Below are 72,089 nucleotides of genomic sequence, written 5' to 3'. Positions count from 1 at the left end.
TCATTTGTTCAGTAGCGTGGCTGCGAACTTCACCCACATTGTTGTGAATAGTTGTACACGATTCTTTCTCATGGGTGTATAGGGTTCCATTGTGTGCATATAAAACAAACGTTCACCCATTCTGCAGCTGTTGGGCACGAACAATGCTGCTCTAAAAGTCTTTGGGTGTTCACCTCACACATTCCTGGTGCCCATCCAAAGGTATATGTGCGCTAGCTTTACGAGATGGTGCAGAATGGTTTTCCTGAATGGCTGTACCAATTCACGCTCTCAACAGCAGTGGGAGGGTGTTCGATTTGCTCCACGTTCTGGCCAATATTTAGCAATGTTTACCGAGCTTTTAGTTGTCTTGGTGGTGCATAGTAGAATCTAAATTGTGGTTTGGATTTGAATTTCCTTGATGACTAATTAAGTGGAGCATATTTTTTTATATGTCCACTAGCCATTTGGATATTCTTGTTTCAGAAGTGTCTTTGCAAGTTTTTGTCCATTTTTCTCCTGGGCTAACTTTTAAAAAAATTGATTTGTAGGAGAGCTTCATATGTTTTTGATATGAGCCCTTTGTCAGGTATATATATATATATATATATATATATATATAGTTAGTATCTTCTCTGATCTGTGGGTTGCCCTTTTCAGTCTCTTGATGGCGTCCTTTGAAAAACAGAAGTTCTTAGTTTTAATAGAATCCAATTTACCACATTCTTCTTTTATGAATGGTGTCTCTTACATCTTATTTAAGAGGTCTTTGTCAATCCCAAATTCATAAAGATGCTTTCTCCTGTTTTTCTCTTTTATTGTTTTACCTTTCACCTTTAACTCTATCACCCATCTGGGATTCATTTTTGTGTGTGTCTGATGTATTGTCAGGGTACGTTCTTTCCCCAAAGAATATCCAACTGACCCAGCATCATTTGCTTATTTATTATCGGGTCTTTTTAAATGAAACAGCAGCTTCACCTTTGTCAGAATCAGGTAACCATACTACGACATGGTGCGTCTCTGAACTCCAACTTGTCAGTTGGTCCGTGCCTTTAGCCTTGTGCTAAAACCTCACTGTTGTCATTACTATTGCTTTAAAAACAGTGTTTGTTAACTGGTGCTTAAATTGCTCCAGACTGGTTTTCTCCTTTAAGATGTGGAATTTTTTTTTTTTTTTTAAACAAAGAAGCAATGTTTGGACTTCATGGGGCCTACTAAGTACATAGTGTTACTGTGTAACAGTTAAAATGATGAAGTCGGATTGAACGTGGACCCTGGCTGGACAGCTAGGTTCATACTGGGGGTGAACTAATGCTTTCCCTCGTGGAGCTCTTACATTATGGTCACTGGATTTATGCTTCATCAGGATCATCTAGCACATGAGCCATAGCCCTTAGGGGTTGCTTGCGAAGAGTGCCCGTACGCATTAAAGCCGTAGGTACTGAGATTTGTACATGTCAGAGAGTCAGACGAGTGGAATCACCACCAGCAGGCTCTACCATGGTGTAGACCACTTCTTTTTTTTTTTTTTTTTTAACGTTTATTTATTTTTGAGACAGAGAGAGCCAGAGCATGACCGGGGGAGGGGTAGAGAGAGAGGGAGACACAGAATCGGAAGCAGGCTCCAGGCTCTGAGCCATCAGCCCAGAGCCCGACGCAGGGCTCGAACTCACGGACCGCGAGATCATGACCTGAGCTGAAGTCAGACGCTTAACCGGCTGAGCCACCCAGGCGCCCCTAGACCACTTCTTAAAGCGGACCACCATACGTCAAGCCCTGATTCCAAGTGCACTCCTATCCTCTCCTGACTGCCTGCGGGTAGAACTTGTAAACACCTTGAAAAGGAAAAAAAAAATTGCCACTTCTGCCTGAGGCCTTGTCAAACAAAGAGCGGTGGCCAGGTCTCAGAGGACGTGTGAGGGCTGCTGGTAAAGATGTCCGGGCACAGGTGGATCAGGACTGGGTGCACACGCCGCTCTCCTCTGGCCGGGTTTCCTTCTGGAAACGTCCTGTGGTGAGTTTCCCAGCTATCATTTCGTTTAAGTAGATTTCCTCAAACATAAAGAACTCTTTGGCTGGAAAGAAGTCCCTTAGAGGGGCCTGTGAGCAGAGCACTGGCAGATGCATCAACACGGAGCTGCTCCCAAGCACCAGCAAGGTCCTACAGATGGGAATGTGGAATCAAGGCTGCCCTTGGACTTCTTGGTTGGAACAAGGCCCTCCTTTTGCCCTACACCTTGTACGTTGAAGTGGCATGTTTTGTTTTTTTGTTTGTTTTTGTTTTTGTTTTTTTTTTCTGGGATCAATTAAATAATTAAATTACTTTCTCTTCATCCCTGCAGGAAACCCCCAGAAACTTCACTGTAATTAATTCTTGGCTCGTGGCCTGATTGCCGGCCTCCACTGGGAATGCAAGTTACATGAACACAGGGACCTTGTGTCACTCAGTTCCTACTATGAAAGGACTGAAGGAAGGAAGGAAGGGAAGAATGCCACTCTAATGAGTAGATAAGGAAGAGTATTAAAGGATGATATTGAAGCCATTACAGACATTTTCTGTAACTAGAGGAACCAAGGGAGCTCGTCTCAGCTGAGAATACAACTGTAAGCCAAAGTTTTGTGGAAATGGGAACTGGATGGTTTACCTCTTTATACAGTTATAATAACTTCATAGCCCAGGGGGTGCAGGCATGGTGGGGGGGGTGGGGCTATTTGGAGAAGTTGGGTAGAGAATCTTTTTTCTTTGTTTTAGCCCCTCTGTAGTACCTATCTTGAGAGTTCTCTTTCAAATCCCCCCAGATTCTTCTACACCATAGCATTTCTGGCCCCAAATAGAAAGATCCTTTTGTCAGACTGAGAAGCAGAGTGGTAAATTAGCAACCAAACTTGATATGGAGTAAGATTGTTGGAGTGTAGGAAGAACTCAGATTCTGAGCTATGCTCCCAAAAATAAATTAAAAAATCCCCCTCTGTATTTGAGTTACTAGAACAAAACTTACGATTAAAAAGCGTATCTTTTGTCTTATGGTTCCGCTTCCCATTTAGAAATGAAATATCTAGGAATTTAAACTGTGGGTGGAAAACTCCTTTTTTTTGGTTTTAAATTTTTTTTAATGTTTATTTATTTTTGAGAGAGAGAGAGAGAAAGACAGAGAGTGAGTGGGGGAGGAGCAGAGAGAGAGGGAGGCACAGAATTGGAAGCAGGCTCCAGGCTCGGAGCTGTCAGCACAGAGTCCGACGCGGGGCTCGAACTCACAAACCGCGAGATCATGACCTGAGCTGAAGTTCGACGCTTAACCAACTGAACCACCCAGGAGCCCTGAAAATTCCTTTTTTAAAAAAAGAAAAGCAAAGTGACTTTTCACGGGCCGTGTCTAAAAGTTCAATACATATATGTTTGTGTGGGAGAAATCCCCTGGCCAAGATTCTTGTCCTAGCAAGAGAGACTGCAGGAGGACCCTTAGCACAGTAGCCTCAACTACCCTGTTAAATTCCCTTTTACCTGGATGAATGAGGTTGCCCCCTCCTCCCATCCCTGAGAAAGTGGATCTTTGCTCATCCACAGCTATGATGGTGCCTGGTATTTGCAAAGATTGTTCAAGACTCTGCAGGAATAATCTGGACTCTTGCCTCCTGTGTCTGCCAGGACATTTCTTCAGAAATTCTGCCTTCACATTTGTCTTAATTTGAATCATTCTCCACAGACATACTGGGAGAGGTGGGAGAGATGCCTTTCTTTTAACCATCTTCTAAGTTGAATCTACTCCAACTTACTTCCTTTAATACCTGCTGTGAACAATGGACAGGACTGGCGCCGTTGTAAAATAAAGCTGGTGGGCCACAGCAGAGAAACTGCCTTACCCGTCTTTGAACAGGGCCAGAATCTTCGGATTGGGCAAAACAGCAACTGTTTTAAGCAACTGCCTGAGAGGTCTGTGGGAAAATGGACATCCTGATCACAGCACGGGCGGTTGTGGGCTTATAAAGACAGAATCAGTATTAATCAATCAGTATATAACGAAAAATGGTTTAGCTCTTTTTTTCTCTTCTTTTTTTTTTTTTAAAAAAAACTTTTTAAAATCTTTATTTATTTTTGAGAGAGAGAGAGACAGAGTGCGAGCAGGGGAGGAACAGAGAGAGAGGGAGACACAGACTCTGAAGCAGGCTCCAGGCTCTGAGCTGTCAGCACAGAGTCCGACGCGGGGCTCGAACTCACAAACCGACTGAGCCACCCAGGCACCCTTTTTTTTTTTTCTCTTCTTAACTCAGGTAGTTGCACTTCTCTCCCTTCCTTTTTCTTATAAAAACCCCTGCTTTCGGGGCACCTGGGTGTCTCAGTCAGTGAAGAGTCAGACTCTCGATTTCAGCTCACGTCATGATCTCGATATTGTGAGATCAAGTCCCATGCTGGGCTCTGCATTGGGTGTGGACCCTGCTTGGGATTCTCTCTCCCTCTCTGTTCCTCCACATGCCCTCTTTTATAATAAATAAATGAACTTAAAAAGAAAAAAACCCACAACAACCTTGGGGTGCCTGGGTGGCTCTGTTGGTTAAGCGTCCAACTTCAGCTCAGGTCATGATCTCATGGCTTGTGGGTTGGAGCCCCGCGTCGGGCTCTGTGCTGACAGCTCGGAGCCTGGAGCCTGTTTCGGATTCTGTGTCTCCCCGTCTCTCGCTGCCCCTCCCCCACTCACGCTCTGTCTCTCTCCCTCAAGAATATATAAACATTAAAATAAAATTAAAAAAAACACACCGCCCCCCCCCCCCAAAACAACCTTGCTTTAACCCTACAAGTGGGGCACTATTTCAATTTCCGCCTGATCTGTGCTCCCTGCCTTGAAATTCTTTGATCCCAAATAAAGACTCATTTGCCTCTCATCGTGGCCCTTTACTTTCAGGTTAGCGCTCCTAGCGAGGGCACCCTTACCAAGTTCCCATTGTGTCCCAGGCACTGGGAACCCATAAGGCACTGCCGATGTGGCCTTTGATGTGTTAACACCCACGTGGTAGGGACTGGACGGAGGCCAGGACAGGCTGATCTCCAGGAGGCATCCTCCCCCTGGCCTTCTTCATACTTTGCATACGAAGTTGGTTTTCCTTTGCACCACTCCCGGCCTTCCCACATCCCTCGGTTACATCTTTGCCTGCTTTATTTCACCCTTAGGAAGGGCAGGGATGCAATTTATCAACAGGCCGCAATGATCTGATCACTTCCTTCTGTAATAAAGAAAGCCAGCTCCAGAGTATCCCTACCTCACGGGTCCCTCTGAGGAGCAAATGAGATAGTTTGTGGGAAGGCACTTTGCGAAGCATGTAAAGACCCATTGTGTTCGAAATCTATCCCAGGTTTCCACTGCGAAACACCATGTAGGCAAGTTCATTACCTCCTGGCAGGAGCCTCTGGGAAAACGCATCAAGGAGGTGGGCATTTACCTTCTGGAAATGTGGGCGTGTAGGCTGGGAGAGGCCAAGGGCCTTGGGGAGCTGTCTTCCCGGATTCATTTCCTTTGGAGTCTTAATTTGCTTTGGAAATAAGTTCTTTCTAAGTGTAAGGGACTCTCCGCAGGGGCCCGGGGAGGAAGACGGCATCCTTGTGCACGGCTACTTCCTGTCACATCACACTTGAACCGCTCTCTCTCAGCTCCGTGACCCACCCTGCACTTCTGGCCACCACATTCCTGATTTGTGGCCCTCTGCTCTCACACTGAGGGTCGCCCCTGAGGCATGAGCGAGCACCCTTGTGACACCAGGGAGTAACAAGGCCCTTGGAGATGGCCCACGCAGGCCAGATGGAGGTCTTCAGTGCTGACCTGGTGACTGATTCTGTTCATTAAAATATTCACCCCCATTGAATTTTGCATATATCTGTCTTCTCCAAAACTGATTAGGAAGCGTAATGGCTATTCTACCACCTGATCGGGCTAATCTTGTTGAGTCTGTTTTTGATCAGATGCCAGGCATGTAAACTATTCGTATTGTTTTTAGGTAAGCTTGTCTCAGTGTTGTTAAACTTTCTGGGCATTTCATTTTTCTCAAAGTAGGATCTGCCCCTACTGGGACTGGTCGCCATGCAACAGGGCTAATAGGATGCTTCACACAGTGACGGTGCAGGCTTTAGCATTTATTTTTCTCAGAAGGTGTTCGAACCCTGACTCCCAGATCCCAGGATCCTCTGAAAACTGAAGTTAAGCCGCAGCCTGACCCAATAGGAGGTAACTTAACTCTTTTATAGCCGCACTCAGAAAGCACTGTGCTCTTTGCATTATTAATTTACGGGAACACTTTTACCTGGCAGATTAAAGTTTATTTTCCATTATGGAAATCCGATCTCATCCCCAAATTATTCATAACCTCTGCTTGGTGGGCGTCTAAGTCTCTTTATAATCAAATTAAGCTTCTCTTAACATTCCTTAGGTGGAAAGTAATGTGGAATAAATCAATTGCACTCAGAGCTTGAGGTCTGCGTTTCTGGAAACTGAAAGTAAAGTGTCTTCTTGCCTGGTTTTTTCTTTCTTTCTTTCTTTCTTTCTTTCTTTCTTTCTTTCTTTCTTAACAAATTAGGCAATATATTTCTACTTGGGCATAGGGCTTGGGCACCCTAGACTTGGTAGGGTAGTTAACACACTGGTACAGTTTTGCCACGAAAGTTGCTCTGGGAAGAATGGGCTTCCATTTTCTCTTGGTGGCTTTTGACAGAGGTGGCCAATTTTCTGAGCATATGGATCGCTTTTAAAAGGATAAATAGAAATTTGCATACATCTCGGGGCACCTGGGTGGCTCAGTCGGTTAAGCATCTGACTCTTGTTCTCAGCTCAGGTCTTGAGCTCAGGGTCTCAAGTTCAAGCCCCTCATTAGGCTCCATGCTGGGTGTGGGGTCTACTTTAAAATTTTTTGCAGGCATTTCATGTTATAACGTTGTACTCCTTTTTTTTTTTTTTTTTTATTCTTAAATAGCTTTTGATAGGGACATGCATGTGTAAACTTGGATTCTAAGACCCCCGGTCACAACTGTCTTGCTGTCTGGGGTCCTCTGTCTTTGGTTAGGAAATCCAGGGTGGGAGATAAGGAAACCAGGTGCCTACTCGTTTTACAAACTGTGTAGGTCTCCAGGAAGGATTTCAAAGCAGGCCTGCTCTGACTCCTTCATGGCCTGAAGGATACACACCCTCCAGTGGTTGGTAAATCCTGGCCTAAAAAGGGCCTCTCTCCCGGCCTGAAATTTCCCTTTGAAAGCCCCCTGGGTCCCTGCAGCCCGTGGGTGGCATTCCTGGGGGCTGGGGCAGATACGCGTACAAATGAGTCACATCCGGAGTGGGTGGCCCCTGAAGGTCTTTTGCAGAAGACTCACGATTGTTTTAAAGCTTCCTAAATGAGCCGCACAGGGCTCTCAGGAGGCCCGTCAGGAGTTTACTCTTTCAGACCTCCGCAAGCCCCGGCCACAGTACCCAAGGTGAAACCGAGGTTAGGTTGCTCTGGCGCGCTTCTCGGCAGCAGGGGAAGCGATCGGATTTTCAAACGTAGACCTCCCCGTGGCCTTTTGGAAGGCTCTTTGTAGCCGCCGGAGCCAAAGTCTCAAAGGGACGTTACCAGCCGCATCCAGCGAGGGTGACCGCGGAGGCGAAGAGAAAATGGCAAGCGCCATTCTCCTTGTCCTCGAGTTACTCACATCTGGACACGCTCTCTTCTTCCTTTGGTGGGAGCCACAGAAGGTCACTGAGCTTCCCCCCCCCCCTGTGGTCTGGCCCACCTACGTGGGGCCCGGAGGCAAACGCACCCTGGAGACACATCGGAGACGGGATAAGCGGGGCGTGTGTTTGGAACCTTCTCCAAGGGTAGGTCTGTTCTCAGAGCGCAGGAAGAGGGCAGTTCAGCCTGTGCCAGATGTGGGGGCGCGGGGCGTTTCTCCTGGGAAAGGAGCCTGGCCTTCCAGGTCTGGGGGTGTGGCTGTCCACACTGAACAAAGGCTTCAGGGGGAGCAGGAGCCTACCGCACAGGATGGGCTGTGCCCGTGATGCCCAGGGCAGTGTCCGTGGCCCCGGGCACCCCTCATTATGTAAAACCAGCCATTGCCATCACTAACCTCCCCTTCCTGTTTGGAAGCGGCAACATAATGGGACCTCTGTAGTTCGTTTGTTTGACTAAGAAACAGAATTCTGCTGTGTGGTTCCCAGAGTGGAAAGATAAAATTCAAACGGTCAGAAATTGTCAGGTTTTTTTTTTTTTCAGGCCGCAGGGAAGTTGGATGGAAAAAAAAAAAACAAAAAAACCCACACCTCTTTCAAGTTTGGTTTAAGCCTCACCGTAAGCAAATGATCAGAAAGAGGTGACAATCAACTGTGGGCCGTGGTCAGGGAGGTGGGAGCCTCCCCTGCTAGGCGAGTTAAGGGAGGGACCTCCCAGGAGCGGTACCTTGGCTAATTCTGAACTGAAGTGAGAATTTCTCAGAAGCACCAACTTTTTTGCAAGCCAGCTTTTGCGGAGTGGGAAATTGAGCATTTCGGGAGAAGAAATAAATTGGCCTTGGCACCACACCTTGACTCTTTTCTACCCAGGCTTTAGAAAAAACTCCCAGGATATGGGGCCAAAGATTACAGAGTAGAATGGAATTGAGGAAAATAAGCGCCTTGGGAGTGCAAAGCTGACAGTCTGGCCCAAGACGGTGGATAACCTCCTTGTCACAACATACCTACTGATACAGTAACAAAGTCGTTCCGATTCCATTTATTTGCAGGCTTGCCCTTAATCTTCTTCGGGGTGAGAATTGGCCTAGGAGGAGACTTGGGTATCCACAGGGACATCTGCGATTGGTATTAGATGTTGACATGCTTTAATAACTACAGAGCCGCTCACGTCTGAAGACAGAAGGAGGAGACAGACTGCCGTTCTGAATCTTCATCAAGCTAGGCTCCTTGCATATGCAGAAACACGGAGCATTCAGAGTAGGCATCGTAAGAGATGCCAAGAATCTTTACAAGTGTGGATCTTGGGGAAGCAGGGCGAGGTGGGCCAAGAGGCATTAGCCTCCACCTACGAGTTCGCATGCAAGCCCTTGTTTTGCCAATATCGTCATCCAAGGAGCCTCTCCCTCCTCAGTTCTGCATCATTTAGTTAATATTACAACAAGTAGAAACTTGATCACCTTAGAATGAATAGTATCCACACTGGCCCCTCCTCGATTGGAAGCTGCTGGGGGTGAAGGGCCCAGACCCTCTTAGTGGCAAGCCTAGCCGGTGAATTCCGCTGAAGTCTGTGCACTAAAGAAGCATACACACTCCTCAGGGGACCATAAAAAGATAAATAACAAGATAACATGGAAAAGCTCCACTGGCCTCCGAAATGCGTGCCGTTCTGCCTGGACGTTGGTACAAAAACAGGGCTACGTAGGCACGTGTGTAAAAGACTCTGTTGTGCATCTGTGTGGCTTCTTTATCCTATAAGGACAGCCCCTGGAAGACAGCATCACACGCAACCTTTCACTAGTTCCTGAAACTTGGTTGAGTGTCTCCTATACGCAAGGCACCTTGTGAGGCTCTGGGGAGTCAAACAAAACCGGTCCTTACCCTCAAGGAGCTTCCGGTCTATTAAGGTCCCAGTGACGGGACATGGGATTACATTAACCAGATAATCTTGCAAATAGATATATAATTAAGACCCATGAGTAGCGCCTTGAAGAAAAGTACAGGCCATTGAGAGTATAGCGGGGACAGTCTGAGGGAGGAGGAGGAAGCTGGAGGTATGCACACAGGGGAAGGAGGACACTGTTTTGAAGGCCAGATATAGGCACTATTTAGGAAGAAGAAGAAAAACCCAATCTTAACCATTGTACTTGGCTGGCTACCGAAGCCCTTGTCATCAAAGTAATCCGTGAATTAGGTTTGGCTTGTTTACAACAGAAGCCTTTTGAACACAGTGATCCTATAGACGCACAGGATGATGTGTAGATTTTCATGAGCATGTATCTTGGGTGGCAATGTTTATAATGAATCCCGTTGTCCAATAGTAACCGATATTTTATTTTTTTTAAGTTTATTTATTTATTTTGAGAGAGAGAGCAAGCACATATGTGGGGGAGGGACACACAGAGAGAGAATCCCCAGCGGGCTCTGCACTGACAGTGAGGAGCCTGATGTGGGGCTCGAACTCATGAACCTTGAGATCATGACCTGAGCTGAGATCCAAGAGTAGGATGCTTAACTGGCTGAGCCACACAGGAGCCCCACTAATGGATATTTTAAATTAAATGTGCTGTGTTCATAATCTCCCTCCAACCCCCAACACTTAACAGAACTGGCAAACCCAAGGGAGTAATCTTATACAATAACATGAAGTGTTTTCCCCAGCATTTTGTACAGACAGATCACTTTTGAATGAAAAGTTCTTCCTTCTTTTTTCTACTCTTGAACATAACTCTATGCCCACAAGCCATGTCTTTCTCCTCCTTCTCCTCAACACTTACCAAATACAAAAGACTAACTCTAAAGCCAGAAATTGTTCATTTTCATTGCTCGGGTTGTATATACGTCATTACTTCCCATACGCTTGTTTGGAAGTGAAAATGTTGTTGTTAGTCTTAAAGTTTAATTAGCTCAGAACCTGAACCAAAACAACTTCTGGCCCATGAAATCAGAACATGATGTCATGGCTTGAACAATTCCAACAAACTTTAAACGACTATACTTGTGCTGTATTTGTCCTGTTTATTCTATTTTTATGTTATTATTATAGTCATTCACTGTGGTAAGTAGGGGTGCAAAGTTTGACCAAATATTGTTGAACACGGATCAGTTTTTTTCCTCCACAGGTGAAGGTATGGAAGTATTAAAGGAGTTTAATTTGGTTTATATTTTTTCTGGGAAGGCGTTTCCCTAAATCTAACCTCTCCTAATCTCATCTCATCTCATCTCATCTAATTTGTATTTTTTTTCAACTTTGGCACGGCTGTTTGTTTTTAATATACAAAGCAGGGATCTAGTATCCTAATTGGAAATTTGACAAATTGATGAGAAAAATCCCAGAGGATAAAGAGAAAGAAAAAAACATTTTTCCCCAAGCAGAGAGCTGGTTTTGTTCTTTGGTATTCTCCTAAGGACCTAAGGGATGCGGTACAAGTGAAATATTTTCAAAACTTACAACACTGTAATGCCATAGAGATGAGTTAGTCGAATTATCTGATTTTATAGAAATTTGGGTCCTGAGAGATGTCACCTTGTCCAGACTCCCATGGCTAGTCAGCAGCAATTAGGGTTTCCCAATTTTTAGTCCAGTGACTATACCTCTTCTTGGAAGACTGGATTATTTGGTAATTTTTACCTTGCAATATAAATAAGGAAAATACTCTGATAACAATAAAACTTTAATTTCAGTCTTAGGGGTCCATTTATTATTGGGCTCTTGGTGTCCAAACTCCATTGTTGTAACTCCTCCTTTCATAACCTGCTTTGTCTCCTTACAGCTCTGTGTGTATGTGTGTGTGTGTGTGTGTGTGTGTGTGTTCCTTCTTTAAAAAGCATTCTAGGAGACAAGAGCCACCCTGAATGTTTTCCTTCAGCACCTGCAATCTTCAACTATTAATCTACACGCGGTTCTAAAATTTTCATTTTATTTTTTATTTAAAAAAATTGTTTTTAACATTTATTTATTTTTTAGAGACAGAGCATGAGCAGGGGAGGGGCAGAGAGAGAGGGAGACACAGAATCCGAAGCAGGCTCCAGGCTCCGAGGCATCAGCACAGAGCCTGACGCAGGGCTCGAACTCACCAACTGCGAGATCATGACCTGAGCCGAGGTCGGACACCTAACCGACTGAGCCACCCAGGCGCCCCTAAAATTTTTAAAGAAATGCTTCTAAAAGCCTTCTCTGCAGGGCTCTGCGCTGAACGTTACAGGAGCTGCAGTGACAAGTGTGATGCTGCTTTCAAGGAATTTGTGACTTTGTTGGGAATTTGACTCTTCTGAAAATAACTTCTTCAGAGCAGATCTGCTGAGTGTCATTGTAGACCCAGAAACTAAATGCTATGAGAGGTTCAAGGAGAGGAAAGATCATATTTGTGAAGACGTGGCTGGGGATGGATGGACTCAAAAGGAGTTCACGATAAAGGCCGCCTTTGACATGACCTTGAAGAGTCGGTAGGATTCCAATAGTTGGAGATGAAGAGAGGCGTTTGTGACGTGGCAGGGAGAAGGGGCCAGATGACATCACCTGTCATTACAGACCTCCAAAGCCTTGGTCTCAAACTCTTCTCATGCAGTGACAGTGAATAAACGTGCGTTGCCTGATTGATACTGTCCCAGGATCCCTGTCATTCATGTCTGTCTTTGGCATGGAAGGCCCACAAGTGCTGTCAGGCTCCATTCGACGAGGCCATGGGGCACGAAGGTTATGTTCATGAAGATCCTCGTTGTCACGCTTTGCCTCTGCGATGTAGTTGAATGTCTGATCCAAAGATATCTGTCCTTGTTCCCTCTTTCAAAGCAACTTAACTTCAGGCCCATATCGGTTGTCCGTTTAGAATGATGGTCGTGTCCCGTTTGCACAAAAGCTAAACCCAGGTCCTAAAGATTTGAGCACAATTCTCTCAAAGGCTGGAGCTTCCTCCTGCCGGGTCCCATACATGGCTCCAGACCACTCTGGTTTAATCAAAGCGTTCATGGAAGCAGGCCAAGTCTCTGCCCAGCTCCTTTATAGTGGAACAGCCAGCTTGCTTTTCCTAATCAAGATGGCAGCTGTGTCTCCTGGCCTTTCCCCAGGAATCTGCCCCAGGACCCCATCAGGCCAGAGTCTCTACTCTTCCTAGAGCAGAATTGGCAGCTGATGTTCTTTTCCTGAAATGGCCAGGCGCCCAGATCTCAGAGATGGAGAGCACAATCACCGTCTAGACCAGAGGTTTCCAACCACAGTATGGAAATTTGCTGGTGAGTCCTGGGGCGCCTGGGTGGCTCAGTCGGTTAAGCGTCCAACTTTGACTCAAGTCATGATCTTGCCGTCCTGGAGTTCAAGCCCTGCATCGGGCTCTGGGCTGACAGCTCAGAGCCTGAAGCCTGCTTCGGATTCTGTGTCCCTCCCTCTCTCTGCCCCTCCCCCATTCACTCTCTGTCTCTCTGTCTCTCAAAAATAAATAAACTTTAAAAAAAAATTGCGCGTGAGTCCTGGCAGTTGTGAAACGAGCTGCAAGCGAAAGAGCACGTAAGCTTACAAATCACGCAGCTAAACCACTAGAAAGGATGCAGTGTTTTTCCAAAAGTGCACTCATCTCATGCAGCACTGTGGTTCTGGCCTAGGGTAGACCGGAGTGGACTTACAGCTTAGCAGGCTGGGATTACCATGCCACATCCACCTTCCTGGCATACGTGGGCCCAGAAGGGTGAGGCAGCTTATGAGTTCATCAGCCAGGCATTTCCCCGTGGAATGGAGCCTGAGAAATGCTGGTTTGGTGCATACCCAAACTGAGGGGGTCCTGAGGGATTGAGCACAAGTTGGGGAGCAATCTGTGTGCATTTGCAATGACTGTGCGGGTGACTTTTCATTGAACACCTTCCAAACGAGGTGAGCCATACCCTGTTGAGCTAGGGTTAGGCAGGGTGGCCTCATGCATTTACCCATTGTTCTTTAAACCCTGGGCTAGGTGCCAACGAGACAGCAGGGAAAGAGACACAGCTCTTGCCTTGGGGAGTTCAAGGTCCAATAACGTTCCACGTGCTATCATCGGTGGCCAGGGGAGGACATGGGAATACAGGCTGTGGGAGACAGCATTTCAGTTTAGAGATGACTGAATCAAAACCTGCTCAGAGACAACACAAGTAGATCCTTGAAGCCTTTGCTTGCTGGAACTTTTTTTTAAATTTTTTTTTTTTAACATTTATTCATTTTTGAAAGTGAGAGAGACAGAGCATGAGCAGGGGAGGGGCAGAGAGCGAGGGAGACACAGAATCCGAAGCAGACTGCAGGCTCTGAGCTGTCAGCACAGAACCCGACGCAGGGCTTGAACTCATGGACTGTGAGATCATGACCTGAGCTGAAGTCATACGCTTAACCGACTGAGCCACCCAGGTGCCCCACTTGCTGGAACTTTTGTAGCTGATTGTGTCTGTACCAAAGTAACGATGGGGCCGTAAATGTTTTCAGGTGCTACCTTCTCCATTTAGGATGGGGTCAGTCTTCTGTGAAGACCCCTGGGTTGGGCATCAGGAAACCTGCACTGGTCACTGACTTTTCAACCAGGCAGAAGTTCTATCTATTTGGGTCTCAGTTTCTTCATCAGTAAGAGCAGACAATAACATCGTGTCCCTTTCCTCTTCACTGAGGCTCTGTGTTAAGTGAGTCAATATATGGTTTCCTGTGAAGGCAACTGTATTAGTTTCCTGGAGCTTCTATAACAAATTACTACAGTGTTGACATCTTAGAACAACAGAAATTCATCTGCTCACAGTTCTAGAAGGCAAAAGTCTGACACCAAGGTGTTGACAGAGTTGGTTTTCCTTGGGGGGTGTGAGGGAGAATCCATCCCAGGCCTCCCTTTAGTTTCTGGTGGCCCTTGACGTAAAGCTGCATAAGCTTCTACAGAGTCTCTGCCTGTCCTCACACGGCCCTGTGCTCTCAGGCTCTCTGTCCTGCTCCTTGTCTCTCTCTTAGAATGACAGTCGTCATTTGATTTGGAACTTACCTTAATCCAGCATGATCTCATCTCCAGATCCTTACATGTCCATATTCACAAAGACCCTTATCCTAAATAAGGTCACATCCTGAGGTTCTGGTTGGACATATCTTTTGGGGGCTGCATTTCTACTCACTGCAGTAACTTATAGTTCTTGGGGGATCTTCAAGAGTTTGCATGGCAGTGGTCCCATCTGGAGCACTAGTAGTCGGTGAGTAATTTGAAAATGCAACAATAGTTGCTATAATTCTGAGTTCAGATCTTGGATTTAAAGGAGTTCAGTTTATAGATGAGCCTCCCCACACCCCCACCCCCCACATTTGGTCCACACCTTGAGGAGTTGGCTAAAGGAAGCACTTTTTCTCCCTTCCCTCCCTCTTTCTGTCTCTTGCCAAGTGACGTAAAAAGAGGAATGACCTTGGTCAGATCCATCTTGGCTCTAGATATCTCTCCCTGCAGAACTGACTGGTAGTTCTTAGCCAGTAACCTTAGATTTCTTGTGGCTAAATCGGACATGGCCGTGAAGATTTGACATGGTCGTTAAAAAGCTACACTTTTTTCTTATTGATTTGGAAGGTTATAGGTTAATAAAGAGGTTTAAAGATGTAAATAATGAAAGAGCAGAAAATGACAACACACTTGTGAATCTATGAACTTGACTTGTCGTTACAGAATTCTGTGTTAGATGTTGATTATCACAGGGAAGAGTTTCACTTCAGAAATACACAGATGTTTCCCAAACCTCTCTTGGCACACACAGATAACGGTAACACTTCTAGGGTGCACCAGGGTAATGGGAGGAAGCCACTGAGGGTCTGCTTGTGATGGACCCTGATGGGTGCCCAGTCACAGAGAGCCATTCAGGACAGACCTGAATGGGATCATGGATTTGCCATCGGTGTAGGCGACCCAGATTTTCAGTGTCTTGCCCAATGGTATGACTTCAAGAAATGGAAACTGTCCTACTGTTTACCAATGAAACTGCATCCCCAGTATGTTGGTCCTTCCAAGGTTTTTCTAGTTCTTAAATATTCTTATGAAATAGGCCAGAAGTCAGCCAAGCAGATTGGACTAGTTCAGAGGAGCACAAATCATTCACCTGGTAGGGATTAATAACAGAACTGACTAGTTGAGGGGTAAGAAAAGGAAGGATTTTGGTTTAGGTCAACTGAGAACTTTGTTCAAATAACTTATGCTTTTCAAGACTCAGTTTCTTTGTTGGTTAAACCTTAACATCTGCCCTGACTCTCCAATGGTTTCTTTCTTAAGACTTAGAGGAAGAAAACAAATGTGGAAGTTATTGCATAATAGAATTATCAGTCGTGCACAAAGTTTGAGGAGATACTTTGAGGGTCATGCAGACTGAGCCCCCAGGGCCTCTCTTCCTTCACCCTAGTTATTAGCAATTATTTTGTGCAATATATTCTTAACAACATGACAAGTTCTTGAAGTTCCACCAGTTTTCTGGGCATTAAGGGGAGCCAGTGATTTGGGCAGAGACAGGGTCAAACATGTGATTCTAGAACTGTAAAGTCTTTTCCTTTTATGATAGTGCCTGGCTTAGTACCTTGTCAGCACTCAATATTTAGGATTCTAGAGTTGAAGGCATGTAAAGGATGACCTGATTCTGTGATCAGCAAACTCCCGGATGGTGAAGGGGGAGGTATAATAGGCAGCTGCTGTCCTTCTGTCTTGGTACAACTCTGCTCCTGTTTGTTTTGACCAGAATGTTTCAATGACAACAACAAAGGAGAAGGTGGAATTCTTTCCAATGTCTGTGCATCTTTCATCCCTGACCTTCCTCCCAAAGGTGAACTTCAGCTACTTTTTTTCACATCCTGGGCCTGTCACTGACCACTGTGGAGTCTCAGATGGGTCACTGATCACCCTCTGAAGCTGTTTGCCAGGTTCATCTGGGAGATTCAGAAGAGAAACCTCTTATTCTCATTTTCATCTTCAAAAGTGTTGTTTTTGTTACAAGGGCAGGAAGGGTATCATTAGGAGCCAAAGGGACAACTATATGTGGTTGGAACAAAAATAGAGTGGGGGGTGGGGTGCCTGGGTGGCTCAGTCAGTTGAGCATCTGACTTTTGATTTCAGTTCAGGTTATGATCCCAGGGTCATGGGGTTGAGCTCCACATCAGGCTCTGTGCTGAGTGTGGGGCCTGCTTGGGATTCTCCCTCTCTGACCCTCGACCCTCTCCCCTGCTTGTATGTGCTTTTTCTCTATAAAATAGAAAAATTAAAAAAAAAGAGTAGGGGGATGAATTGCTCTGCAGCCCATAGTGCAAGAGATGCACATTTCTTTTTGTCTTAAATTAATTCATTCTTCTCTCTTTCCAACCACTGGACTGGCAAGCCTTCCAATCTCAGTAGGTTTTGTGAGTCTTCTTCCATCATTTGGAAGCAGATGAGAACTCCCAATCTTACATGCTCTGTGAAAATCAGGTAAGATCATCTAGCTTTCTGACTAACAGTTGTACCTGAGACCCTTAGCTCTCTTTCCAAGCTGGAAGCTCTGATGGAGGCATCCACTTTCACCACACCGAGCCGGACCCTGTTTGGTCTCCTTCCCCTATCGGAGTAATACTGTGTCTCTGCCATGTGTTAAAACCAACTTCTTTGGCTCTCTCTCAGTCTGGCCCTAGAGTGGGCCATACCTCTCTTCCTCTGGGATGATCTAGCTTGGCCACCTCAAGGTGACATCTCAAGGGGCTGAGGTGGGGAAATTGAGCCCAGAACTCCAAACCCAAAGGCTTAGCCACGCTAGATGGGAGAGGGAAGGGAAAGTTCCCTTTTCCTGTTCTTTACTGATACATCCTCAGTAGCAAGAAGGATCGAACACCAAAGAAAATCTCCATAACTCATCAATGAATGGCAATATTCACTGCTATTTAAATTTTTTTTTCAACGTTTATTTATTTTGGGGACAGAGAGAGTCAGAGCATGAACGGGGGAGGGGCAGAGAGAGAGGGAGACACAGAATCGGAAACAGGCTCCAGGCTCTGAGCCATCAGCCCAGAGCCCGACGCGGGGCTCGAACTCACGGACCGTGAGATCGTGACCTGGCTGAAGTCGGACGCTTAACCGACTGCGCCACCCAGGCGCCCCTATTCACTGCTATTTAAAAAAATTTTAAAACAAGAACAAATAATACAGGTGGATGATATGTTGCCAATGTTTATCGAGAGATCAGCCTTCGATGCCCTGGGAATGTCCTCTTCTTTCAAAAAAATCTTAATTCTCCATAAAATTAGGATCACTCATTTGGATAATATAGCTGGGAAATATGATAACTGAAAGAAAAATTGGATTGGATCCAGCATTGTATACAAGCCTTGTACTTTCTCCTTATCTGGATTCTAGGCTTTACTAAAAGGGCAGGCTGAGGTTTTGGTATGTTATCTTTTCTGCCAAAGAGAACATCAGAAGAGAACACAATATATAATGAGTATTTGTTGCATGTCAGGTGTTATGTGTCAGATAGTCTATCTATATTTGCTTTATTGACTCTTAAGAATAACACTGTGAGGCAGGTATTATCATCTTACTTTACACATAAGTCACCTGCAGAGGCGAAATACATTTCCGTCACTTAACTAGTAAGTGAACGAATCCAGGACTGGAATCTAAAGTCTATAGTTTCAAAGTTCAGTGTTCATTCTGATAGCCCATGTTGTTAACAAGGAAGAAGATGGAGGTCTTTCTTTCTGTCCAGGTGGATTATTTTATACGAACTTATGGGTACATGATATTTTAGCGCCTGCTAACTGACAAACCCTGGATGGTATAATAATGGGTACGAAAGGAAGAGGGAGAAAGAGGAATGAGATGGGAAAATACAGGGAGACATGGATCCACATGTACACTCCGTGTTCCCTTGACTCCAACCAGCCAATGAAAGGACTGAATAGAAGTGGATCTTTTGAAAGACATTGACTTTAGAAAAGTTGTCAACAAAGTCTTTGAACAGCTGTTTGCTGATAATTGCATCTGAAGGCAAAAATGTGAGTGTGTCTAAACGTTATATTGGGAAAGAAAGAAAGAGAGAAAGAAAGAAAGAAAGAAAGAAAGAAAGAAAGAAAAGGAAGCAAGGAGGGAAGGAAGGAAGGAAGGAAGGAAGGAAGGAAGGAAGGAAGGAAAGAAGGAAGGAAGGAAGGAAGGAAGGAAGGAAGGAAGGAAGGAAAGAAGGAAGGAAGGAAGGGAAAAATCTAAGATACATAGTATTATTCTCCCCTATAATCACAAAGCATTCTCTATTGTAACTGTGTTTCCCCTTGGTAATAAACGGTAAGCAACATTGATTATAGAAATGATCTAATTTTTTACCTGCTATCTAATTGCCTGCTATCACTGCTGAACTCCTTTTTCGCACATGAGTGCACACACACACTCACACACACACCTCCAATTCATGATCACCAAACCATATTAAGTACTTATTCCATACCAGGTACTGTGAGAAGCACAACATAAGAGATGTAATCCATATTACTGAGGACCAAATATGTGCTCCTTGACTCTTGACCCAAGAGGAGACCCAATGTCTTTTCGGGTAGGAATTGTGTAAATGCTCTATTCTCAGGGGCCTCTTAGAGTAATCTTTTAGACTTGGGGAGAATTTATAAAGTGGAGTGCCCTTATCATCTATTTCAAAGAGATGTGAATGCATAGAGTATAATATTAAATTTCTTTCAAGTGGTGATTACAGAGTTAGGCAGGGTTGCTTCAGAAGAAGTGAGAGCCAAGGGGCTTTCCAAATGTTAGAGGTGGGGAGATGAAAATGTGAGTTGTGTTTGCTGTGTTTGCTGTAGCAGGTAGAAGGTGGTGGTGAGCTCCCGCAGAGCCTAGCCCCGGGGTAAGCAACAGATCACCAGCAAGGCAGCTAACTCAGGAATGTTGGAAGCCATTCCCAGCCATTTCCTCTGCTCCTGGCATCAATCTTCGTATTTGGAAAGGATACCAGTGGAATGGTGCTTCCCAAAGTTTTAGGCACTGCTTCCTTGAGAAATATTATGATAACCCATGTTCCAAACTGTCGTTCCATACTGGTGTTAAAAATCAAACAAACAAGCCACCTCGCCAAGGTTGACTTACACGGGTTCCACATCCACTAAGCAACTTTAAAGAAAAATATTCAGGAGGCTCCCTCTTGACATCACATCAGATGTCTTGGAGAAAAGGAAGCCTGTGGGAGGGCCCGGGGCTGAGAAGAGAAGTGGGCACCTTGTCCCATCCCTGCGGCCCAGGTGTGGGACAGCCTCGTCTGAAGAGGCAGCCGAGCGCACAGGGATCGACATAGTCTCGGAGTCAAGTGGGTACACGCGTTCAAGTTCTGGTTCTGCCCCTTACAGTCTGTGAGACCTTCCCAGCCCCCTAGGGTCTACAGTCTTGGCTTTCCTTATGTGTAGGGGGAGGTGTCTGAGAATTAGAGACAGCGTATGAAAAATGCCTGACATTGGAAGTTCTTGATAAAAGATAGCTGTTACTATTTTACAAATCCGCCAAACAGTGATTTAGTGGTTGGCGCAGGAGGCTCTCATCGTCTTTGGAGTCTCAGACGCTCATGTAGCTTAAACCTTCAGAACTCCAACTACAGAAATGCTGATGGGGAACATGCCAGTGGGTGAATACCTCCCTCCCCCGGGTGCCTTTCTGTAAGGACAGGCCCGAGTGTATTCGTGCCCAGTAACCTACAGAATCTATTACTAACCTGAAGAAGAACAACTTACGTGACGGAATTTGGACCGAAGGCATTAAAGCGAAGCCCGAGAAAGTGCAGGACATTTCCTGTCACCCCAGATTGAGCATGGAGTGTCTTGTCGCAGCTATGCCCATGGAGGGCTGACCCCATGGCAGAGACGAACAGGAAGAGCCCTTTGTCTGCCAGGTGCTACCAGGGATGACTGCCTTAAACCAACAGCTAGAGGAATATTGATGTGTAAATCAGAGAGGAACCATTAGCTGTGAGGCTCTTGCTTGGTTTAGGATGCTTTTGACTTTGAAATGAGAAAGCTGACACCTTGTGGGGCTCTCTCTGTAAGTGTGGGAAACCACAGGCTTCGGAGAGCCCTGCACCTGCAAATACTTGAATTTATTTTTTCCCCACACTGATAAGTTCTAATTTTAATTCTTTCCCATACTTCCTCTGCTACGTTTTTATTACTGCCTCTGCTCTGGGTGCCAATTTAACCTAATGTACACACACGTACACACACACACACACACACGCGCGCACACACACGACATCAACAATAACAACCCAAACCATTGCTTGTACAGTTAATAGAAACCAAATGTCCCAGTAGCTTGCAACATTGCATATCATATGTTTTGCTTTTTCCCACTGATTTAAGAATCTCTCTCCCTGAGCTAATTTTCTTCCCTGTTCACTCCACCCCAGGCCCCCAATGTCTATAGTCTAAAGGTCTTTTGTCAAACACACTTAAAGACTTCCATCTCCTCCAGGGTGAACTTGCCCGCCTTGTTTCATTACTCACATGGCTTTCTTCACAGATGGGGACTTTGACCTTCTGAAATTCCTGCTGGAAATTAAATACTGAACCCAGCAGTCCATAGGAGAGTTAACAGACAGTTTCAGTACACAGAGCAAGACCCCTCAGCGGGGTCAAGTTATTAACTCATGAGAAAATGTGGATTGGATGGTCAAATGCAGGATGTAACTCACGTTCGAATCGGTTTTTGGCACTAGGGGTCACTGAGTCCTGGGTAGGGAATAGCTCTGTTCTCAGGAAGCAGGAGATCCCAAGTTCAGGCTTTTTTCTGCAAAACGCACAAATGCTATTGATGCCCTCTTCGCAGAACTTTTAGAAGCTTCTGTCTCACTTTAGGCAGGTTTGCTCCTGACCCTCCTTCATATCTTTTTTTTGTGTGTGTGTGTGTTCTGATACAATGGCTGAGTCAGAACTGTCTCTTCCCTCTTCCTCCTCTCTTCTGCCTTTTCACATCCCAGTTTTAGATTTTTCCAGTAGTTTAAAAGACAGCATGGCTGCTCAGCAAGACAGAAGTTAACAAGAAGCCCACCGGGTACCTGAAGTATATTATTCCATGGCTATGCAGGGTTGAATTCCCAGGTCATAAGGTGGGGAAGTCAGGAATATGGTTGAGGAAATCATGCCCTCCATTCAGAGGGAGAATCTGCTAACACATTTATTGTTTTGTTCTTGCACAGAGATTTTAAGATTCTAAACTTTCTGAAGAGTTTGTGAATTTGAAGGTGTTTTGTACAATTTGTCTCTTGATCAATTCAGATTTTTCAATTGGTCCCTTCTTCCTGTGGCCTGCCCTTTGGTTATCTCAGTTACTTACTTTCTGAATCAGGAAGGTGGAGGTCTCAGAGAAAAATTGGACTCTGTCTTCTTCCTCTTAGGAATTTGTTAACCTTTTCTCGGGAACTGGAAACTATCATTCTGGGTGACGTGTTTTGGGGTGTGAATTCAGGTAGTATCGTGCAGTGGTGAAGAGCAGAGGTTTAGTATCAGAAAGACCTTCGACTGGAATTACTTGAATTAATTAACTAAACTTGTCTGACCTTGGGCAACTTGATTAGACTCTCTCAGCTTTAATTTGCATCCTTGTAAACTGAAAATAATATTGGTTTCATGGGATTATTAAGGGGACTCAGTTAGCCAAGACGTATGAAAAGTCCTTAGCTATGTTCCCAACATATAGGAACATTTATTGATTATTCTTCTTCTTAATCATGATCTGATCATTATGAACACTGCGATGCCCCATGAGTCTGCTGCGTAAGGAACCCTGATGGCTCAGCGGGCAAACCATTGTCCCCTGCTCCACTTTATGTTCAGTGTGGCTGGATGTTTTTGAGAATGTGTTTCTCTCTTCCTCTTTCATTTTCTTCATACTACTTGGATGGCTGAGTTTGTGGGGCCAATTCATACTGCTATGCCATGAAAGACCGCAAGACCTCCTTAAGTGGAGGAGAGCAATTTCAACCCTAATCGATGGATTCATTTACAACTAATCAGAGACCTACATGCCCCGAGCTTCCTATTCACCAGTGTCTGGGAAGTCAGGGAGCTGAGTAGCTTTTTCAGGGTGCATTTGGCAAAACTTCAAGACAGGAAGTTTTGAAAACTGCGGGTTCTGAGCTACGCCTTCTAACCATTTCTGAATGTTCCAAGCTCTTCCAGAAACTGCTGTGGGAGTGTTTAAAATATCCAGAAGGCATCTGACTCTTGATTTCAGCTCAGGGCTTGATCCCAAGATCATGGGATCCATGTTGATCGTGAAGCCTGCTTGGGATTCTCTCTCTCTCTCTCTCTCTCTTTCTCTCTCTCAAAAAGAAATTAAAAAAAAAAAATCCAGAAGGAGGTAGTGTTCACCTGTTGTTGTTGTTTTTTTTATTTCCTCCTAATTTGACAAATTCAATTCAATCACTGTTGTTACTCTGGGATTTGGGTGGGCCCCCGGCCTAAGAACCTGGTTTTCATGTGGCCTCATGGGAGAAAGTACCTATGAACCATTACAGGACTGCTTGACCAACCTGACTGTGGCCCCCCATCTAAGATGGGGCTTCCAGTGCTCGCTCACATTTTGGTCTCGAAGACCCTCAAAGTGTGGAAGGGTGGGGTTCCCATCCTGTTCCCAGGAGCTGTGGAATCGGCCCACCTCGTGTCCAGGCTTCAGCCTAATGCAAACCGGGAAGTTAGTGACAGTCACCCCAGCTTATAATGCTTTATGGTTCCCTGAAGGCTACCTTTGCATTTCTGCCTCTGTCTTCACCAATGGCTCTGGGGGTTTTGCTGGGCTGAATTGTAATAATAACAGCAAAGCTCATTGAGCACTTGCCACGTGCTAGAATTTTCCCTACTCCAGTGCTCATCACACCCTATGAAGTAACAACACTGTGACGCTGGCTGGAGGGCAAACAGAGGTGAGGAGGGGCTAGGTTCCTTGCCCCCCTGCAGAGCCGGGTGTGAACCGAGGGCTGCCCAGCCTGCTACCCTGTGCTTTTTGTGCTACCCTGTGCACGGGAGCCTCCGCACAACCAGGATCAAACCCCAGATTTCTCATTCCATGACTGGCCCTCTTCCTGTTATATGACGCTAAAGGCACTCTATATTTTGGGTTATTAAATTTAAGCAGCTTATAAAAGGCACTCAATTTCACTTACACTGCAGCTGGGAGCGATTAGCTCAGTACGTGCCCTCGGGTCAGCATACCTAGAACACAGGGGCCCGCTGCCCCCCGCAGTGGCTGTGTCTCCTCTGGCAGCGTCCCCACCCTGGCCACCCAGCAAGGGACGGGGTGGCTTTGCCACATGCCGATCCCCGCTGCAGATGAGGTAACTGAGGGTCTCTGGGGGATGGGGCCCCGACACGAGCATGTCTACAAGCTGTCAGGCGAGTCACATGGCAATCAGGGCTGGACAGCTGACCTAAGGCATCGAGGCGTGAGTTCTGAAGGCTGCTGGATGGAAAGGCGAGGGAGTGAGAATGTCACGTCATCTTGGTCAGGCCCATATCTTAGCCAGCCTTCCAAAAAGAGAAATGGGCCCATGTAAACCGCTTATGGGCCCTTAGCGCAGGGCCACATACAATCTCCATATTTTTCACTACGCTACTCACAGTACTATGTACGATAGATTGGGGGCAGTCGGTAGCTTCTCAAGGGTAGGAGAAGGGTTTGGGGGACTGCATAACGTATCTGCCAAACGAGCATTTTTCCATGGAGGGTTTTCTTTGTTTTCTTCCGGCTCTCAAAAGTTTCTGTAACCCAAAGAAGGTTAAGGACTTTACAAAAGTCACCGTATTAATGATCCCACGAGCAGCAGCAGAACCAAGAAAGCCCAGGATGTCAGAGCTGGAAGAAGCCAAGTATCCCCAGCCTTGGGAGCATGGCAATGACCTTGGGGGCTTTGGCAACGCCCATTCCAGGGCCACAAGCTCAGAGCCAAGACTTTCTAGTCTGTGGGCGGAACCCGGGAATCAGTATTTTCAAAAAGCTCCACAGAGAACTCTTGTGAGCCATCAGGAGTGAGAACCATGGGTCTGATGAGCCAAAGTTGGCTTCTAAATGAGGAGCCTGGGGTCTGACAATGTGTCTCTCTCAGCTCGTTCTGATCCTGAACAGTGATCGCCACGGATGGGTTGTTCCCTGGCTAACGTGATGATGGGTTTTCATTCCAAGTCCTAACTGCCCCCCTGCATTTCTCTATCTTTCTCACAGTTTTTTCTCTCTCTCTTTACTTATTTCTCAGAAAGATCTCCACCTAGTTCTCTTATCTGCCTTGATTAGAATACTTCCAGGGCCAGGACAAAGGTGAGGCCTTAGCACAAAAAATTAAATCGGGGTGTAAACACTCAGTAATTGAAATAAATAACACCCAAAAGGCTATTTTTGTTTTAATATCAAAGTCAATTTTAAAAAATCCATAATGAACAAAACACCAAAATTTTCAAGTAAAAATCATTCCCAGTGCTGTATTAAAACCTGAGGCGAAAGAAAAAAATGGTGATATGGGTCGCGTGTTTATTTACAAATCCAACGTTTTGTTCATCATGGAATTTGTGTGTGTGTGTGTGCTTTAGTTTATCGAAAGGAAATATTGCAAAAAAAATCGGGCTTTAAAATATTGTTGATCTTGGCAACTGAGCGTCCCGGTGGCCCTTGCATTTTGTGACTGAGGAGAGTGCCCCACTGGCCCCGTCCCAGCCTGGGTGCTTCGTCTGCTCTGTGGGGGCCTGGCCGGGAAAGAGCAAGAAACTGATGGCCAGGATGGGAACAGGTTAAGTTATGGTGGGTGGGAGCTGGCACCCAAGGAACAGCACTGTGGGTGGGAAGAGGGGATTTTATCATATATATAAATTACAGTCGACCCTTGGAAACCACGGGTTTGAACTGCGTGGCTCCACTTACACACAGAACTTTTTTCAATAAATACAGTAGAGTACTGTAAATGTATTTTCTCTTCCTTGTGATTTTCTTAACATTTTCTCTCCTCTAGCTCACTGTTTTGGAAGAATACAGTATAGCATACATATGACATACAAAATATGTGTGGCTCAGCTGCTTATGTTATTTGCAAGGCTTACAGTCAACAGTAGGCTCTTCGTAGTTAGGTTTGGGGGGAAGTCAAAAGTTATATGCAGGGGCGCCTGGGTGGCTCAGTCGGTTAAGCATCTGACTCTTCGTTTCAGCTCAGGTCTTGAAATCAGGGTGTTGAATTCAAGCCCCACATTGGGCTCCGTGCCAGACATGGAGCCTAATTAAAAAAAAAAAAGTTATATGCAGATTTTTGACTGCATGGGGGTCACCACCCCTAATCCCTGAATTTTTCGAGGGTCACCTTAAATATATATATATTTACATATATACATTAAATGTTTATATACATTACATATACATACATTTATATGTTTATATACATATATACATTAAACATTTAATATATATGATGTATTATATATTATATATATAATATATATAATTATATACTATATTATATAATATAATAATATACTATATATAATATAATATAAACAATTAAATGTCTAATGTATATATGTAAATATATATATTAAATTATATATATGTAAATATATATAAATTACATATTACATATATAAATATAAATTACATATATATTAAATATATATATACACACATATATGTATAGGTATTATATAAAAGTGTTTGGAAATATGTATGTTTTTATACATATATACATTAAATGTTTAATGTATATATGTAAATATATATTAAATTATATATATTTACATATATAAATTACATATTACATATATAAATATAAATTACATATGTATTAAATATATATATATACACACATATATGTATATGTATTATACAAAAGTGTGTGGAAATACAACCTTCTTATCAGCCAGCACCAACATTTTTCTTAGAGGAGAGATCAGACTTCATTTAAAGCTACTATTTCGTCAACAACTTAAAGAGGAGAGAAGACTCTGAGTATCTGCGTTCTTAGGCAGTCAAGATGATTTAAAAAACGAAGGCCAACAGGGGCCTCAGCTGGAGTTTCTGGCAGAAACATGAGCATATCATAATGTGAATAAGAATGATTTTAGTGCCCTTGTAAAGCATGTCGGATACTTTCTATTAAAAAGTTGATTAGAGTTTTTTCAAGGTAAAAAAAAAAAAGTTCTTTAGTCATAAAAGAGAATATAGAGAAGGAAGGACCAGAGAAAGGAAGCAGGAGAGGAAGCATCTTTTGGGGAACAGGAACTGCTGGCCTCTGAGTTCACTGCTTTTGTGATCCAAATCTTTCCATCCGGAAGGACTGAACCTTCTAGTAAAGCCCGTATCAGTGTCGTATACGATTGGGTTTTATTTTATTCGTCTCGTGCAAATTAAAGAAGGGGACATATCTTCTCTGAGAAACGGAAGGATCCCTACAGGAACCAGCCGGTGGGAGCAGAGCCCCGTGCGAGATTTGCGTAGACTTTGCAGGAATTCACAGGAATCTCCTGAAAGCCTTAGGCTCTCCGAGACTGTGGAAGGTTGACTCCATCTTCCCGGAAGTTGAAGGGGCCAGTGTGTGGGCGACGCCCAGCATCGTGCTGGGCAGACAGAAGAGCTGGCCTCTGCATGGTCTTGGGCTTGCCCTTGGTTTGCCGCGATGTAGACGCCGGGCTCTCTCAGGTGTGCCTATGAAGCTACTACCTCGGTCTTTCTTCTCCAGACCTGTAGTCTCGCCACCTTCCTCTCGCTTCCAAGAAAAATGATCAGACACTTGGAAATGAGGCTGATAGGTGGGCAGCATGGGCTTTCAATGTCCTGTGGGACTGAAAGCCCCCCTAAGGATTATCTGGGGTACTTCACTTCTTCCAGCTGTTTCCTGCCGTTTAAAATTCCTAGACTTGGTGAAATTACATATTAAGCTATAGATTTTTCTTTGGGAGAAGTGCAACTAATTTGTCGGGCAGGAAAAAAAAACCCCTCAAAGGATACAGTGTATTTCCTTTAAGATATTACTTTTGAATCGAACCCAGCAATCTGACCATTATATTCCTTTTGGAAATAGCCTGGAAATACCTAGCTCTTCAAATCTCTTTCAACTGGTCGTAGCGTCTTACTGGTTTTCTCATTAATTAATGAGTTGAATAAAATCTTGGACATGTGTTTATTTTATATTTGCATATATGTGTATGTATGTGTACATTTATGTATTTTATTTTATTTTTTTTGAAAATTGTACCTTAACCTTCTCTGCGTTGGTAGACTGCAGGCTGTGGATGGTTCTGCAACCCTTTCCCTGCCCGGAACACTCAAAGCATCGGACTCTCCCCCCATTGTGTCTCTGCACCATGATCAGCATGGGGTCTGGCACAGGGTGTTGGCGCTTGTATGATTTCTATCTCTTGTATTTCCCCCTCTCTGCTTGGGTTCAACGCCTCAGATATTGAGATCAGCTCTAAACCATCCAGGGGGAATGACTTCTTGAGGACCCGGGATGTAGCTGGAGGATGTGGGGGGGGGGGGGTGCAGGTACTTGATATTCTCCCAGTGGGGAGGCTGAGTACAACAGCTCAAGGAAAGCCTGCCAGCAGGGCCCCTTTAAGTCTTTTGCTTAGGGTTCATGGCCCTAGCCGCACATTCGGATTAATTGGGAAGTTAAAAAAAAAAAAAAAAAACCCTCTTCAGGGCTCCACTTTCAGGAAGCCCAATTTAACATAAGTGAGCCAGACCTGGGTACTGGCATTTTTCAAAAAGCTTCCAGATGCTTCAGCCAGGGTTGAGAAGCACTGTGCTAGCACGATTGCTAAGCCAGCACATGGGACCACAGGCGATGATTCTCATGGGCTCTCCTCCTGCTTGGCCGTGGGTCACTCGAGCTATGTTCAAAGCGATCTGTTTTTTCCTGGGGAGGGCCCCGTCTTAGTCTTCGTGGTGGGGCCCCGAGGAGCTCCAAAGTCCACGGAAAAATCCCAATTCCTCAAAGATTTTCATCTTATCAGCAATCTCCCTACTGCCTGCACAGAACGTTCTATTGTATGAGGGTTTTTCTTTTCTTTTTTTCTTTTTTTAATTTGAAGTTCCTGGCAGCCACTAAAACGTCTAAGAACCCGAATCCGGGTTTGATCGGTTGTCAGCAGAGTTGAAAACTGCTGTCTTTAAACAATTGTCTAAACTCTGCCTCTTCTGGTCTGTCCTTCGCTCCCCTGGCAGGCCTCTGGACCACCGATTTGCCCAGTGCGCTTCACTGGCCGCAGCGCTGGCCACCTCCTCTCCTCCCACCCTCACAAATGAACACGGTGCTGCTCAGACTGTAGGTTTCTCTGAGCGTGCCTCTTTCTTGCTTTTCTGCCACCACAGCCTGGCAGTCCCAAAGCTCTCACCATCCCGTTTCCATCTCCCCCTGAGGCTCTGTGGCCTGATTCCACCGCACGGGTCAAAAGCGCAGCCTTGGGCGCGAGCAGTGACCTGAGAGCTGGCACCCCTCCTCCCTCACCTCCTTTCTGCCCCTCGCCCCTTGCCCAACTCCTCCCAAACCAACCCTTCCTCTGGAAAGATAAGACTCTCTTCTCAGTTCCTGTATCCCCTTCCCCTGAGTTTGCATTTCCTTTTATTCCAGACTAAGACGGCTCTTTGTGAAGGGGGATGTGGCGTTTTTGCACAAATATTTAATCTTTTCCAATCTGCCCTCTGCACTGCCTGTCAGTTCTCAGGGCTGAAACCACTCTGTTTGCTTTAGCTCGTAACGGGATACTGTTTTGAAAAGTGATGCAGAAGTCCGATTACTTATGAATCTGGGCTTTATTTTGCATGAATGCTTTTCAAGGCTACGATAGATTTATTTTTTCTTCCTCACCAAGAATTATGTTGCCGGGGGGGGGAGGGGGTGTGGTAGCAAGCAGGCAGGGGAATCCAGAGAGCTTTTAACTTTTTACCCTGTAGCTTGAAAACCTCAGCTGCAGGGACCTAGTAAAACAAAGTTAGCCAAGGTTTTACTGGCAGCTTCTCTCAGGAAAGATCTCCCCCTTCCCTTTTTGGAAATGTCATTATTTTCCACAAAATGTAATTCATCCTATTAAAGTGTCTGCAGTACCTGTTAGAAATCACCTGTTAGGGGCGCCTGGGTGGCTCAGTCGGTTAAGCGTCTGACTTCGGCTCAGGTCATGATCTCGCGGTCCGTGAGTTCGAGCCCTGCGTCGGGCTCTGTGCTGACAGCTCAGAGCCTGGAGCCTGCCTCGGATTCTGTGTCTCCCCCTCTCTCTGCCCCTCCCCTGCTTGCACTCTGTCTGTCTCTCTCTCAAAAATAAATGAACATTAAAAACTAAAAAAAAAAAAAAAAATCACCTGTTAAATAATAAACATACCGAACAAAGAAAAATGTAGACGTAGAATAATAGTAACCAATTCTTTTTAAAAGCCTGATTGGTGCCATGTGCTTCTGATGCTGTTGCTAATTGCAAATCCTCGCCTCAACTGTGTGTGGCAAATATGTTCTTCCCATTTTATAGGAAGTGAAACAGCATAGTAATCACACGCTTTGGATTTGTCAAGACAGTATGGACTTTCATTTTTTTTTTTTCTCTCAACGTTGGACCAAGTGGCAGATGATGGGTCCTGATTGGAAAGCGTGGCTCAATCTCCCGTTTCCAGCCTCAAAGCCTCAAGTGAGGTTCTCCCCAGGCAGCCAAGAAGTCCATGGAGAGATAGGTTCCATAAAAATCGTGTACACGGGGGCTCCTGGATGGCTCAGCTAGCTGAGCGTTTGACTCCTGATTTCTGCTCGGGTCATGATCCCACGGTTCAAGGGGTCGAGCCCCGCGTTGGGCTCTGCATTAGCAGTGCAGAGCCTGCTTGGGATTCTTTCTCTCTCCCTCTGCCTCTCTGCCCCTCCCTCCCTCTCTGCCCCTCCCTCCCTCCCTCCCTCCCTCCCTCCCTCCCTCCTTCCCTCTCTCTCTCTCTCTCAAAATAAATAAATAAATAAACATTTAAAAAAAATCACGTACTGAGGGCTTTTGGTGAAGTCCGGAAGGAGCATAAGCAGTGAGAAAAGAAAGAGCCCTTTCCAGAACTTCAGATCTAGAGTCCCAGGCCTGCAAATGTTGCTGGTTAAGCCAACTACACAACAAGAGAGGAAAGAGTACAGAAGCAGCAACTGAGTGCTGTTGCTCATAGGCGCTGTGTTTTAGAAAACATTAATTGGGGGGAAATCGTGTGGTACGTGGAGTGAAAAGATCGGGTTACAAAATTAAAACTGCTTCCAACTCTGTAAAAAATAGAAAGAAAAAAAAAAAAGAAACGGGGAAGAAAAGCCAAAAGTATTCATAGTAGTTATCGTTGACTGGTGAGGATATTTTGATCGTTTTGAAAAATATTTTCTGTATGTTCCACAATGAATATGTATTCTTGTTATGAGCGGAGCCCAGCTGATAACGCGACCAACACCAAGGCCAGGGAAACGCCCCTAGCTCCACTTGCCGTGTGGGGTTTGGCCTGAACACCAGTAAGGAGCCCCCAGTGGCAAATGTTTGAATTGCAGGCTCTTGTAAGAAAATATCGTCTTTGTCTTTCTTCTCCCTTCCCCTCTTCTGTGAGACTGTGTATTAGCTTCTGACCTTCTGTTTCCCCCTTCGTGCTGTTCCAGAAGGATCGGGTTAAACAGATGTGCTTGCTGCGTCTGTGATGGAGGACGGTTTCTGAGCATCCCTCTCCCATTCTGCACTGTGAACCAACTGGATAAGAGGGAAGGGAAAGGAGGCACAGACAGAGTCACCTGTCTGAATCACAGTGCTGTGTAGCTGCCTGCGGTCCCTAAGGGGGCCCTGTGGTGATCCAGGGGATTCTGCTACAGTCAGGTTTCCTCCTGGATCCTAAGCTCCCCCAGGGAAGAGGCTCCCGTGCAAACCAGCAGAGAGAATTGTCATCCCCTGCCCGTTGCGTCTAAGAAACTTCCAGCGGCTTGATGCTCCGTGGAGTGGCTGCCCTGGATGACGGTCATGACCGGAGTGCTTCCTTGGCCATGTTTACTCTTCCATCTAGCGGCACCACAGAGACAATGTAGAGCCTGACTCTGGGGGAGTGGGCTTGGAGTTGGCCGTTTAAAAGAAATGGCCACTGGAAGAAATAATTTTCATGATTTAGATTTCAAATCGTAAATTTTTTGTTGGAAAAAGCAATACGTGTTTCTTGCCTCAAGTTTTAGAAGTCTAGACCGCTCGCCATCGATTTTGGGAGGACAGAGGAAATCTTTCTTGGTCTTCTAATGAAGGCTTTATTTCTTTAAATTCACTTAGATTAAATTTTGGGTGTGAGCATTTCCTAGTCTTTTCTTCTAGATCTTTCTGGGGCTGGCTAATGTTTGTGCTATATTGGGGTACACAAGGAGGTGGGCGATGAACACAGGTGAGGGGCTCAGGCACTCCCTATCCCTGAAGAAAGTAGGCTACTATTCTTTCACTGGGTTCAGAAGATTCCTATACAGCAGCAGAGTTGCCCTGGATTTCCCACTGTGGCACTGTGGGTCTCAGGGGGACAGTCACCCTTTCTATATAATTCAGTGTCTTCACTGGAAAGTGAAGATTATGTTACACTGTGCCCCAAGGTAGTGTTGAGGTGCATTTGAAATATTAGCTGTGAACCTGATTTGAAAATAAAAATATTCCAAATAACAAGGTTTTGTTTGTATTCCTTCTATGACCCCGCATGTGTTCAGTGGGAAGGACCATAGAGAAAAGACTGTTAAGAGACGGAAGGACTAGAGAGGCTTCCTGTAGGCTGGGTAGGGCTTGAAGAGGCTGTAGGGAAGTGGTACAATCTTCTGGTTTGGGGGAAAACCAAGAGCCAAGACATCCAAGGGGAAATGGTCTATGGGTTCAGGAGTCATCAAGAAAAAAATGGCGAACTGGACAGAAAGTGTTGAGGAATGACAGAGAATGAGGTGAGATACATAGGGACAGATGTTGGGGGAGCAGGGATCCCAAGAATCAGGTAGAGCTGGGTCCCCCCCACCAAAAAAAAGAACGTATCACCTCAGCAGTTGTCCAAACCCTGATATCCAACTGTCCACTCAGTATGTCTGGTAAGCTACTGATAAGCTGGTCGTGAAGAGAAACTGAAAATCTATTTCCAAATATCTTGGAAACTGCACAAGGGAATATAAATTTCTGTTGTTGTTTCAATATACCTTTGTTAAATACGGTAACTCAGGAATGGGAGCAATATTTTCTTTTTGAATTTCTGAGAGTATTAATTATGGGAAATTATCAAGGACAATGCATTTTTTTATCCTAAAATTTTATGAAAATATTGAATAAATAAAACATTTAGGGAAAGAAATAGTAGGATTACATGCTTATAAATTTTATGAGTTTTGTGAAAAGATGGATCAAATTGTAGGGCCAGCCAACCTCTCTCCACTTGGAATTTCAATGCACTCCTTTTTTTCAGTTGAGTGGTTTTTTTTGTTTGTGCAATCTTTCCCCTCGTGTTTGCATAGCTAACACCAGTCCCATGCCAGCTTAGGTCATGAACACAGTATTACTGGTGTAATTAAGGTGGTTTGGCTAAGAATTGGGGCAGCAAAGCAAACGGATAACAGGACAATAGCAAAGAACGATGCATATTTATGAACTTCTAGAAGCACAAATTGTTGCCTTCGTGCAGCTAAACGGATTCAACATTTTTTACATTTTCATCAGCCATCTTTCAGAATTTTTTCAATTCTTACGCGGGATCCAAAAGCGTTCTCCCCCCTGGTTTGTAATGCCTGTTAAATTGTCACTGAATTATGTTTGTTTAGCACATATGAGACGTTTTTATTCTTTGGGAAAGTAGCAGTTTGGATTTTTTAAAGCCTATGCCTGCAAGTGAAGCCAGTGGCTGTGAAATGGGCCAATGGTAAAGCCCAGGCAGTTGGCAACTAGAGAGTGTTTATGGGTCAGCTAGGTGCTATCACAAAACTCATCAGTCTGACCAGTGGGAGCTTTCTTGTAAGTGGGAAACTTATTTACAAATAACGATAGGCATAACCATTTTTTTCAACAACCCTTAACTGAGTGCATTCTTGAGGTCAGAGTGCATTCAACTCGAGCTTTCCATGTAAAGTTACAATAACACAGCCCCAACCATCTCTGCCCCGGCAGGACAGAGAACAGACAAGAAAAAACTCGGCAGACCAAAGCTTGCCTGCCATGTGGGCCATCCTTGCCTGGAGCAGAGGGCTTTCTGGGAATAGCTCTTGAGGGTCTGAGCTCCTCAGCTCTGGGTTACATGTAATGAAGCGTCCTTCAGATCATCACCACTTCCTTGACCAAAGTACTAAAATCTAAAGGTCTAAGGCTGGAAGCAATTTTACCATGAGATGTTAGCATAGTTTTGAATTTGATAGATTTCATTTGAATAGGTGTTGGAACAACATGGGGAACTCTCCTAACGTTGGAGATGAGAGCTGCACTTCACCACTTTATTTCCATTGGAGTGTCCATCAGGATTGCCTAGAGGGCAGAGAACATTCTCTCTGGCAGTGGTAAGCTGAGGAAGGACTGTGTGTCTGCTGACCAGAAGAGTGACCTAGTGTTTCAGGACAGAAGTCAGCGAACTATGGTCATTCATCTAGTGTTCTCCGTGACCTGGGAGCATTCTTTGTAAATGAGAAGCTGTTTCAGGGCCACAGGAACCAGTAATCCTTATAACGATGGCAGAATTTCGTTCCTCCTAGAGCCAGAACATTTTGCAGGTGACTTTCCAAATCTTAACCAGGGTGCTTTTATGACATCACTGAGACGGAGTCTGGGTGAGGTAAAGATACTTAAGTGGAAATATTTATTTCCTTAAAATGATAACTTAGTTTTCCCTCTCCAACTTTGAGAAGGGACATCAAGAGGAAGGGGGACAAGGTGATACCAGCATTTTGACATATTACAAATCCTAGAGAGTTGTTGCAGAGCGTCCTGGGTCCGGTTCCGGTTCAGGAGACCTCACATCCCTTTTTCCATTCAGACAGGTCCTTGCCCTCGCAGTGTTTCTTCCAGCCTTGCCTGAGGAGGACAGGGAAGCAGGAAGAACAGAAAGAGGCATGACAGTCCAAATATTCTTAGGTCCAAAACCATAGGTAATTAACCAAAACAACCAGCAGCACCCGGGATTTAGTTTTATTCATTTCTGCGATCCAAGGACTCTGTCCCTGTGCCTTGTTAAGACTTCTCTCTCCTTGATTTTCTCCTAGTCCTTATTAGCCTCAGCAACAGGTAAACAACTTGCATAAGGATGGGTCATTTAAACACCTCCGCCTCTGAAAATTCAGGTTCCCCAGGTGGGTGACCTGGTTGGCAATGTTCATAAGACACCCAGCCTCAGAAATTGACAGTGAGCACCAGAAACCATGTCTCTGCACAATCCTAGGGCTGTTTCCAGCTAATGTAGGGTATGGCTGACGTGGTTATTCTTCTCTCGCTGCTTCCTGTTCTCTCTCCCCACAAAATGTTGCTCTAGCTCTCCAAAACTATATCCAAAAGTTGAACAAGCTCAAGCTTTTTCCCTCTGGTGTATTGCCTTCACCAGCAATTCACATTCGAAAATACCTATCGTTCCGCTGTTTGGGCCATCTTAATGTGAAAGACAATCACACATCGCCATGACTCATAACATCTCTCCTCCCCGTAGAAACCCCTTTCACGGTGTTCATGGTACACCCACACACTCGTGGGGGAGGGTATAGACAAGGTCTCATTAAAATCATTGGACCATTCTGCAAAGGGGAGTTTGTCAGTGCCCGCTGCAGCCGTGATGAATGGACACACGGTCGGTTTTTTGCCCTGGTCGGTCCAAGTCTCTCAAGGAGACTCTTACCAATAGTTCATCCCTTCTGTCTCTTTAGCAATTTTCTTGGCACAGATAATCGCATCTGTGAGGTCGTCAGTGAGCAAGGCTGTAAAAGAGAGAAGTACAGTATTAGCTGAGACTGTTATTTGAGGGGAGCCCCCAGTCACTATTTTTTGGAACAGGAGGGTAGGAAGAACTCGGAGATGCATTCTTATTTTTGTTGAGCTTCTTCACAAACCAAAGAATTTTTTTTTTTTTAATTTCTAGAGTAGAATATCTTGACTTTTTGAAGTTTTAGTCCTGAAGGGTTTTTGGAAATGTGTTTAGAGAAGACACAGTAGGTGGCGCCTGGGACTTTGAGCATCTGACTTTTGATTTCAGCTCAGGTCACGATCCCAGGGTCATGGGAATGAACCCCACATCGGGCATCGAGCTCCATGCTCAGATGCTTAAGACTCTCTCTCTCTCTCTCTCTCTCTCTCTCTCTCTCTGTCCCTCCCTTTCCCTCATGCACATGCTCTCTCTCTAAAATAATTTTTAAAAATTTTTTTTAACGTTTATTTATTTTTGAGACAGAGAGAGACAGAGCATGACCGGGGGAGGGTCAGAGAGAGGGAGACACAGAATCTGAAACAGGCTCCAGGCTCTGAGCTGTCAGCACAGAGCCCGACGTGGGGTTTGAACTCACGGACCGCGAGATCATGACCTGAGCCAAAGTTGGCCGCCTAACGGACTGAGCCACCCAGGCGCCCCTAAAATATTTTTTTTTTTTAAAAAGACACAGTAGGAGAATGTTTTCTGTGTCCTGAAGAAACACACAAGTAAGAGGCACAGTAAGTACAAGGTTTTCTCTACTTGGGTTACTTTGACACATGCGATCTCCTTATAGGTAAATATGAACCTTGTCCATTTAACTTTGCAGTTTGTGCATTAAAAGCAAGTTCTACCCAAGGTGTTTATCATAGGCAAATTTTTTATGTCAAATACATTAGTCTTTATTATTTTTTCTATGGCTTTCAGACATAAGGAATCGTTTGATTGCAAATGAAATCATTGGTATCTGCATTCTCTCCTGCTTGTCCAGAAGTGGGCTCAAAATCCTCAATGCAAACATGACAGAAAAAGGCAAAAAGTATAAAGTCTAGCAACACTTCTGTTGCATGGCGGGTTCTTCAGAAGCAAATGCAAAGACCGGTTTGTGATGCCAACACGTATCAGAGCTCCACATCTGTGGAAGGAAGAGGGCAGAAGCCGGACTGGGCTGATGGAGATATTCAGTTGTGGTACAGGCTCACCGAAGTTGGCCAAGTTGTGCCCAAATAGCTAAGTCTTTTTTTTTTTTAAACGTTTATTTACTTATTTTGAGAGACAGTGAGTGTACATGTGCATGCATGCACAGGGAAGGGCAGAGAGAGGATCCCAAGAGCGCTCCTCGCTCTTAGCGTTCCTTACTGAACACAGGGGTCCATCCTGTGAACCATGAGATCACGACCTGAGCCAACTGAGCCACCCAGGTGCCCCCAAATGGCTACATCCTTAGGCCTGTGCATCACTCAGTCCCTGGGTGTGGACTGCTGCAGAGGGGCACAGTGTGAGATTAGACAGTCCTCTGCGGTTAAGACAGACCCTAAAGGAGGTACCGGGTAGACGTCTACAAATGCGCAGATGTCGCAGAAGCCAGACATCTTCCCTTCAAGGGGAATCTGGGCTGTCCATCTCCCTGCCCATCACAACCATTGATCGAAGACATAAAATCAGGAGCCATTTGATGGCGTTTTTATTTATCAATTAAGCAAAGATCTTGAAAGAATGGGATAATACTCCATGTTGACGAGGGTGCGATGAAATAGGCACTCTTCCGTACTTCCTGGTGAGAATATAACGGGTTCAGCTTTTCAGGAAAGCAATTGAACAGCATGTGTCAAGAGCCTTAAAGTGATTCTTATCCTTTCAGCTAGCAATTTCTCTTTCTGGGCCTATCTTAAGGAATTCATTACGACCCGAGACAAAGATTTATTTACAGAGTAGTTTATTGCAGCTTAGTGTGTAAAAGGAAATTGATTTTCAAGCGTAAGAGATCTAATTGCCTCATAATTAGGGATGTTCACATTAATAATAATACCTCCACAGAATGGAATAAGGTGCCATTTAAAATCACGGGTTGACGTGGTTTCATAATAGTGGGAAATGCTCCCAATATGAAGTTCTCAGGATTGTAAAAAGATCCACCTAGAGCTACACCATTCAATTTGGTAGACATTAGCTATATGGGGCTATTTAAATCTAAATGAATTTATACAATCAGAACTTCAGTTTGTCAGGTGCTCTCACTACATTTCAGATGCTTTATAACGTCTTTATTGTGGCTAGTCGTTCTCATATTAGATAGCCCAGAAAACATTTCCATCGTCACAGAAGGTACGATTGGACAGCACCGGTTTAAAGAGAAAATAAAAAGATAGTCATAGCCACCAGTATTTGAAGGTTTAGCTCCAAATTGTGGTATCACCAATGCTTTAAATCTTCCCTGCATGTTTCTAATTTTTTTACGGTAGAAATGCATTATTTTTATTTTCAGAAAAATATAACAAAGAATCATATTGCGGTCAAATGGATCGCTAAAACACAAAATTATTTTGTAAACTCAGTTGAAAATGGTGTTTTTCTTGAGTATGCCAACTTAGTTGCTAATTAAGTTGCTTTCTCAGATAAGCTAAACCAGAAGATACGGGTAGTGATAGATTGCTTTTAAGCAAATTCATCCAAATGTGGTGGTTTTTAAATTTAAAACAAAATTCTGCTAAACAAGAGAAAATTAATGGAAAATATGAGCTATAAGTGATGACAAATTGGGACAATATATTCAAATTCATCCTTTGATACACAGTGAAAAATAAAGCTTTGTTAGCTTATATGCACCTTGTTTCTAGAGAGATGAATAGTTAGAATAGCAATTACTGTTACTAACACCTGCCTTTATAGAAAAAATACTCTGGTCAGGCTCATGTTAAGTCCCTTCATGTATTATATCTGTTAGGACTTGGAACAACCATGTGGATGAGTACCATTATTAGCCCATTAAACTGAGGTCTACACCCAGTAAATGAGTCTGCATTCAAACCTAGGGCTTAAATTCTGTTGTCTCCACTGCTTCCTTCCAACATGGCCACTTAAGCAAAGATTTCTGCTTATAAGACTATATGCTAATGAAGTTGATAATAAAAATATAAATACTTTATTAATTTTTCAAGTAATTATTTATTAGGAGATTATCCAAAATTGGAATGATACACATTCCAATTACATAGAAACACTTTATTTTGTGTGCGTAATTATTTTTTTAATGTTTATTTATTGAAAGAGAGAGAAAGAGAGCACGTGTGTATGTGTGTATGCATGCATGAGTTGGGGAAGAGCAGAGAGAGAGAGAGAGAGAGAGAGAGAGAGAGAATCCCAGGCAGGGTCCATGCTATCAGCACAGAGACCAACTCAGAACTCTATCCCATGAACCTAGAGATCATGACCTGAGCCGAAATCAGAGTCGGATGCTTAAATGACTGAGCCACCCAGGTGCCCCTGTGTGTATAAATTCTTGATAAGTGCTGAGATATTGTGGGGTTTGTATTAGGAAGTGGTTGGAGACTGTTTCCTAAGAGAAGTGGGTTCAGTGGGGCCTCAAAGGGTGGGAAGGACATAAATTATACATAGTGGGCAAGAAGTAGAGAGTATTCTATTATGCCAGGACTGGTACATGCGGGAAGACAGGACTGGAACACAAAGTGGAAGGCTTGTGTTTGGGGTAAGGCAGTTTGCTTGGCTGGAGATGCTGTGTAGCCATTGGCAGCCATTGGTAGCTCCAGTCACTGGCTGGAGATTAGCTGCTGGAGAACCATGTGGTGGAGACCTTGTAAAGTTTGTCAGTCTCCCATTTTGCGATAGCTTTATGTTGCCTAAGTGAGATGTTTTCAAAGTGCTAGTTGGACGTGACTTTGAATTTGCTCAGGAAAATTTGTTGAGGAAGACGGGGGCTGGGAAACACGAACTTGATGTGCTGAGATGCAAAGACACAAGGAAACCACCACAGAGGGGCAGCAGAGGGGCAGAAATGAGTCAAGAGAGCAAGTGTTTACAAGGATCTACGCCAAGAATTGCTTCTGCTCAATTTACTTTAAATAGACAAGTCTGTCCAGTCAAAGGGTTCTGTTGAACAGCAAAGCATTATTCAGCTGAATAGTTTATTCTCCCACATCCAACAACAGAAAATGGCAACAATCTACAAAAAAGAATAACTTATTTTCAGGTAAGTTGGTTCTGCTATAAAGTCTGTCTGTCTCTCCCCAGCATCCTTCTGCCTTCCAACTAAAATATCGCTACCATGCCTACAATTTAAATCTCCTTCCCCTCTCTGAAGTGACAAAGGCCAACTCAGATACCAGGCTGATGAGAAATAGAGATTAATATAGGTAGACGAGACTAGATACGAGAGACAAAAATCACCTTCCCCCCCCGCCTTAAACATCTCTCATTTTAAAGAGGTCTGTGCTATTAGAGGAAAATAAAGATTGATATTTTATTATCATGTGTGTGCATACACATATATATGCTTATATTTATACATACATATATATACAAATATTCTGTCTAAATAGTTTAGGGAAGGTAGGCAGGAATTCTGGAAACACAATTTGGTATGGGTGTGAGGAGATGGTATAGCTTTGGAAGATGGGCAGGAGGTACATATGAACCATACATTTATGAAATGTAATGTTTCTTGTAAAGATACCCCAATGCTAACTTGTTTCCCAGTTCCCATGACAAATGTCCCTACTTCTGTAATACGCGGGACAGAATAACATCGTCCATAATTAAAGCTTCTCTGGCCTGAGGCTGAGGGAAGCCAGTTACTAAGGGGTGATTAGGATATAAAACCAACATCCTGTTTTCTATTTTAAAGCTGTCTCTGAAAATCCCATGCTCTTTATGATGAGAAAGCAGATAGGAGAGTTCCTTCACCTCTCACCATGAACAGTCCAACATTTTCATTTCCTAGAATTCAAGATTGCCTTGCAGATATATGTTTGCCCCAGACTTCCTTATTTCAAACTAAATTGAACAATATTAAATTAGTCAACTGCAAGTAAAGTGAAGCCAGGTCGTGACGGAGTCACAGATTTTCTCCCCCACTGTAAACAGCTAGAAAACTAAACAAATACATGAAAACATTATTTTCAGACATTAGACGGCAAGCAATGCAGGATCGTGATCCTTGAAAGATAGAAACCAAATGAGGAGAGTCTTAGGATTGCCATGAGTTTCTGCCCAGAGGCACTGTTCAAGCAAGAAAGGTAAAACCCAGGCAGGAGATGGCAGTTTAAGTGGAGGAGACAGAGATAAGAGGCCAAGGCAAGTGGAATTTGTGGAGAAGAGAATCTGAGAGGAAGGGGCCACCCAGAAGGAGAACACCAGAAATCTGCATAGGGATTCCACTGAGTTTTTGACCGAAAGCTTAACTGGGTTTGCAAGGGGTAAAACTCCATGAAGCTAGTTAGAAAACGATTACCAGGGACCTGTACAATTACAGAGCTCACACAGGGCTGGGAGACATTTGTTTTCTGAGTAGTCAGAGGGAAGAGAGCTTGGTGAGCCCCTGGACATTCAAAAGACACTAGAAAAGCTATGCCTTCGTAGTTGGGTTAAATTAGCCTTACCATAAATACTACTAGCGAACTTCCCTACCACAATTTAAAAGCAAGTATTAACGGGGTCAAGCCGATCAGAATTAATGACTTGCCAAGATGAAATCCAATAGTCCTTAAAGGACCTTGACAACATAATTGAGACACTTAAAAATGTAATACATACTATGTTTAGTATCCAACAAAATGTTATTATATGTGCAAAGAGGTATAAGAATGTGACCCATAACCATGGGAAAGAGCAGTTAAGACCCAGAAATGGCACAGTTTATTGAATTACCCGGCAAGAAATGTAAAATAATTTATAAATATGCTTATTGATATCAAGGACTTAAACAAAAACATGAATAAAATGAGGGAAATGAAATACATAAACCGATCACCCAGCACTGAAAATACACAATATCGGAAATGAAAAATTCAATTAATGAATTTAATAGATTAGGCACTTCAGAAAAAAGATCAGAGAATGTGAAGATATAGCAATGGAAACTATTGAAAAAAACACAGAAAGGGGAAAAGACAGAAAAAAAGGAAGAGTGTTGGTGACCTATGGGACAATATCAAGTGATCTAACGCATGTGTCATTAGAATTTTCAAAGGAGAAAAGATGAAAATTATAAACCCAGGGATCCAAAATGTTAATGAATATCAAGTAAGATAAACATAAGAGAACAGACTTCGTGATCACATTGCTGAAAATTGGACATTATAAAGAAACCTTAAATGCAGGTAGAGAAAAAAAAGAGACATTACACCCTGGGAATGCAAATCAGAAGATCACCAGTTTCTCAAAAAAACAAAATGAGCCAGAAGACGAAAGGGTATCTTTAACACATTTAGAGAAAAACAGCCTCCAGCTTAGAATTTTATATAGAGAGCAAATAGCCCTCAAAGAAAAAAATGAAATATAGACATTTTCAGGCAGATAAAAGCTGAGAAAATGCTTTTCAGTAGACCTCCACTCCAAAAACAATACTGAAGGATATTCTTTAGGCTGGAGGAAAATGATATCGCTTAACTGCCTACCCAAATGAATTCCACTAAAGGAGTGAGGAGAGTTGGAGATGGTAAATGTGTGGCAAATATAAAGAGACCCTTTTCCTCAGTTAAAAAATTTACTTAAAAGATAATTGCTTCAGGCAAAAATGCATGAGGTGTATATAACACGTTGAAGTAAGGTGCAGGGCAACACAGCATAAAGGATGGGATGGGGAAATAAGTATATAGTTATAAGACTCGTGTATTATACATGAGTATAATGTTATTTGAAGGTAGAATGTGAGAAGATGATGCATGTTGTAAACCCTAGAGTAACCGCTGTAAATAAGACAGAAGTGCAGCTAACAAGCCAATGGAGGAAAGAGAGTACTGAAAAATATCCAATAATCCAAAAGAAGGCAGAAAAAAACGCACCCCAACTAGATGGCACTAAGAGAAAACAAACAAAAAAACCCAAGACAGTGGATTTTAAAGTAACCGTGTAAGTAATCACATTGGCTATAAATGATCTAACGTCCAGCAAACTGGCCCACAGGCCTATGCTCTGTTTTTGTAAATAAAGTTTTATGGGAACACAGCCACGCTTACTCATTCGCATCTTGTCTATGACTGCTTTTGCGTTACACGGAGAGTCGAAAGTTCCAACCGAGACTGTATACAACACTAAAAAATTTACTATCTGGCCCTTTAAAAAAACAATTTGCTGGCACTATCGACAATAGCCCAAGTATGGAAACAGCCCAGATGTCCATCGACTGATGAATGGATAAAGAAGATGTGGAAAAGAAGGGAATATTACTCAGTGATCAAAAAGAATGAAATCCTGCCATTTGCGACAGTGTGGATGGAACCAGGGTGTGTTATGCCAAGCGAAATAAGTCAGTCAGAGAAAGACAAATATCATATGATTTCACTCACAGGTAGAATTCAAGAAACAAAACAGATGAACGTAGGGGAAAGGAAGTAAAAATAAGATATAAACAAAGAGGGAGACAAACCATAAGAGACTCTTAAATACAGAGAACAAACTGAGGGTTGCTGGTGGGGTGTTGGGTGAGGGGATGGGCTAAATGGGCAATGGGCGTTAAGGAGGGCACTTGTTGGGATGAGCGCTGGGTGTTATATGTAAGTGATGAATCACTAAATTCTGTTCCTGAAATCATTATTATACTACATGTTAACTTGGATTTAAATGTTTAGAATGTTAAATGTTTAAAATGTTAAAAAAATAAACCACAATGAAATATAAGAAAGAAAGAAAGAAAGAAAGAGAGAGAGAGAGAGAAAGAAAGAAGAAAGAAAGAAAGAAAGAAAGAAAGAAAGAAAGAAAGAAAGAAAGAAAGAATAGAGTTTGCTGACCTCTGGTCTAAAAATTCTTTTTTTTTGTTGTTAAAAATTTTTTAATATTTTATTCATTTTTCACAGAAAGAGAGAAGGAGGGGGGGGAAGGGCAGAGAGAGAGGGAGACACAGAATCTGAAGCAGGCTCCAGGCTCTGAGCTGACAGCCCAGAACCCGATGTGGGGCTTGAACTCACAAACTGTGAGATCATGACCTGAGCCGAAGTCGGACACTTAACCGAATGAAACACCCAGGCGCCCCCCTGGTCTAAAAATTCTTAACAAAAAGCAGAAACTGTTGGACCGGATATAAAAGCAACACCTAACTATGTGCGGTCTGTAAGAAATTCACAGTAAATATAAAGATGTAGATAAGTGAAAAGTAAAAAAATGGTGGGGAGCCTCGGTGGCTCAGTTGGTTGAATGTCTGACTTTCAGCTCAGGTCATGATCTCTCTGTTTGTGAGTTTGAGCCCCGCATCGGGCACTGTGCTGACAGCTCAGAGCCTGGAGCCTGCTTCAGATTCTGTGTCTTCCTCTCTCTCTGCCCTCCCCCGCTTGTGCTCTGTCTCTCTCTCTCTCTCTCTCTCTCTCTCTCTTTCTCAAAATTAAATAAACATTAAAAAATTTTTTTAAGTAACAGAATGGAAAGAAATATTGTGCAAAGAAACCTGAATCACTATAGTACTATCAGGTAAAGTAGATTTGGGGATAAGAAATATTATCAGAGTTAAGGAGGGTCATTGGCACTAATGATAAAAGGGTCAACTAATTAGGAAGATTTAACAGTCCTCAATATGTATGTATCTAATAACAGAGCTTCAAAAATGGGCAAATCTGAAAGAAGGAATATGTAAATTGTAATTTTATAGTTGGAGATTTCAATACATCTTTCTCATTACTTGATAGAATAAGTAAGAAAATAAGTATATAATATACTTATAGATAATTATAAAATATACATATAGTATAGATGCTTATTATATATATATGTGTATATATATATATATATATATATAGTATAGAATATCCACCTAGCAACTGTAGGATACACATAATTTTTTCAAATGCACATTTGCCCTAATTATATGCTGTATGGTGACCATAGATCTATATCACAAATAAGGTTCAAATCATTTTGAAGGTTTGAAACCATATAGACTACTGCAATAGAATCATTTTAGAAATCAAGTGTAAAAATTCATCCTGGGATCATCCCTTATAATCATCTTGGGCCTTCCCTTTGGCTCTCTCCTTTATTGAAATGTCTTGTGTCTTCCTATTTCTTGGTTTACCTTGTCCTTTTGGTGGAACACCTTTTCTGTGCACTAAGAGACTGATCTACATGGATGACCTCAGTAGACACCCCCCCTCCGCCCGCCCCCTCCTCTGACTTCAGAGTTGAACGGTGAACACCAGCAGGAGATTGCAAGGGAAAAGGACAGTGAAGTTGGGATGTATACGTTTCCTCAGGTTTTTTTTCTGTCCAGTCACCAAGAACAAACTGTCCATTGATGGAAGGTCACAGCTCCTACAAGGTAGCCTTCGCCATACGGACCCTGTACCTGGGTGTGGGTCACGGCTCTCTCTCCATTTCCCCTTGGGCCAGGAGTCAGTAATGGTTTGCTGTTTCAAATCCCTTACTTCAATACCTCTGGGGTTTCCCTGCAATCTGACTGCACTTTTGTAAGTAGCTCCCTTTTAAAAGTTCCTGAATTACTTAGTTTGAATTGGTTATGTTTTACCAAGTCGGGATTCTTTCTGTAGGAAAGACAACTTGTTTGTCTCAAAATCTATTCATTCTATACTCATAATGTATTGAGGATTCGGCTAGTGTGGAAATTTAGATTGGAAATAGCTTTTCTTCAAGATTTTAAAGACAGGACTCTATTTTCGTCTAGCTTCCCAGCGTTGATATTGAGAAGTCTGATGCCACTCTGATGCTTGATCTTCTGTAGGGAACATGTTTCTCTCTCTCTTTGAAGACGATAGTGTATACTAATACTCTCTGGTTTTCTGAAATTTCATGAGGCTGTGCCTTAATGTGAATCTATGTTAATTGACTGTACTCGTCCCGTGATGAACCTTATAAATTGGAGATGCGTGTCTTTCTGTCCTGGAAATATTTTTGAAAGATGTCACTCTATCTACTGTTTCCCTTCTTATCCTGCTGAAACTTGTATTACTCAGATCCATTTATTTTTCTTATCCTTACTTCCCCTATTTTCCATCTGTCTCTTTCTTCTTCATTCTGCTTTTAGAGAGAGTTCCTTAATCTTATCTTCCAACTTATCTATGGAGGTTTTCATGTCTGCGATCATATTTTAAATTTCCAGGGGCTCTTGTTCTCTAAATGTTTCTTCTGTTTTTATAAAAGAAAGCATCCTTTTCTTGTTTCATTGATATGACTGACATGTTTATCTATATGAAAATATTAATGATAGTTTCCTTTTTCATTTGAAATTTTCATGTCTCTGTATCATCTCTGCTTTCAACAAGTTACTTTTATCTGATTTTGTTTTTTTTCCGTTTTGTTTTTGTTTTGTTTTACTTTGTCTCATTCTTTCACGTCAATGACGCTTCAATGATGTCTGGTGATCTTCGGTTATGTGCACTTATTTAAGAAAGAGAGACTAAAAAGCTGATTAGGAATTCTGTACACAGACACTGAGATTTTCAACTATGTATCTCACTATAGGGAATTCTGGCTAGTTTTTTTTTTTTTTTTTTAATTTTTTTTTTCCAACGTTTATTTATTTTTGGGACAGAGAGAGACAGAGCATGAACGGGGGAGGGGCAGAGAGAGAGGGAGACACAGAATGGGAAACAGGCTCCAGGCTCTGAGCCATCAGCCCAGAGCCTGACGCGGGGCTCGAACTCACGGACCGCGAGATTGTGACCTGGTTGAAGTCGGACGCCTAACCGACTGCGCCACCCAGGCGCCCCTGGCTAGTTTTGTTCATGGAGAGGTCCCACTCAGAATCTTCAGTTATTTCCTTTTCATCTGTCTGAATCCCCCAGAACAGAATCTTCTCTTCTGGCTTCCATCATTCTGAGATCTAACTGGAGGAAAGTGACTGGGACTATGGAAACTTCAACTCAATCTCCCGTGTCTTCAGTATGGAGCTCTCCCATTCACAGGGTGTTGAGCTCCCTCAGCTGAGGGACTTTTTACTTGCTCTCTCCAGAAGGGAAAGCTCCAGTATTCTGCCAGGATTGGGGAGGAGCAGTCAGTAGCTAAATAGAGTCAGGAAGGGAATCTGATGGTCTAGCTGCTCCTTAATTGGACTTCCAATCGATCCTCCTATTCTCTACCTACCTTCACTCGAGTTTCCGGAATTAGCTGATTCTGCCGATTTCTGAGCCCTTTTAGGATTCTGTGGTTGCTTCTTGGCTTTTCCCACTGTCAGTTTAGGACTCAAATTTCTCTAATTACTAAATTAGCCAGCCCTTGTCCTCCTGCTTTTCATTTTCTAAAAATGTGCATGTCCGTGGGTTCTACTCCTGAAACCAATACTGCATGGTATGCTAACTAACTTGAATTTAAAGAAATAAATTTTTAAAAACGTACATGTCTAGTTGCTGGGTTTAACTGGAAGACTCCATTGGCAAGCTCTTGGGGATGCTAATGAAATTGACCATGGATGGGGAGGGGTTTAAAATTCACACCTGTAGGAAGGTGAAGATACTGAATGTTTTAGTCCAGAAGGTAAGGAATTAAAGACAAGAAATATCGACTAGTCATTTTCAAGCATTTAAATCAGTTTCTATGTATAAGGCTGAACAAATTCATTTTGAATAAATCCAGAAGAAAAACTAGAATTAATGGAAGAAAGCTTTAAGGAGGTAGATTTTGGCTCATAAAAAGAATGTTCTAAATTAAGAGTTGATCGACAATTGTGTGCTCTGCCTCAGGAGTTAGTGAGCATTCTGTTTTAATGTAGGTGTAGGGACAATTTACTAGAAAAGTAACGCATTGTTCAATCTTTCATACATTCAGACATATGTACTGATTACATAGTAGTGTCAAAAGGAAATTAAAAGTTTATTTTTTGCTTCTAAGGAGTTCGCCACAGAATATCTTATAACTCCGTGTCTTCATCCTTGCTTCTCATTCCTTCCATTCATTTATTTAATGAATATCTATTGAACCCTGAAACTATGGCCAGGTACCACTCTGGGCAATGAGGATACCTCAGTGAACAAAACAGATGAACCCCTGCCTTCGCGTTGTAGAGTGGAGATGATTGGTTGAGTATCTCTTGCATGTTATTCTCCATGACTCCCAGCCATGACCATCATTCAGATCTTTCTCTCCCCTCCACACTTGCAGTGGCACTTAAACGGTCTCTTCTTCAACCTATCTCACACCCTGTTTGCAGATTAATCCTTCTGGAGCAGTGCTCAGGCAACTGGCCTCTGTTGATTTCCGATTGCAGGCAGAGATCAGTACACATGTCTCAGCCTCGCCTCCAAGGCCCTTCACAGCCAGGTGGTAATCAACCTTTCCAACCCCATGTCCTGTTATTTGTCTTTATGTTCCCTTTGTTCTAGATAATACAAATGTTTCACTGCTCTCTGTGCATGCACCGAACCTCCCCACATGCACTTTTTAGCTTTCATTGTTCCCTTAACCTGAAATGATTCATCTCTGAATGTCCAAATCTTACTTACCTTATCTTCCAAGTCTTAGATCAAATATCATTGTGTCTACAAAACTTTCCATGACTTTATCCATAACGTCTTTGTCCTCTGCAGTCCACCATACTCAGCCAACACCTGGTTATAGTCATTTAATGTCATAAAGTATATGACATGTCCTAATACCAGGTTTCATGTCTGATGCTTTCTGCCAGCCTCAACTCGGTGCACATGTATGTTTTTTAAACAATTGAAGTAGCACCCTCGGAGTGAATTCTAGCTTAATTTCCACTGTTTAAGAAATTTAAAGTGTATTTAGTGGTCTCATTCTGTACAAATAAGCATAAATGCATACTTCGAGCAAATTGCTTATGGAAAGCAGTTGGCAAACAACTCTCTCCTTCCTGTTGAAGATATTTCATGTCCATATGCATGGAAGGATAGTAAGGTCACCTGTCCACCCCTCTGTTGTTATGGTGGCTTCATGAAAACCATCCTAGAAGGAATAAGTCCTCGTTGGGCAAGCAGGCCACAGAACTCTGAATGTCACCCAGGGGGGCCGTTCCATAATTTGTTGGCATGGTATAGACCTACTTGCACATCTGAACTCGAAATCTCTGCTAAAACAGAAAACGGGTGGATGTTCCATGATCAGCTTTCCTGCCTTTATCCCCCAGGACGTTATTTTTGGAAAAGCAAAACCGTACCTGAGCAGGCCACGTGACAGTGGTTCTTCTCCTGTAGCTTAGCATGTCTGCACCACGTGAAGCTGTTTATCTGGAAAATGCCATAGTCAGTGCTTCCATCCTCCAGCTGGGTCTGCGCCGTCGTATTGTAGTGGCTCTCATAGTATGCCATGCAGATCCCTAGAGGAGGAAAAAGCCAGAAACGCCAGTAAATGTATGTTTTCCCCTCCAACCCTGCTCTTAGAGGAGAGTTCTTTATACATGTTATAATAATGCTGTGGTCCCAACCTAGCTTGGGGAAGGACAGGGCAGGTAGTATACCCACGGAGCACACCCTAAGCCACATACCTTGTCGGTGGCTACACCTGGACTAGATGGGAACTCAGGTCCTCCCCCTACTGCGCCAGCAAGGGTGGCATTGTTTTCTCCTTCCCTGACTGATGGACTCCAAGGGTGAGGACAGGAGGGGCAGGGAGGAGGACAGGAGCCCCAGAGAGCAGCGGTTGAGAAGAACATGTGGACAGCCAGCAGGCGTCCCTGGTGGGGCAGACCGTGGAAGAGCTGGGGACAAGCCAAGGCTGGAGGTGTGGGGAGAATTTGATATCTCGGGCAGTGGGGGGTGGGGGGGGGAGATCAAAAGTAGAAAAAGAACAGGAAGGAAGAAATCTCACAGTTTCCAAGGCTAAAGCCCTGGTAATTGTCCAGGCCAGCCCTTGAAAATATTTTTGCCAGTTTACAGCGAGTGTAGACTTTGGACTCAGTGACGGTGACCAGGCAGCCAATCAGGGCCAAGATGCTGGCAGCCTTCATCCCCAGGTCTGTTGTAGGCAGAACCTGTCAAAGACAGGAGACCGTGTCAAAAAAATCTTGCTCTGTCCTGAGTCCTGAGATAAGTCTGTTGCCATTGAGATCTTCAAATCTGCCACAGTTGTGGATGGTTCTGCCTAGAATTTTCCTGGTACTTTTATTTTTATTTTACTTCATTTTATTTTAATTATTAAATTGAAAAAAATTTTTGAGTATAATTGACATACAGTGTTACGTTAGTTTCGGCTGTACAACATGGTAATTTGACATGTTTATACATTACATTATGCTCATCACAAGTGTCACCATACAACGCTCTGGCAATATCATTGACTATATTCCCTATGCTGTGTCTTTTATTCCTGTGACTTATTCATCCCATAAATGGAAGCCTGTGTCTCCCATCCCCTTCACCCATTTTGCCCAGCACCCCCCACACCCCCCAATTTCTGTTTCTTTTGATCTTTCAGAGCAGCATGGGGAAAAAACAAAGTACAGGAGTAAACAGTACAAGGAAGGAATGAGTACAGGCTCTTTCCTTAATACTTTTCTTCATGGTCACTTTCAAGTAAATGCTATGTTTCTGGGATCAGACCAGCAAAGAAATGAGCCCTTCTTTGTTGAGGCTCAGTTAGAAACCACAGAGGGCATTCCATTTCCAGGAGTCCCATTTTAACTCTATCAATAGACCAAAATAGAATACAAAGAGTTAAGCATTCCTTATATATGTGGAAACATACACCCCAGTTTCAACCAGAGGTGGCAGATACATGGGTCTGCAAGGACAACTTTTAAGATTTATTAATCAGGGCTTTATTGAAATAAGACTTATGGGTGCTTGAGTGGGTCGATTAGTTAAGCACCCAACTCTTGATTTCAACTCAGGTCATGATCTCATAGTCATGAGAATGAGCCCTACATTGGGGGGAACCTGCTTGAGATTCTCAACATGGAGCCTGTTTGAGATTCTCCCCTCCTCTGCCTCTACCCCTCCCCCACTTGCATGCATGCTCTCTCTCTCTCAAAAAATAAAAATAAAATAAAATAAATGAAATAAGAAGATTTAGCATCTTATCTTTCTTCTGTTCTCTTAATACATTTCCAAATGTGGGAGCCTTGTTTCAAAAATATCAGTGTTATATTGCAAAGCCAATGTTTTTCTGAGCCCCTCCATCACTGCTGCATAGGTTCCCTTAAAAGTCTTGGTATTGACTGTTGAGCAAGAGGGGACAGATGACCATGGATCACAAGAGGAGGGAAGTGTTGGTGGTGGGAGTAGAGAAGCCATAAAGAGACCCCCACTGAATTATTTAAAGTGGGAGTAGGATCAAGAGTTCCATGCCTTGTTGTCTACTGGTTTTCTAGAAGTGCTTCCTCTCTCAAAGCAATGTCTTCCCCAAATACAGCAGTCTTGCTGGGATGGGGGTGGAGTGAAATTTATGATACTGAACTTGATATTCATACATATTTTCATCCAGCATAATTTTCTGCCATTGCCTAGAGATTTCTAAAGCTATTAGTTTCCTCTCCTAGAGTTACATTCTCCAATTGAAAGGTGATGCTAAAAACAGGGCTGAGTATTCAGAAAGACCCGAGGAAGAGTCACTATGGGGGCTTTAAAGTAACTAAGCAATAAGGTCATCTGGTGTATACAGAATACGTACTAGTGAATAGCAAGGCTCAGCAACCCAGGCCTGCTTTTGTAAATAAAGTTTTATCGGAACATTGCTATGCCCATTCGGTAATAGAATGTGTATGGCTGCTTTTCGCAGGGTTGAGTGGTTGTGTTAGAGACCGTATAGGTCACAAAGTCTAAGATACTCATCTGATCCCTTCCAGAAATGGTCCCTTATGTACAACAGTGAGCTCTGCGCTAGGCGCTGAGAGGGAGATACCTGAGGTTTATGATGCAGAGCTTACATATTAAGTTGGTTTCTATCGCCTGCGTGAAAGGGTCCCCTTAGAATCTTACTGGTCACCAACAAAACAAAATGAAACAAGACCTCACAGAAGTGGTAGCCCCAAGCACACTGTTCTCTGCCCTTCAAGCCAGAGGTGGATTTTACTGGTTCTTTGGGACAGGTGGTTTCACTGGAATAATTTAGGTCTCATCAAAAAGGCAGATTCCTGGTGCCCGCCCCAGCGATCCTGCTCAGGTGATTCTGTGAAAGGAACATTATTCTACTTACTCAGTCGGTGACTGGCAGCTTACACAAGCTTCCTGCACCCTGTGAAGCCATTTCTGATTCTTACAAGGCAAAAGTGATCTGTCTTCAACCAAGAATCTTTCTTTAGAGCCTTAGCAAGAGAAGAGTTCCTAACTCTTGTTCCCAACTGCCTAGAGATTCTAGAATCCTACTTCTTGGGACTTGGGTGATCACTGCGTTCTGGGCCTTCCTTATCTTCTTTTCTCTTCTTCCTCCACAACAGCCCTCCTCACTGCTCAACTCAGCCAGGGCTTCCCTTTCAAGCACAAGCTCCTCTCTCAGGCAACAGTCTCCAAACGTTATCACAAATCCCATCAATAAAGAAATTTGAGCCCGTACCCCCAGTAGGTATATATCAAATTGTAAACCACACTCATGCTCTTCTGTACTAATGTTCCATAAATTAGAAACATATACAGAACTAAAATTTGAAAAAGGATGAGATAGAGGTGAAATTAGCCCTTAAAAGTTGTATTAAAAGTCCAAAATATCTTGCTATAATTTGTTATTGTTAATAAAATATTTTTAGCGAGATCAGCAACACCCGACTGAAAAATGGACGAGTGATCTGAACAGACATTTCATCAGAGAAAACATGAAGGTGGCAAATAAGCATGTAAAAGATGGTTAACATCTTTTGCCATTAGGGAAATGTAAACTAAAACCAAAATGAAATACCGCTTCACGTCTCTTAGAATAACTAAAATCAATCAAACAGACAATCCGCAAAGACAATGAGGCTGTGGGTCAGTGAGAAGTCTCATTCTTCACTGGTGGAATGCAAAATTGTATAGTCGTCTTGGAGAACAGTTAGGCAGTTCTGACAAAGTTGAACATAGACTTTCCAATTACATCAACAATCACACTTCTGGTATTTATCCGAGTGAACTGAAAACTTCTGTTTGCGTGAAAACAAGTTAGCCTATATTTCTAGCAACTATTCATAATCATTGCAAATGGAGGCATCCAGATGTCCTTCAACAGAAGAGTGTATGCAAAACTCGGCATATCCATTCAGTGGAATACTACTCGACAATAAAAGCAACGAGCTACGGGTCCCACAACACGGATGAATCTCAAGTGCATTTTGCTAAGTAAAAGAAAAAAAAAACACAAAAGACTATATGTTACAGGATTTCACTTATGTGACATTATGACAAAGAAAAACTATGGGATTGAAAATAGATCAGTGGTTGCCAGGGGTTAAGGGTGGGGTTGACTACAAAGGGAGAGCACAAGGGAAATCTGAGGTCAGTGAAACCATTCTTTGTGGTACTGGGGGAGTGAATACATGATTCTGCATATTTTTCAAAACCCGCTGAACTGTGCACCACAAAGAATGAGTTTTGCTGTATGCAAATTAAAAAAAAAATCAGTCCAGATGTTGGGGGGAATCCCAAGGTGGAATGCGGACTGTGACAAACCTGTGTTCCAGATGTTTGACATAACCTCACTGAAGGGGGTGGGAAAAGAGTTATTGATCTAGATAATTTTGGAAAACAGTGTTTTCGCTGGATGCTTAAGTCTAAGGCCAAAAAGATCTGTGTGTCAACACTGTACTATAGTTAGTAAATTAGTTTCGCATAGGGGTAAGACTTAGCAATTCTAAAACTATTTTACATGTTTACTAGGATTAAATAAATGAGTAAGTAAACTATGAGTAATGGGAGCCAGGTTTCACACTCTCAGAAGAAGTTACAAATAAATAAAAGAGGAAGTCTAGAATGAACCCCGTGGTGCTGGATTAGAGTCAGAGATTATCTATCTATCTATCTTTCTATCATCTATTACCTATCATCTATGTATCTCATCTATGTATCTATCATCTATATCTATCTATCTATCTATCTATCTATCTATCTATCTATCATCTTCAGATAGATATACACATATGTATACACACATACTTATATTTTCCCCTATCTTTAATATCTTTTAGCTTTGATAGAGAAATAAATGTAGGTATGTGGGTATACATGGCTTAGTATGTATACATTTATTTCTTAACTTTGGCTTCTGAGAGGACCTAGAGGATGTGACCCTCAGTAACAATGAGCACACTCAGGACCCAGATCTTGCTTCTAGCACCATTCTCCAATGAAGGAAACCAGGACTTCTTGGAAAATTGGCTGACTCCAGGACTGGGGCATGGAGGACGAGCCTGCCTGGAGCATCTTATTAGTATTATATTAAGGAAGTGCTTGGGGTTCCCCAGGTGGCTCAGTCGGTTAAGCGTCTGAATTCAACTCAGGTCATGATCCCGTGGTTTGTGAGTTCGAGCCTCGCGTCGGGCTTTGTGCTGACAGCTCAGAGCATGGGAGCCTGCTTCAGATTCTGTGTCTCTCTCTCTCTGCCCCTCCTCTGCTCATGCTCTGTTTCTCTCTGTCTCAAAAATAAATAAAAACATTAAAAGAAATTATATTAAGGAAGTGCTGAAAAAGAGAGAGATGAAGAGGGATGGGGTATTATATCCAAGGAAAAGAGGAGTCAAACTGAAAGGACATTAGTGGCCAAAGCTGGAACAATTTGAACCACCAAATAAATAAGTATAGTATTGGATTATAACTCGGAAAATAAAATAAATATCTATGAGTGCATACTGATATAAATAAATGATTGGATAAATAAATATATGGGGAGAAGGGAAAAATCTTACTTACAGAAGAATTTAAAATAATCTATGTGGATAATCTCCTTCCAGGAAATGGAGCTTAATTCTCCTCCCTTTGAGTAGGGGTTGGATTTAGTGACTTGTTTCCAACAGGCAGAGTGTGGGAAGGGGGAAAACAGAAACTTTATAATGGAGAAACCTGGTGGACCTCACCTTAGCCAGTGTAGAAGGTTAACCTCATCAGGGAGGAGTCATGTTATAGGATGTAATGAGAGGGACATTTGACCTCTGTGGTTTTCTTCCCCAACATCTACAAGCATCATCTAATCATGACAAAATAAGTCAAACCCCAGATGAAGGACATTCTACAAAATACCTCATCGATACTCTTCAAATGTGTCAAAGTCAAGAAAAACAAGACTGGGAAAATGTTACAGACTAAAAGAGAGTAAGAAGATATGATGATGAAATACAAGGTGGTATCCTGGATTGGACCCTGGAATCAAAAAAAAAAAAAAAAGGCAATATTGGAAAATCCAGTGAAATCTGAATAAAGCCTATATTTGACGCACTGTGCCAATGTTAATTTCTTAGTTTTGACAAATATGCTGTGGATATGACAGATGTTAATGTTAAAGAAGCTGAGTAGAGGGTATATGGAGACTCTCTGCTATCTGGGAAACTTTTCTCTAAATCTAAAATTGTTCCAAAATAAGTTTAAAAATCTGCTAGTTCACACACTGCTCATAGCCACTTAGAAAAGTTGAGCAAACGTGAAACATTTGTGTGATGTTGTGATTTATAATAAGAAATATATATTTGGTCTTCATTCTGCTTCTGGCACAAAGCTAAAACCCTTGGAATTTCCTAAGTGATAAGAGTGATAAATGCGTCTTGATATTTATAACAAATCCCTTTCATGTTAATGTTTATGTTTATGAGTTTATGTTAATGAGGTGACTTTTGGAGAGCACCAAAGGATAGGGCTGGTTGCCAGCAACCCCAACCATGCGATTAGGAGACTGGAACTTTCGGTACGTCCCCTCCCCGCCACCCCCACCCCCCCAACCTGCCGACCTCCCAGAGCGGAGGGAGTCTGGAAGTGGAGTCCAATCCCCAATGGCCAATGATTTCATTCATTGTGCCTACGTCATGAAGGCTTCACAAAGACCCAAAAAGGATGGGGTTTAAAGAGCTTCAGGGTTGGTGAACTGCAGGAGGTGGCATGTCTAAGAAAGAACATGAGGGCTCTGCACCCCTTCCCACACGCCTTCCCCTATGTATCTCTTCCATCTGTCTCTTCTTGAGTTTTATTCTTTTATAATAAACTGGTAAACATAAATGTTTCTCTGAGTTCACTGAGCTGCTCCAGGATATTTATTGAACCCAAGGAGGGGGGTCTCTGGAGCCTCCAATTTACAGCCAGTTGGTCAGAAGTGCAGATGACAGTCTGGGTTGTGACTGGCATCTGAAGTGGAGGGCATGTTGTGGGACTGAGCCCGTGACCCGTGGGACCTACCTGGAGGCAGATAGTGTCAGAAGTGAGTTAAAGTGTGTGACACCCAGACAGGGTCTGCTGAGCATTGGAGAACTGCTTGGTGGTGTTGGAAAAACACACACAAACACATATATTGAACTTACTATTGTAAACTAAAACTGATTAGTTTCTAAATTCGACAACCCTTTTATTACTTCACCAGCGAAAAACCCAACAAACACGTGGCAGAAAAGATTTTCAAAATCACTCTTCTCGTTACAAATTATTGCGAAGATCCTACTATTTAACCGCCTCATTTCAATAAAATTAACCATACTGACTACTAATTCTATTACCCTTACTAATAAGTCTGATCTTACTTAAGTTTTTATAAAATGGGACCACACGGGTGATATCCTATGCCATCTAAGCTGCCATGGATTGAAATAAGCTGACAGGAAGGAATGGATACACAATTTTCAACCCACTTATCTGTGGCCATGTAAAGTAAGAGGAAGGACACAGGGCCATATGGCTTAGCGATGTGATGGGTGGCGACTGGCCACTGGAATTGGAGAGTAACCCATCCTTACGAGGGAGGGGATGGATCCTTTGATTAAAATTCTAAGACTTAGGGTGCCTAGTTGGCTCAGTCAGTTAAGAGTCCGACTCTTGGTTTCGGCTCAGGTCATGATCTCACAGTTCATGAGTTCGAGACCTGTGTTGGGCTCTGTGCTGACAGCACGGACCCCGCTTGGGATTCTCTCTCCCCCTCTCTCTCTGCCCCTCCTGTGTGCTCTCTCCCTCTTTCTCAAAATAAATAAACTTTTAAAAATATTCTAAGACTTTCTCTGAATTTTTTTTTCTCTATTATTTCTCTGAAGTAATAAGGAAACAGGATAAAACCATTTTCTTTACATTTTTTTTTGGTTCATCGTGTTTATATTGTGTGTGGTTATTTTTAATTTCCACTTCCATGTATAGGAGGGAAACATTTTTATGCGTAGAAGAAACTGGTAAGGGTAAGAATGCAAGGTCTGAACTCACTCTTCAGAGTCTGAACCTGCCAACTGCTACTTGTTACTTTAAATTCTCTGTGCCCCAGTTGTGTCGTCTGTCAAATGGGACGATAGCAGCATTTTCTTCAATAGGGTCGCTACGAAGCCAAGTAAGATAATACATATAAGCTGTCAGAATACTGCCTCACACATATGAGCTCACTGTATGCTCGTTATCATCATCATTTTTAGGGATTACAATGTTGATGACTTTTTATTACCACGGTGAAGAAAATGAAGTCTTAGGTAAATGCAACAAGGTGGGTTTGGTAGTTATTTCGGTGAAGAAATATGGGAACATTCAGCATAAAGCTTCATCCATTGGAAAGGTACAGAGGTATCTTTTAGTTAGAGTTCTTAGCCCAGAGCTTCTGGGGATCTGAAAATCTCCAGCGATTGTACGCAAAATGGGAGTATTTGTGTGCATTTTCAGGTATAGACTCCAAATTTGACCAGATTCTCAAAAGAATCTGGGGCTTCCAAAATATTAGGAACTGCTACTTTTGAGCCAGCACAGTCAAGGTTAAACAGCTCTGCCCCTGAAACACTTTCCCTCTCCTGGAGACCTGGGCAGGGATAGGATACAAATCCTTTGTCTTTCACGCCACACTCATCGCGCACTGGCTCTTTTATTGTTTCTATTCTTTGACCTTTTTGACATTTGCTGAATGCATAATGAGAGCTCTCTAATGTTCCAAACACTCTAAAATTTGGGGGTCATGGTTTGGGACATTAGAATAGCATTGGTTCCCGCATGAAACACACATTTACTAAACTTTGTGGCACCCCAAGAATTTCTTCATTCATTCATGCTGTAACTTTGGGAGAATCTGTGTGTGTGTGTGTGTGTGTGTGTGTGTGTGTGTGTCTGTGTGTGTGTACGTGCCCGTGCACATTAACATTCAGTCTTTCCCACCCCACTGTTGACACTTTCCTCCCACAAATGCCCACCTATCGGTCGACCTCTTTCTTCTTGCCATCAGCTTTGCAAACCTTCCGCATTTGTACTCATATGTCAACATGTCGTGTCAGAGCCATTTCCAATTTTTTTTAAGTCCAAGATAAATGCAGAAAGAACTTGCACTGTGGCTGAACTCTCCCTAACTTCTTGAAAGGAAAATGTCTGTGTGGCATGACTTTTTCCATCACTTAATCCAACTGTGCACTCCCACAATAAGAAAAATCCGAAACCTAGCAGGCTTACGACGCCTGGCTCCGGTCAGTGGCAAGTGGCTGTTCAGGGCCACACAAGTGAGGTCCGAGGGCCCAGCCAGACTACCTCTAGCCTTCGGTGTGTCCACCAAAGCGAGGGCTCCATCTTTCGCTGGAATCCCGGTTTTGTTGCCACTATTCTGTGAGACAGTAGTCTTATGGGAATGATTCTACGGGTCTCGGTTCCCTTGCTGTCATTTATTTATTGTATCCGAGGTTTGCAGAAATTTGTAAGCATGTGTTTAAAATTCCTGTTGACTTTCATCTCCCTTCTCAGTGCTGGCAGGCTCCAACGGTAACAACTGAATCTTCGGGTGACCTTTCCAGTGTATAATTTAGATCTAGGAAGCATCACAGTAATGAATGTGGATTCTCGAAGTTTATAAATGAAAGACAAACTATTTATAAACAAATAATAAAACCAATCAAAATGAGGTTTTGTTTTGTTTTGTTTTTAACAGGAAGAAACTCCAGAAATGTCATATAGTGCTTCATTTTACAGATTAAAAAGCTGAGGATGATGGGGCACCTGGGTGGCTCAGTCGGTTAAACCTCTGACTCGTGCCCTGTCTCTCTCTCTGTTTCTCCCTCAAAAATAAATAAGAATCACTAAAAAAATATTTTTTTAAGCTGAGGATGCCATCTACAAAATGAAAAGGCAGCCTACTGAATGGAAGAAAATATTTGCAAATCGTATATCTGCTAAAGGGTTAATATACAAAATGTATTAAAAAAAAAAAAAAAAAAACACCTCACACAGGAGCACCTGGGTGGCTCACTCGGTTAAGCCTCAGATTTTGGCTCAGGTCATGATCTCGTGGTTCGTGAGTTTGAGCCCCGCATCGGGCTCTGTGCTCGCAACTCAGAGCCTAGAGCCTGCTTGGGATTTTGTGTCTCACTCTCTCTCTGCCCCTCCCGCCCTCCGCCTCTCAAAAATGAACATTAAAAAGTTAAAAAAATACTCCTACAACTCAATCGCAAAACACTAGCTAATTCAATTTAAACAATGGGCAGAGGATCTGAATAGACATTTTCCCAAAGAAGACGTACAGATGGACAAGAGGTACCTGAAAAGATGCTCAATATCACTCATCATCAGGGAAATGCAAATCAAAGCTACAATGAGATGTTACCTCACACCCGTTAGAGTGGTTCTTGTCAAAAAGACAAGAAATAACAGGTGTCGGTAGGGCTACAGAGAAGAGGAAACCCTCGTGCACTGTTGGTGGGAATGCAAACTGCTGCAGCCACTATGGAAAATAGTATGGAGGTTCCTCAAAAAAGTAAAACAGAAATTCCATATGATCCAGCAATTCCACTTGAGTATTTATCTAACAAAAATTAAAATACTACCTTGAGAAGATACGTGCACCTCCCTGTCATTGCGGCATTATTTTCGATGGCTAAGGCATGGAAAGACCTGAGCGCCCATTGATGGATGAATGATAAAGAAAACGCTGTGTGTATACCGTGAAATACAATTCAGCCATAACAAAGAATGAAATCTTGCCATTTGCAGCCACATGGATGGAATTCGAGGGCAATAAACGAGGCTAAGTGAAATGGGTCAGACAGAGAAAGAAAAATGCTGTATAATCTTACTTATATGTGGAATCTTAACAAAACAGAACAACCCGGTTCACAGATACAGAGAACAGATTGGGTGTAGGGGAGGGGCCAGACGGTGAAGGAGATCAAAAGGCAAAAGCTTCCAGGTATAAAATAAGTCACTGGGATGTAACGGACAGCGTGGTGACTATAGTTAATAGTGTATTGCCTATTTTAAAGTTCCTAAGAGAATTGATCTGCAAAGTTCTCATCACAAGAAAAAAATTCTGTAACAAGGTTATGATGACAGATATTAACGAGACTTCTTGTGGTGATCATTCTACCGTCTGTACAAATACGAAATCATAGGTTTGTACCCCTGAAACTAATATAATGTTGGATGTCAATTGCACTTCGGTTTTGTTTTGTTTTTGTTTTTTTTAAAGAAGAAGAAAAAAGGCTGAGTCCCGAAGTTACCCTGTGGCATTTTAACATGCAACACAGAAGCTCGGCTCCAAGTAAGCGGGCACTAAGTGCTTGTTGAATGAATATTTGTGATGAAGTGACTTGGCATAAGAAAGAGTCTCCAAGTGCCTGGCACTTAGAGCTTATTAATAAGACCTATCAATGGAAACTCAGCGAGTACCATTAAGCCCAGGGACCCAACTCTCCACAAACCAACCCATCTCACTGTGAAATATGACTGCAGTGTTCACTTTCTTCTTTCTTAAAATGTTTATTTATTTATGTTTGAGAGAGAGAGAGAGAGCGAGAGAAAGAGCACACCCAGGGGAGGGTTGGGGGGGGTGAGGGACACAGAATCCCAAGCAGGCTCCGTGCCATCCAGGCAGAGTCCAAAGTGGGGCTCCAACTCACTAACCCTGAGATCACTAACCCTGAGAGCATGACCTGAGTAGAAATCAAGAGTCGGAGGCTTACCCGACTGAGCCACCCAGGCGGCCCTCGCTTTCCTTTCTGGACACAGCAGTGGTGCAGCAGAATGCCAAACAAGACCAGCCCCTCGCTGCTGTGCCTGCTACCCTTTCCACGAGCTAATTGGCAAGTGTACTTCTGCTCACAGTGGCTGACCTTGACTGGGGCATTCTGACCCTCTTCGAAGTAGTCATTTCCTTCCCCCGATCGTCATCAGAGCTCTGGTGCCCCACCCAAACCCCGGAGTGCTCAAAAGGTGGGCTTTCGAGGCCCCCAGTCTGTTCTGGGAGTGGTGGGGAATCAGTCTGATCCCAAGCCACTGCCGCCTGGCCAGGTCCCCATTTTACAGCTACTCCCCATATGCACCGGGCCCCAGGATTTTGCCCTTGGCCTTACATGTCTCACCGTTTTGACAAGAAGATGATGCTGGTCGCAAATCTGGATACGTTTTCGCGGCAGGGTTTATGTCCCTAATGAGGTTGCAAAAGAAAAGTCGGGGATCCAAGATTGCGTTGGAAATCCTACTTGCTAACCCAGATGTGGTAATAATATTTGATATTAACTCAACCAAGCCTTCCACGGTTGTTAAAAATCATGGGCACGTCCAGGGGGTTATTATTTCTCATTTCATCTGGGGATTTGGGGAAACTCTTTTTTTTTTTTTTTTTTTTTTTTTAATATTTTCCCTTTGACCGGTAACCTGGTTTGTGGAGTATTCGAACTTCCCATTTCTGGTTTTTGCACAATCCATGCATTTCCCCAGTCGTTAGCATCTCCAATAAACAGTGGGAGAAGATAGGCCAAAGAGAAGCTCACATCAGCCCACTTTGTCTTTAAGGAAGCTCTTATAAAAGATTTCAAGGGAGAAAATGCTAAAATGATTGGCAAAAATGAGGTTTGGGGTTTCTGCGGATTTAAATTGGTATGCCTTTCCTGTGTCCTACTAGAAAGGATAATAAGATTTAATTTGGATTTTGGCGTCAAGAGACCAGCAACTAGCTTTGGGATTATTACAGGCTCTTTTAGGAGATTAATTGAAGATACTTACTTGGGCCAAGGGAGAATCTGGTCCTTATGTTTTAAAGACACTCTCCTTTGTAACTAATTGCACATAAAAGATGAAAATGTGCTTTCATCTATTAATAAATTAGTACAACTTAATTTTTTTTTCCCATTAAAAAATCCTGCGACATTTTTGCAAAACAACGCTTTTCACTTTTGATAGGCTCTGAGGGCTCAGGTTTGTTTCAGTCCCCCTTTGTTTGTTTGTTTGGAGATAGACCATGTCTTTGACGTCGCGAATGCATGTTCAACGTGAAGCAAAGGCTGGAGCTCTTTGGAAGTCCAGAATTTGGCAGTATTTGGAAAGCCTGAATTTTTTTTAAAATGTAAGAGTGTTTTGAAACGCTGAATTTACTTGGCTTAGAAAATCCAAGGACTAAGTTTGTATTTAGGCATCACTGGCTCCACCTTCGGCAGCCCTGGGTCCTGGACAGAAACCAGGGGAACCATGTGACTCTGGGAGAGAGTCGGGCTGGCACCAGGCTCAGTTTCCATAACCTCAGGGCAAGGTGAGGAAGAGCTGAGCGTCTGAATCGGCCGCAGAATGTGAAATGGAAAATCTAATGCTGGCTCTGCCCCTGCCCCTGAGGAAAATATGCATAGAGCACAGAGAGTCATTGCCCCGAGGGACTATTCCTTGCCTTGGAGACAAAGTCCAAGAGTCGCTTTATTTTTAAGGGTCTAAAATAAGTTCACAGTCGTGCGAGGGAGATGATCTGAACGCAGATCTTTTGTTCACCTTCTTTGCATGTATCACAGGCCCGAGCGTGGCACTTCGTAGGTCGTGGCTGTGCAACGAAAGCTCTTTTTGACTTGCGGTATTAAAGATCCGGAACGTTATAAAATGTCTTGTTTTTCAGATCCTGTTAAGAATCGCAAGAAGGTATGAATTTGAAGCGATTCTCTAAGGGACAGGTTTCTATCTGGGGGGAGATGAACGTCCGTGCGGTTTGGTTGCTTTTCAGGTCCCACAGCACGTGCAGTATATAATCCATAAAATACACATGTACAACAATATTGGGTTTATTTCTCAATACCCTGCTCGGAAACAAAAGGACGAATGGTCTGGTGTTAGGAACTGTGCCGAGGAACAATGTGGATAATATTTTTACTGTAGTTTATACCAGCCTTTGTCTTCGTGGGGAAAACATTCTATTTGCTTTCTTTTATGACTGCCAGCAGGGTGTCTTGGAGAGAACAATATCTTCAGAGTTTTCAGGGCTGGGGAATCCAAGAGCATAAGTAAGGCCAGGAGCTTTGTCAGAACTAACTGCTCCCTCTGCCTCATAAAACTGCTATCTACATCAATCTATGTTTATTTTTTCCTCCTGCTTTTTAATTTGCTTAATGGACTTCAGCTGAAAACTTTCCTCAATGTCTGAGGAAAGTAAAGTCTAATAAACCCCTAAGGACTTAGCAAGCATAGTTCAGCGCTTTTGGATTATTTTGTCTGACTTTCATCTTTGCTGCTGCAGAAACAATGGCTGTGGAGGACCTTGAACCTCACCCCGAAGATTCGGAGCCTGGGAAGCAATAAACCAGATAAGTCACGCTTCCCCGCTCTCTGTTCTCCTTCTCTGCTGTGCCGTTCTCCTGACTCCCCTGGTCTGTCTCTGCCTCTTTCGGTCCTCCTCCTCCTCCTCCTACTCCTCCTCCTCCTCCTCCTCTTCTCCCCCTCCTCCTCTTTTTGGTGCAATTTTATCTCCAGTTTCGTATCATTTGCTTTTTCTGCACTTTCTTTGACTTAATCATAAGCCAGAAAATGACATAGCCTAACTTTTCAGCTCACTGCACCAAGGGCTATAAGGGTTCAGCACGATGAAGGAGATGTTTCTGATGTCTGCAAGAAACTCATACTCCGGCGGAGATGAGCCCTGGACGTGTCGGGGGTGGTGAAAGGAGAAATATCATTTGCTGGGGGATCAGGGAAAGCTATGCTGAGAGAGGTAGGATTAGCTGATGATGCGACGCGGGGTTTTGATGGCAAGACTGAAGGCTGAAGTAGCTGATGTTCTAGAGTTGGATACTCGATCACCTTCGTGAGAAACCGTTGGCTAACTGGCTAAACATCCAGACTATTGGGTTTAGCAGCCAGGTGCACTCAATCAACATTTTTGGGTAGGGACCCAGGAATCTGTATATTCAGCCAATGCTTTCATGGTTCATGAGAAGTTTGCAGAATCACCGACTAAAGCAGTAGGGAGCCTTGAAATTCATAAATCAAAAAAAAATTATTTTCTTTTCTTTTTTTTTACTTTTATTTTTTAATTAAAAAAAATGTACATCCAAATTAGTTAGCATATAGTGCAACAACGATTTCAGGAGCAGATTCCTTACCCATTTAGCCCACACCCCCTCCCACAACCCCTCCGGTAACCCTCCGTTTGTTCTCCACATTTAAGAGTCTCTTCTGTTTTGTCCCCCTCCCTGTTGTTACATTATTTTTGTTTCCCTTCCCTTATGTTCATCTGTTTTGTCTCTTAAAGTCCTCATATGAGGGAAGTCATATGATTTTTGTCTTTCTCTGACTAATTTCACTTAGCATAATACCCTCCAGTTCCATCCACGTAGTTGCAAATGGCAAGATTTCATTCTTTTTGATTGCCGAGTAATACTCCATTGTATATATATACCATGTCTTCTTTATCCACTCATCCATCGAGGGACATTTGGTCTCGTTCCATACTTTAGCTATTGTCGATAGTGCTGCTATAAACACGGGGGTACATGTGTCCCTTCGCAACAGCACACTTGTATCCCTTGGATGAATACCTACTAGTGCAATTGCTGGGTCGTAGGGTAGTTCTATTTTTAATTTTTTGAGGAACCTCCATACTGTTTTCCCGAGCGGCTGCACCAGCTTGCATTCCCCAAATTTCTTTTATTTTTAAACTTTCTTCTGATGCTTACTCTTTTACTTTTTAAATTTTTTAATTTATTTTTTTAATGTTTATTTATCTGAGACAGAGAGAGTGCACATGAACAGGGGAGGGGCAGAGAGTGAGGGAGAGAGAACCTCAAGCAGGCTCCATACCCCTACTCTGTCTTTTAAAAGCTGCGTATTTTAGGGGCACCTGGGTGGCTCAGTCAGTTAAGCATCCAACTCTTGGTTTCTGCTCAGGTCGTGATCTCATGGTTCGTGGGATTGAGTCCCTCCTCGAGCTCTGATAGTGCAGAGAATGCTTGGGATTTTCTCTCTCCCTCTCACTCTACACCTCCCCCACTTTCTCTCTCTCTCTCTCTCTCTCTCTCTCTAAGTAAATCAATAACCTTAAAAAAATGAAAGCAGGGGCGCCTGGGTGGCGCAGTCGGTTAAGCGTCCGACTTCAGCCAGGTCACGATCTCACAGTCCGTGAGTTCGAGCCCCGCGTCAAGGCTCTGGGCTGATGGCTCAGAGCCTGGAGCCTGTTTCCGATTCTGTGTCTCCCTCTCTCTCTGCCCCTCCCCCGTTCATGCTCTGTCTCTCTCTGTCCCAAAAATAAATAAACGTTGAAAAAAAAAATTAAAAAAAAAAAAATGAAAGCAGCATAGTTTAATAGGTAAATATGATTATTTTACACTTATTGTATCTATCAACACATTTGGGCTACTTCCTATGACTTTTCTCGTACCACGTTTTTTTCTTTTCTTTTCTTTTCTTTTCTTTTCTTTTCTTTTTTCTCTTCTCTTTTCTTTCTTTTTTCTTTTTTTTTTTTCTTCTAACTTTCCTGACATCGGTTGAATTGTTAAAGGTTTTTTGTTGTTGTTATTGTTGGTGGTGGTGGTTTTGGGTCTGCTTTTTTGCCCTCTTCGTGTGCTTAAATATTACAGCTTATAATGTTTCGTTTTTAGGTAAAATTTGTTCAACTTTATTTTACATTTCCCCAGTGATATCTTAAGTTATCCAGTGCCTCTGTCTTCCTCCCAAACAGGACAAGTGCTATTACTAGGATGGCATGTTTTATATATTTTCCATCTTACCCCCTATCTTCATATTGTTGCCATCTGAATTTCAGGGCTACCTCTTCAAAAGCAAAATACAATCAGGACACCTGGCTGGCTGTCAGTTACGCATCTGACCTCGGCTCAGGTCGTGATTTCGTGCTTCCTGAGTTCGAGCCCACATCGGGCTCTCTGCAGTCAGCACAGAGCCCATTTCGGATCCCCTGTCCCCCTCTCTCTACCCCTCCCCCACTTGCGTGTTTTCTGTTTCCCTCAAAGTAAATAAACTAAAAAGATTATTAATATTTAATTAACACTAGTGAGCTCTATCAACTTATTTTACTTCGCACTTTACTTGCTGTTTTCTTGCTTAAAACCTCAGGAAGGCTCTGTAGGTAGTCAATTTTCTGAGTGTTTGTGCTTGAAAATGACTTTATTTGGCCCTCATGACTGAATGATCCTTTATCCTGGTGTGACTGACAGTTGCTTTCTCCAGCACTTTGAGGAAATTATGCCACTGTCTTTTGATATCTGTTGTTGGTGAGGTATTTGCTATTACCTATGGCAGACAAGTGTTAATGTGGTCTCCATGATCTTCCCTACTGGTGTTCGTAATCTCTCCTTTTGAGTGTGGCTGCTTGCTTCTAATCAATAGACTATGGCCAGGGAGATGAGATATCACTGCTGGGATTGTGGTATGTTGTGTAAGACTGCCTTGCTAGCAGACTGGCTCCAGAGTCGGGTGCTCCTTGCTGCTTTGAAGAAACAAATAATTGTGAATCTAACAATTGCAGGAAAAAGAATTCTGTGGACAACTTGAGTGGGCTTGGAAGTAAACCCTTCCCCAGTTGAGCCTCCAGATGAGAACCCAGCCCTGGCTGATACCTTGACTGCAGCCTCACCAAGAACCTAGGTAAGCTGTATCCTGACTCCTAACCCATAGTAACTGTGAGATAGAGAAATGCACGTGGCTTTAAGCTGCCAAACGTGTATTAATTTTTTATGTAGCATAGGAAACAACTATATCACCCACCTGTTACTCATTTGTAGGAAATTCATCATGTTTCTCTTAAACCTTCTAAAATTTGTCTCTTTGATAATCTGCAGTTTCACTACAAAGTGTCTAGGTATAGTGTGATTTTATCCTTTCCATATTTGGCATGCACTACATAAATGAGGACTCTTTTTTCCTTCAATTCAGGTAAATCCTCAGCCGTTAGTTCTTCAGAAATTGCCACTCTACCATCCTGTATATTCTCTGCTTCTGGAACTCCTATTATGTCCTTTGGGGAGGGTTACCTGGATTCTTTTCTATATTTCCCATTTCTTTGTCTGCCCGTGATTCACTCTGGAACGCTGAGAACAATATTACAGTACTATTCCTTCCTGCAGCTGTGACACATCTGATATTTATTATCCCTTCTGTTTAGTTTAAAATGTTGGTTTATGTATTTTTGTTTGGGTTCTAATATTTGCCTTTTGTAATCTCCCCTGTTCTGGATTCAAGTATTTCTGTTTTTGTTTCTTTGTTTCATAATGTCTTGTTCTTGGTTTAGCTTTCTTGGAAAGATGTGTGTGCATGTTTTCCTTTCCCCATGTTAGTGCCTCTATCTGGATAGTTTATTATTGTCTCTGCCCCTCAAGGTTTCTGATTTGGATCCATTTCTTCTTTCCGTGTGTCAAGTGGGGATTTGACAGCTCCTGTTTCTACCCCAACTAGGGCTTCCTTACTTTGAGATCATAAAGTTGCCTCAAATCTCCTCTCACCCCATCAGGTAGCAGCTCTGTGCAGCTTAACAGCTTAGCATGGAGACCCCATCCAAAATGGGGAACCCCAACTTAGACACTGATTTCATGCATGTTTCAATCATGAACCCCACTATACTGCTTTGTATTCTGTTGTATTCACGACCTGCCCATGGATTCATTTATCTAATTTTTTATTATGGTTATGATTTTTAAAATTAACTTATTTTAACCTCTTGATGCTGCATGTTTGGAATACAGGCGGGAGATTAACGTGTGTAATCACAACACTGTTGGCGATTTCCGGCATTGCTAACATTAACTTTTCTTACTGTCCTATTCGGTTAGGATAGAATATTTGCATAGCATCTTTGAGTCGCTGACCAAACCCTCCTTTGCCATTGTGTTTAGAGAGAATATATGAAAAGCACTTGTTAGGTTATGATGCACCTTGTTAGGTTACAGTTAGTGTTATCAGAGCTCATCAACTACCTTCATAGGCAGATGTGATATCAGATTAAATTTGCTTTAAAAGATACACACACACACACACACACACACTTATGTTATTTATTTATGTTATTTATGTTTATGTTTATTTATTTTGATTATTTATCATATTTATTCAATATATATAATATATATTTCAAAGTAGTACATACAAGCAGGAAGAAGAAGTTATGAAAGCATTAAGGTGTTTTGAGCTACAGAAGCAGTATAAGATCAGAGTCAATGCAGGATACAGGATAAGAGGCAGCTGGAAGCAGGGCTCTGGGACTAAGACCAAACAAGGCTCTGGCTGGATTTGAAACCCAGCTCTTTTCCTTGCTTCTTGCACAATCATGGGTTCTCTGTGCCGGAGTTTCCTCATCTTTAAAGTGGGGAGAAGAGTAGAATCTTCCTTTTAGAGTTGTGGTGAGGATCAAGTGAGTCAATCCATGGGATGTGTCCAGATATTTTCTGGCATGCAGTCAGTGCTCAGGAAAGGCCAACCAATATTATCAGAACTGTAAAGTTTATTGAATTGGCAGTTTCGAAGAGGCTAATAGTCTTTCGGATGTGTAGGAGCTGGTGTAATCTGTTAAAAGGAATCAGTCTGTTTGTGATGGTTTATTTTATGTGTCAACTTGACTGGGCCATGGGGTACTCAGATATTTGATCAGACATTGTTCTGTTTGGGTCTGTGAGTGCTTTTCTGGATGTCGTTAACATTTGAATTGGTAGACTGAATAACCCAGATGCCCCTCCCCCCAGTGTGGCTGGGCTTCATCCAATCAGTTGAAGATCTAAATAGAACACAAGGACTGAGTAAGAACTCCTCTTGTCTAACCGCCTTGAGTTGGGACATCAGGTTAGTCCTGCCTTTAGACTTGAATTGAGACATCAGTTCTTGGGTCCCAAGCCTGCTGGTCTTTGGACTAGAACTTACACCAGGGGCTCTCTTGGGTCTCCAGTTTGTTGACTGCAGATCTGGGGACTTAACCTCCATAACCGCACATGCCAGTTTCGTATTTTCTAGATATCTCCTATTAATTCTGTCTCTCTGGAGAACCCTAACACACTCTTTCTCTTCTAGCTGGGTTTTGTGTGTATGTAGGTGTGGTAAGATTGTGTCTCTCATTACCTTCAGTCTTGAGTTTTGACCACATTGATGTTGCAAGACACTAACTTCGACACCTATAGGCCAGATGACATCATCTTACAAAAATGGAATCCAACACAATCACAAAGGGTTCATCTTGTGTGTGATGTATTCTCTTCCGTCCCCTAACTTCAGACTTCAAGTACGAAGCGGTGCTAGTCTGAGTCCTTCCAAGCCTGTTCTCCCTGACGCTAGATCTGCTTCTCACGTATCGTTCTCCTCCCCCTGAACTCTTTCATCTCAGTTTCTGGACTCAGGGAGTCCAGATGTTTTATCCTGTCGTACATTTGTAAACTCCTAAAAGCAAACCTTGCCTTTGGGGACATCGAGACTGCTCAGTGGCTGCCTTCATCTCATAGGAATGAGGCTCTCGGCCTTTGCCCTTCCCCAGACCTTGGCGCCACGTCCTCAGGAAAATGTTGGAGTAAACAAATCCTTCCTGTACTGTAATTATTCAATTCCACAATATTTGCTCTTTCCAAAATACACTTCTGTTTCTAACTGACTCTTTTGCTTTTATCTTACTTTACACCAGTGGTTCTCAACCTTTTTTGGAGTTGTTTCCTCAGAATCTGATGAAAACCATGGGCCTCGGAGAATGTATATTCACGCGTAAACATGCAAACATGCACAGGGAATTCGCTCCCAAAGCTCCGTGTGGACCTGCCGTAAGAATCCCCACATCAGATGGCTGTCAAAACACTTGTAACTTGGCAAAACCTGGCTCATTTCTGCATTTCCAGGGAAGCTGAAATCATTCTACTGCCGTGGACTCCCCTGTCCCAGTGGGTTATAAATAAGATCCTGAGGTGTCTGTTTCTGTGGAAAATGTTTCATTGCCGGTTAACTACTAACTGAAAAAGGCCAGAAATAGACTTTTTGAAAGCGAAAATACACTTGTCATCTCATTCCTTAAGAAACTATTTCACTAACTGACAGATAAATGTGCTGAACTTGACACGTCTTCATCATGGGTTTTATCATTTCAAGGAGAAACTCAGACTTACTCAAAATCCTGATAATACAACGTCCCCATCGAAAACACACAAAAGACTTACTTCTGTGGCATTTCCTTATTTTCCTTCAGAAAGCATGATTAAAAAAATATATCTGATGTTCTCTTGTCAGTGTGTTCTTTGAAATAGGTAGATTTTGACCATGGGGGAGGGGAAGGGTAAAAAAAAGTCACAGAGAGGAAGGGAGGCAAGCCATAAGAGACTCGTAAATACTGAGAACAAACTGAGGGTTGATGGGGGGTAGGGGAGAGAGGGGAAAGTGGGTGATGGGCATTGAGGAGGGCACCTGTTGGGACGAGCACTGGGTGTTGTATGGAAACCACTTTGACAATAAGTCACATTTAATTAACAAAAAAAAAGAAATAGGTAGACTTTGACTCATTGCCAGGAATATCGTTTTCCTAGACACATAAAGTCATTTTATCTCAGATGTTTTCCTCCAAATGTCTTATAGCAATACACATTTCTAGAGGAACTCATTAATTTGAAATACACCTTGAACAAGGAGTTGATAGATGGTGCATTTATTAATTTCATTTCCTTTGCTCTTTCACGTTATCTGGAGCGGAGGCTCAGGAAACTGACCACCACATTGGTGAAAAATGCTGGTATAAAGGACGCTGCGATCATATTCATCCTCTGTGGTCAGATGTTGCCAAGTCTGGAGATAGACAATCATGGTTGATCAGAATCTTGAAGACAGTATCCTTATCTGGAAAGCACAGATGAGGTAGAATCATCTAGTAGAAGACTTTCTTGCTGTCTCACCACCACCTCATTCCCTTCCACATCCTCATTCCATCCCCACCCCAACCTGGAAGCGTCCAACACCCTCTTGCTGTCCTGGGCTGACTTTGCTATAGCATCCCATCCAGGCCCACACATCTTAGCAGAACCACATTCTTCAAATCTTTGTCTATGCCTAAATTCTAATGACATTTGACTGCCTCTGTCCTTCCCTCCAATGCTAGTCCCTGTTCTTGCTCAAATTTAATCAAGGCTCACTGGACTTGGTCCCTCTTGAATGAAGTATTTGCATTTTAAAACGAGTCTTCTGTGATTTAACCTTAAAGAGGAGACCAGTATTGTGAATCAGAGGTCCCAGCTGGAGTACTAGGGAGGAGATTTGGATTACAGAAGAACTCAAAGTACTTCCCAGAGAGAAAGGTAGGGCCTTTGATGCCATTTCTTAAAGACTCACCTTCTTGGCCAACGTTTTCTTAGTCTTCATTAGAAGTCAGCCAAACTATTGTTTTCAGCTCCCCTGAAAAGTGAGCTGGATATATGAAGCATTTGGTAGCAATGATTACTGCAGATACACTGAGCTGAGCATTTAAGAAGGAAGAGTCTCTTGGACACAAAGAACCCATCCTAGACTGTTGGACAGATGCTATCACTTCCTTTGTGCCGAGAGGAACACCTTCATGTTTCCAGAATAAAACCGGAGTGTTTGTGTCCAACCATGTCTAAGCTCACAAATGTTCTAGAGAGGGATTTCTAGAGAGTGAGGAGAAAGACAACCAGTGCTGGGAACTTTTCTACTCCTAATATATATCCTCTTCTGTAGTAACACTTACACCCACCTTTCTATGAGAACTATTGAAGAAGGAAGCCCTGTTTAAAAATGGTCTCGCGGGGCGCCTGGGTGGCGCAGTCGGTTAAGCGTCCGACTTCAGCCAGGTCACGATCTCGCGGTCCGGGAGTTCGAGCCCCGCGTCAGGCTCTGGGCTGATGGCTCAGAGCCTGGAGCCTGTTTCCGATTCTGTGTCTCCCTCTCTCTCTGCCCCTCCTCCGTTCATGCTCTGTCTCTCTCTGTCCCAAAAATAAATAAACGTTGGAAAAAAAAAATAAAAAAAAAAAAAAAAAAAAAAAATAAAAAAAATAAAAATGGTCTCGAGCCTGGTTTATGGAAAAAAGGACATACCCATGGAATCATCTTCTAATGTAATCAAAGATACCATGGCTGTGTATCTTATGGAAAGTTCTAGAAAATTCTAGAAAATTCTGTTAAAATTAAAGAAGCTTTGTTTTTAAGGTGCTTTTTTTTAAAGGTTGGTTAAG

General features: G+C 43.0%; 1 protein-coding gene across 1 annotated transcript; it reads right to left on the bottom strand.

The window, feature by feature from the left end:
• Positions 1–34,571: 34,571 nt before the first annotated feature.
• On the bottom strand, positions 34,572–49,598 carry LOC115519392 (lysozyme-like protein 1). Its single transcript, XM_030323336.1, has 4 exons — positions 49,460–49,598; positions 48,810–48,968; positions 35,453–35,531; positions 34,572–34,641 (listed from the first exon to the last, which is right to left on the bottom strand). The coding sequence occupies exons 1-4, from the start codon at positions 49,596–49,598 to the stop codon at positions 34,572–34,574; spliced, it is 447 nt and encodes a 148-aa protein (XP_030179196.1).
• Between the last annotated feature and the right edge of the window lie 22,491 nt (positions 49,599–72,089).

Source organism: Lynx canadensis, chromosome B4, assembly GCF_007474595.2.
Source record: "Lynx canadensis isolate LIC74 chromosome B4, mLynCan4.pri.v2, whole genome shotgun sequence".
NCBI classification, from domain to species: domain Eukaryota; kingdom Metazoa; phylum Chordata; class Mammalia; order Carnivora; family Felidae; genus Lynx; species Lynx canadensis.
This window is presented reverse-complemented; position numbering and strand designations above follow the sequence as displayed.

Coding starts and splice junctions, on each gene's coding strand:
- LOC115519392 (XM_030323336.1), bottom strand. CDS start 49,598: ATGAAGGCTGCCAGCATCTTGGCCCTGATTGGCTGCCTGGTCACCGTC. Junction 48,969..49,459: donor GGGCTTTAGCCTTGGAAACT/GTGAGATTTCTT, acceptor TTCCTCCTCTAG/GGATCTGCATGGCATACTAT. Junction 34,642..35,452: donor ACAGAAGGGATGAACTATTG/GTAAGAGTCTCC, acceptor TGTCCTCCTCAG/GCAAGGCTGGAAGAAACACT.